Source organism: Schistocerca cancellata, chromosome 4, assembly GCF_023864275.1.
Source record: "Schistocerca cancellata isolate TAMUIC-IGC-003103 chromosome 4, iqSchCanc2.1, whole genome shotgun sequence".
Taxonomy (NCBI): domain Eukaryota; kingdom Metazoa; phylum Arthropoda; class Insecta; order Orthoptera; family Acrididae; genus Schistocerca; species Schistocerca cancellata.
The window spans coordinates 332,222,076-332,294,164 of record NC_064629.1 but is presented as its reverse complement, the minus strand read 5'-3'; positions in this window follow the sequence as shown (position 1 = coordinate 332,294,164).

Genomic DNA, 72,089 nt, shown 5'->3' with positions numbered 1-72,089 from the left:
TGTCATTCAGTGTTCCTGTGTATTACTGTGGCAGTATTCTATCGTCTTGTATCATCATTACATGCTCTTGTCTCCTGACATTCCTGCCTATGTTTCATTCACAGTTCTGTGTTATGAGATGAGTCCTGATTTAACAGTTCATTTTATGTTCTCCATTCTGCTGATATGGTTTCCATAGGTGGAGTAAAAGTTTTTCTTCGAAATAGCTATTGGGATATTACCTAATTTTGTACATATATCTCATACGGTTGGTGTTCTAGTTTCATAAGAATTACACTTTTTGTAAAAAAATTATGGTGTCTAATTTTTAAATTTTGTCAAATGGATCTATCTATCCCATTCATCAGTATGTGAAAAAGGCACTTTAAACATGTAAATTAAAATAAAGAAAAATCATGTCCATACAAAATTTTTGGTCTGATATCATTTCTAATCACTTTGGATTGGGAATAATCTGTAATTCCAGTAAACAAGGACATCACCGAAGCATTTCTTATGTTATTCCACCACGCAGAGAGAGTCCTATTACAGAAAATGGCGGGTTCATCAGGTACTGATTTTAACTACGTTCCAGAATGTTATACATTCTTTTCTGGATTAAACGGCACTTCGTGTCAGTATGAATTTACTTCTGTAATTCAACAGAGAACCTCTCCATAAAAACTTCCCTTATAACGTTCTGCACTGAAGTTTGGTGGCTATATTCGTAACACCCCTGCATTTAATCAGATAAACCTATGATGAAACGCTCTACTCTTAAATGGATATTCCTGTTTCCTCTCTTAATGCTGCGTAGTGATGTTCCAGAATGACCACTATTACTCAAGAGTTGCTCGACTCAGTGTTTTGCAATTCATATATTTCCTGGGTGTGTTATATTTACTGAAGATTCTTCCGATGAATCTCAGCCTGGAATCTGAACTTCCTACAATTACATTTAATTTGCTGCTCCTGTTTAGATTACGTTGGATGGATGCTTTTGAGTGTTTTATGGTTGGTACTGTTTCCAGTGACTATCGGAAATAGCGTATTTGAGCGGTAATGGGTCTTACCGTTGAGTTGTCTCGTTATCACCAACCTCAATCTTCGTCGGAAATGTAAAAGAGAAGCCGGCCGAACTGGCCGTGCGGTTCTAGGCGCTGCAGTCTGGAACCGCGAGACCGCTACGGTCGCAGGTTCGAATCCTGCCTCGGGCATGGATGTGTGTGATGTCCTTAGGTTAGTTAGGTTTAACTAGTTCTAAGTTCTAGGGGACTAATGACCTCAGAAGTTGAGTCCCATAGTGCTCAGAACCATTTGAACCAGCTTGTAAAAGAAAAATTTTACTGCCATCATCGGTAGTGAAACCAATGTTTTGGAATACAAGATTCAGTATTTTGGGCCTCTATCCGTCATTTTCCTTTTTGGTTAGAATGTGATCATTGAGATAGACGATACTGATCCGTTTACTGTGTTTTAGGATTTCTCGTCAGCTCTATCAACTAAAAACTGTTTCTAATTAAGTGCACATATTAATCCAAAGATAGAATGCTTCATGTTGACTGCTGAGATAATGAGCATTACGTTTCGTGTCACACGGAGTACTCAATGTTTTCTAGCTTCCTAAACATCTCTTTAAACTCCTGCAGTACATGGCGCTATAACTACATTATGGCCACTGATTACCATCACTAAGTAGACTTATTTCATGAGTATAAACAATATTCGTATTAAATTTCTTTCGTTTATAATTATTGTTTCACGCTACTTAACATTTCACGAACAAAAGACTAAGTAATCTTTCATTACGGTTCAAAAGAGGTGATGTAAGCACCGGCATTGGATATATACGAAAATTATTTCAGTTTCTAGAAAGGAAGATTAGAAATTTGTTTCAAATACAGTAGGTTACTGAGCTGACGGATCCGACTGATAAAAAGCATATTTCTAAAGAATAATATATGTTTCGAGTAGCGAATGTTGTTCAAAGATCACATTACGTATGGTAATCGTTCGGTACCTATGCTGAATACGAATATACACTACCTGAGACAAAAACTCTGATGATACCCTACAGAACATTTTCGTATTTCTTCTGCAACTTTCGCTAATTATATTTAGCCAGCAGTGTTACAGAATCAAAGAGGCAACAACTTCAAGCCAATCTTTTAAAGTTTAAAGTTAATGAGCGCTTTTTCTCTTAAGAGTGAAACATTAATTTACGAGCACTTTCAGTTCATAAAGAAGAGCGTTTAGCTCCACCTGATTAAACTGTTCCATGGTTTCTTCATCTTTGAAGTCTCTTTACGGTAAAAACTCTAAAGTGCTTGTCAGAAGAACTTTAATATTTGTTATACGTCTAGAACAGTCTGTGGAGGGAGGCAGATTATCCAGCACGCGATAAACGTACTACCGCTAAAGCATGTTAGAATACCTTGAAACGTAATTAGTCGAAAATTAATTTATTCTTTATTTATATTCTCTAGAGCCTTTTGATATACATCCGCTGTATCTTAAAACATCTCCGAACACGAGACAACCGCCCTGCGATCGGCTGCCTATTCCTCAGAGGATGTGTTAGGAAAACTAAATGCATTAACAGCATGGACGTGTTTATATCATACTGGATTAACTGCTCAAAGACAGACTGAGATGGGCTCGAGTGGTGGTAGGGGGTGGGGGGTGGAGGGGTGGGGGGGGGGTAAGTGTACGGATTTGAAACTTCAGTCACTCCGTTAGAGGCGTTTCAGAAGAGTTATTTGAGCCAAGGACTACTGTTTCCGGCTGTAATGTGAATGGAAATATTCGGGGAAGCATGGAAATATTGCATACCGACGTTTTAGAGAGACAAAGACTTATGGAGAGGAAAAAACTCTCGTTTTTCGTGATCAGGCTTTCATCAAGATGTCAGTGATCAGAAGATGGGATGCATGATGAGCAACTTGGATTTCGCAGCACTGGAACAAGATTTTAAATGATGAAGACCCAGAGTATGTGAGGAACTACGCTAACAGCGATCTAGTAGGTGCCTCATGAACATTATTTACAAAACGATAATATCGTGACAATCTTCGATGTATGTGGATGTGAATCTTGGCCTTTAGTGGTAATACATCTGTAAAATATTCAGGTGTATTTCCATAGCAGTTAGATTACTGCTGTAAAAACACCTTCGGTTTTGTTGTAAATCTATTCGCCCAAAAATTCGACAACCACTATTATTAATATCTGCAAGTACTACAACTGAAAGTTTGGTAACTACTGAATTCAGGTTCTTGTTCCATCCGTGACGCCGGATTTTATAGAAGTCCCCGTGAATTTTTTATAATGTTGCACAAAAGTTGTTTTCATCCTACTTGTCCACTCACCTGCGTTCATTGTATACTCCATTTTCTATCGATTTCTAAGTCTTTTACCTCCTCGTCTACAAGTATATCCAAGCCATTGCCAAAAGAGAATAGAACCGAAAGTATATCCAGTTGTTGTCCGCGACATATATTAATGTGGCTAATATAAGACTGTAAGTCCTGGATTTACGAAAACGGAGGATGCTGTGGAACAGCAACAGGATATACTTAATAGAGGACATCAGTTCTAGTGAAAATGAAATACACAACAAACACAGCTGACTGGAAAGGTCTATGAAAGTTGCTTCTGTAATCGATAAAAAATCAGATTAGAATAGATACCGCCTGCCAAAAAGGTGAAGCATGCAGAAAGAGAGGAGGAAACTAAATGAAACTTCGTAATTTGGGGGGGGGGGGATGTGATTTTAGTACAGTGATTATAAAATCGAATAATATTTGTAAATTATTTGGCAGTATGAACACGCCTATTAAGATAAAGTTCAATCCCCACTGGCCTGAATACATTCACTCATTAGGTTGAGAAGGGTGTATAAAGCCATTGTATCTTCTTCTGAGGCAAGCTAACTGACGACTTTTGCAACTGGCCGTTGACTTCACGGATGCTGGCATTAAGAACGAGTTGATATCGGAGCTAATTCAACACATGATCAGTCGGAGGATCTTGGTGGCACAGAAGTTCCTCCATCTCTCACAGACACTCCGTGGACAGACGTGCCATTTGTAAACGAGTATTGTCTTGTTGAATAACGTCACCACAATTCTGTCGCTTGAGAAGTAACACATGGGGATACAGGGCGCCGTGACCTACCGTCGTGCCGTCAGCGTTCCCTCAGTTACCGCCAGATGGATCTGAAGTCATACCCTATGGTTTCCACACCGTGACACCAGTAGTAACATCGCTGTGCCTCTCCAAAACATTGGAACCATGGGACCCGGTCGCAGATTGCCGCCATACTCGCTGATGATGATCATTTGGGGTAGCATACAAGCTCGATTCATCACTGAACACAATGGGACGCCATTCATCAACACCCCATGCTTCCCAGTCACGGCACCACTCCAAATGCAGATATCTGTGTTGTGCTGTTAATGGCAGCCTGTGCACAGGGCGGTAACTCGCTAGTCCGGCTGCTGCTGTCTCCTGGTAATGATGCTGAGTGACACAGAATATTATACGGTATTCGTCACTTGTTATCGAATGACAGGCACAGATGTAAAGGGGTGACGGCGTGCTTTGTGCACAATACGATAATCTTCGGCCGCGCGAGATTAGCCGAGCGGTCTAGGGAGCTGCAGTCATGGACTGTGCGGCTGGTCTTGGCGAAGGTTCGAGTCCTCCCTCGGGCAGGGGTGTGTGTGTTTGTCCTTAGGATAATTTATATTAAGTAGTGTGTAAGCTTAGGGACTGATGGCCTAAGCAGTCCCATAAGATTTCACACACATTTCAACATTTTTTTGATAATCTTCCCTTGTGGTGGTCAGATGTGGTCAACTGGAACCTTGACGTCGAGTATCTCTACCCTCGCGTGCAGTCCAGCAACGGGTCACTGTCACATCCGAATGCCTCCCAAATATAGATATTGTACGATGCGACCAACCGGCCAAATGGAGAAGTTACAGTGACATCCTACCATGTCTTCTGGGTGATTCACTTACATTGTTAGGCAGTGTATTTCACAAGGAAGAAATGGAAGTCAGTAGTGTTTGTGTAATTCTTACCGTAAGGAGCCCGATGACATCCAGTGAGGCTACTACAACTTCTCAGCGTAAAGTAAGCTGGGTGGAGGCATACATCGAGGGTGGATGAACCATTGTAATCAGAGGGTTGTAGATCACCTGCCTCACGATCTGTAGTTGCAGAACGCTTTAGAGGGAACTTCGAGAATATAGCAACTGAGTTCCCTATCATATTATTGTAACAGGGGGAGACTTTAATTATCAAGGGGGAGACTTTAATTATCCAGCTATTTAGTGAGAGAGTCGTGCAATTAAAAGTGATTCCAGAAATATTATTTTGAAATTTTTCTGTGAAAAATGTTTCCAGCAGTTAATGACAGAACTGACTCACGAGGGAAACATCATTTGATTTCTTCTAGCAAACACATATGAACTTATCCAATCAGTAAAACTCATACAAGATCTTCGAACTCGCAGATATTGACATTAGTAATTGCGGAACAGCTGGTCATAAAAATGGCTCGATAGTGGAATAGCATCTTTACCCAACACGTCCCTGCAAGATTGTACGCAGATTATCCCAAATAACTTTCTCCCTTTTGAGCAGCAGTTCATCTTGGATTGCAGGACCAACCAAACGAACCAGTCAGCTGGAATAAAGTGTAGATCCTTCTCGTTTTCCAGGTTTTTCAGACAGATTCACATAATTATAGGCAATACAACAGATATATTTTTCAGCGTGCTTTATTTTGACGTGGGACATGCTAACAAACAAAACTCAACACTTCATTCTTAAGGGGCAGAATCGACAGACGTAGAAGCAGCCTTTGGAATACCACTAGGAAATATCATGGGGCTGTTAGGGTTTGAATATGTATAAATGTTCCACTGAATAACGTCGGAAGCTCCATGAAGCTGTTCATGGACGCTACTGTTTTCTACAAAGAGAAGACGCGCAGAGGATTGACAGTTGCTGCAGGGAGTGGAAATTCACACTGAGCCAAAAATAAATGTAACATGTTGCGTAAAATAGACTAAACGATACATAACTGTTCTATTAAACAATGGCGATAAATCAATGGAGACAGTGGCGAACTAAAATAACTAAGCGTGAAAATGGACTGGCCACTTCGAACTAGTCGCAGAAAAATCATATGCCCGGTTGAGGTTCATTGGAAGCATCCTAGGCAAATGGAATTCATCCACAAAACACGAGGCTTACAGAACACTCGTCCGACCGGTTATCAGTCTGTGACCATTATCTAGTAAGATTAACAGAAGGGATAGAAAATATCCTAAGTGATCGTTTAGTAAGCAAGAGAATGTTACCGAAGTGATCAACGAACTCTGATAGCAAAATCTAAAACAGAGGCGTTGGGCATCACGCAGAAGTTTATCGTTAAAATTACGAAAGCGTATTTCCAAGTTGTGTCAGCCAACGTACTATTTCCTTCCACATGTGCTTCTCGAAAATCAGAAAAATCAGAGCTCATTCGGAGGCTGACTGAGAATCGTTCTTCCCACGCAACATTCGCGAGGGAAACACGGTAGGACGGACATGATATTGGTACCGGAATTATCCTCCAACGCACATCGTAAGATGGCTGTGTACTATGGATGTCGAAGGTCAGAAAAATTCAGCCTTCGGAGCATTACATAAATAATTATTTGTTATACTGACTGCATTCTTTGTTCGTGGTTGTTTTATAGTGATGATTAAGCATGGATGTTTACAGCCAAGAAATTGGTCTCCTTCCTCAATGTACCATATTTATTACGTTCAATGCATTTCGAAGTGTACAGTTTCGTCATCAGGTGCTGACAGGGCAACAGGAGTAGCGAGCAAGGTGCTGCGCAATACAGTGTTGCTGAAGATGAAAGAGAAAATGTGATTAGGTAGCTTCCATTCTGCCGTGATGGGAAAGTAAATTACGTAAGTATTACAACAAGTGTAACCTAACTAAACCCCGTTACGCGTAATCCGTCAATCGCGTTGCAGGACGCTAGTACTGACAATGTGAAAACATTAAAAAAGAAGTTATTGTACACGCACTTAACGTATTACACCATGTAAGCAATACGTTACATAGGCTGTGGCATATAAATTTACGTTTCCCACGTTTCAATAACAAAAAGTCTTCTACGGAATAGAAGGTGCTGTCAAGGAGAAACTTTTCCAGTTGTTTTCAAATTTTACTTTGCTGTCTGTCAGACATTTTATACCATAGCGCAAGTCATAAAACATTTTTGTTGCAGCGTTGTGCACCCTTTGTTGTGTTATAAACAATCCTCATGTGGAGTAATTAATTAATGAAGACAAAAAATTAAATCTTATTCGACATATATCCAATTGTAGAACTTGCTGTTCGTCATTATTACTATTTCTTCCACTTCAGCACTTAATTTTTACTTTTTTTAAAATATTTTTTTTATGTAATGAAATTATTTTTTTGCTGAGTCTTCCTATTACATACATATACAGGGTGGTCCCTTGATAGTGACCGGGCCAAATATCTCACGAAATAAGAGTCAAACGAAAAAGCTACAAAGAACGAAACTTGTCTAGCTTGAAGGGGGAAATCAGATGGCGCTATGAATGGCCCGCTAGATGGCGCTGCCATAGGTCAAACGGATATCAACAGCGTTTTTTTTTTAATAGGAAACCCCATTTTTATTACATATTCGTGTAGTCCGTAAAGAAATATGAATGTTTTAGTTGGACCACTTTTTTCGCCTTGTGATAGATGGCGCTTTAATAGTCACAAACATGTGACTCACAATTTTAGACAAACAGTTGGTGACAGGAAGGTTCTTTAAACTAAAATAAAGAACGTATGCACGTTTGAACGTTTTATTTCGGTTGTTCCAATGTGATACATGTACCATTGTGATCTTACTATTTCTGAGAACGCATGCTGTTAAAGCGTGATTACCTGTAAATACCACATTATAATGCAGTAAATGCTCAAAATTTATGTCCGTCAACCTCAGTGCATTTGGCAAAACGTGTAACGACATTCCTCTCAACAGTGAGTAGTTCACCATCCGTAATGTTCGCACATGCATTGACAATGCACTGACACACGTTGCCAGGCGTTGTCGGTGGATCACGATAGCAAATATCCTTCATCTTTCCTCACAGATAGAAATCCGAGGACGTCGGATCCGGTGAACGTGCGGGCCATGGTATACCGCTTCAACCGCACACGAGCCATGTGCCGGACATCCATCATGTTGGAAGTACATCGCCATTCTGTCATGCAGTGAAACATCTTGTAGTAACATCGGTAGAACATTACGTAGGAAATCAGCATACATTGCACCATTTAGATTGCCATCGATAAAATGGGGGCAAATTATCCTTCCTCCCATAATGCCGCACTATACATTAACCTGCCAAGGTCGCTGATGTTGCACTTGTCGCAGCCATCGTGGATTTTCCGTTAACCAGTAGTGCATATTATGACGGTTTATGTTACCGCTGTTGGTGAATGACGTATCGTCGCTAAATAGAACGCGTGCAACAAAATCTGTCATCGTCCCGTAATTTCTCTTGTGGCCAGTAGCAGAACTGTGCACAATGTTCAAAGTCGTCGCCATGCAATTCCTGGTACATACAAATATGGCACGGGTGCAATTGATGTTGATGTAGCATTCTCTACACCCACGTTTTTGAGATTCCCGATTCTCGCGCAATTTGTCTGCTACTAATGTGCGGATTAGCCGTGACGTCAGCTAAAACACCTACTTGGGCATCATCATTTGATGCATGTCGTGGTTGACCTTTCACATGTGGCTGAACACTTCCTGTTTCCTTAAATAACGTAACTATCCGGCGAACGGTCTGGACACTTGGATGATGTCGTCCAGGATAACGAGCAGCATACATAGCACGCGCCCATTGGGCATTTTGATCATAGTAGCCATACATCAACACGATATCGACCTTTTCCGGAATTGGTTAACGGTCCATTTTAACACGGGTAATGTATCACGAAGCAAATACCGTCCGCCCTGGCGGTATGTTACGTGATACCACGTACTTAAACGTTTGTGACTATTACAGGGCCACCTAGTTTCCACCTTCAAGCTAGACGATTTTCGTTCTTTGTAGTTTTTTCGTTTGATGCTTATTTCGGGAGATATTTGGCCCGGTCACTACCAATGGACCACCCTGTATACGAGTGTTAGATACAGTGGCAACTGTTTATTTGCAGCTCGTACAAAATAGTTACGTGTTTCAAAGTTTTACTGACTTTCAAAGTAGTCACCAGCATTGTGCCTAACCCGTGGTCAGCGATGTGGAAGTCGTAGGATACTCTTAGCAGTGCCAGTTGTGTTGACAGTTCGAGAGGTGCGGACTTTTGCCCGACGAATTAGTAGCAGTTCTGAAGCGAATGGCGTGAAGTGTTTCCTTCAGTTTAGAAATCGAGATGAACTGACGAGGGATTAAATCAGGGGAGTGTAGTATGTGGTATAGCACTTAGCAGCCCCATCAGTCAAACAAACCAGTAACAGCTTACACTGTACGTGCTTGAGCATTGTCCTGCAAAATTATGGTCAGGTCCTGCAGAAAGTGTCATCACTTTTGTCTGCATGCTGTTCACTTTTGGAACACAATCTCCGACCAGCTTGTTCTATTGTTGTTGTTGTTGTTGTTGTTGTTGTGATCTTGAGACCGAAGACAGATTTGATGCAGTTCTTTACACTAATCTAGGCGCTGCAACCTTCTTCATCTCTGCGTAAATACTGCAACTAGTGTCCATTTGAACATGCCCACTGTACTCAAGCCATGTTCTTCCTCTACAATTTTACCGCGTAAATTCCTTCCATTACCAAACTCCCATGTCCCTGAACCCTCAGAATTTTTCGGAGGTATCACATTTCAAATGCCTCCATTCGCTTTTTGTCTGAACTGTTTATCGTCCACATTTCGCTTCCATACAAATTAACACCGCAGATTATTATATTCAGAAAAATGTTTCTACCACTTAAAGCTGTATTTAATGTTAACAAATCTCTTGTCCTAAAAAATACTTCTCTTGCTGTTGTCAGTCTGTACTTTATATTCTCCCTTCTTCGATACTCAACAGTTATTTTACTAGACAAAATGTAAAACTCATATACTACTTCTAGTCTCTCGATTACAAATTTAATTCCCTGATCAACGCCTAATTTAGTTTTACGACACTTCAGACACTTCTTCTACATTCTTAGTCACCAGTCTTATAAACTAAGTTTCAAGACATTATCAAGTGCACTCAGCTGATCATACGAGACCTTTTGTTAGCAAAATTTCAGTTTCTAATTCTTACTGGAACTTTAATACCCACTTCAAATTCCTCAGTTATTTCCAGGAAAATGTACACAGTGAATAACATGGGTAACTGACCACAACCCTGTCTGACTTCCTCCTTAATTACTAAGATAAGTCGCAGAAAAAGTACTAGCTCACGGGTTCCTACGTTTCTGGGGAACCCACAATGGTCTTCCCGTGCTCAGCTTCTACCAGTCTCTTTATTCTTCTGTAAGAAGTTCGTATCGGTATTATGCAACCGTGACTTATTTAACTTACAGTCCTATAATGTTCACAAAGATCAGCATCTGCCTTCTTTGGAATTGGGATGTTTCACTTTAGTAATGATACCTGAGAAAATTTATATTTATACCAGGAACAGTAAGGTACACCTTTCAAGATCGTGTATTAAAAGGAGTCATTGTAGCGTGGATGCTTTCGTAAAATGACTTAGTATGGCTACTTTTTACTTGTAATTAAGAGTGATTTGAAAATGAGATAAAATACGGATGTTAAAAATGTGCTTGACAATGACGCTTAGTCGAAATTAGCTAGTCGCACGATTAAATAAACATCGTATTACGGAATACTACGTACCATGTTTACCATTATTAAGCATCTGGGCCGGCCGGAGTGGCCGAGCGGTTCTAGGCGCTACAGTCTGGAACCGCGCGACCGCAGGTTCGAATCCTGCCTCGGGCATGGATATGTGTGACATCCTTATGTTAGTTAGGCTCAATTAGTTCTAAGTTCTAGGGGGCTGATGACCTCAGCAGTTAAGTCCCATAGTGCTCAGAGCCATTTGAACCATTAAGCATCTGGAGGCTGTAGGTTTTCACAAATACAAAAATAACCTATATGTGTCTCTCATTTCTACGTAAGGATGTGCATTGGATCACAGTCCAACAATGACCTCCGAGACAGACAAAGTAATTACTAATAGTGACTGATATCTCTTATACCTTGGATACTAGCAGTATGCGCAATACGAGTCGCAGTTCCATTAAGTTCATTGCTAATCTGTGTCGATGAATCTTCGCAATAAGGATAAAATTGTAGCTAATGTTACCTAACTATTTTTGACACAAACCGCAACAATCATTTTACTTGCAGTTGATCAAATGCCGTTTGGAGGCTCCACATTTACATGAGCAGGCCTGTCTCCTACAAGTCGCGAGTGTACACAGTCCGTAGTCCACCTGTGCCATCATATTGTGGCTTCACTTTCCGTTTTCCCCAACCCTTTAGAAAAGTTGTGGAAACATGGTGTGCATCATGTGGGTACTTCACTCAATGAAAGCTACCAATATCTGTATGGTTTCCATTTGTTTGTGCATAAATGAGAATCATGTCTTCTAAATTCGTAATCGTGCTGTTGAACTGTACACTTCAGCTTTCAAATACAGACTGCAGTCTTACAGAACTTTCTGTTAACCATTACTATGTGAGTCAGAAATTCTGTTTGCTGAGAGACAGTGGTCATAGGTGCAATCGCATGTGAGTGGGTTGTTATGTTTCATCCGCAGGTATCTTTCGAGTCATAGGTTCGAAGTACATTCCGGTGATGGAATATCGGTTTCGAGACTTGCGAAAACAGTTGTAATGTATTTGAAACATTTTCTGATTAGTTATGCACGAGGAATATGTTTGTGCTTTTGTCAGCCAGCAAGTTGTATTATTTTACGCCAATAAGCGTAAATATGATCCTTTATCTCAGTAGGGGACCTGGAAGACTCTCCCTCTTCTCTTTTCTTCAGACTTGTTGGATTTGTACGTTACCACTCGAAACATCACTATCCTAATGCATTACAACGTAATTCACAAAAGAATCTAAGAGATCACTTTTTAAAGATTTGCAGGCAGTTTTGAGTACAAAACATTTCGTACATTTCAACGTACGTGCCGGGAACTAAGCAAGAAGCGTTAAAATTTAACTGTGAAGTTCCAGGTTCGATGCTCATTACTGGCGACTACTATTTGTACGTTTACTTAAATTCTATATTAATTATCGAATGGAAATGGCCGTAAGAGAATGCTGGATCATAATTATCAGAACATAATAATATCTTTCTATATGTAATTACTTGGCGTTTGAAAATAAGTTACATTTTATACAAACATCCGAACTATGTTATTATTAAATTAGAAAATTGTCTGTATCATAAAACTCCTTATATTCTAGAATTAAAAAGGTATATCTTGCTTGTATTTCCATAGAATGAAGAAAGAAGAAACCATTAGGTATATATAGTAAGCGGAGGAGATATACACTGAACAGCCAAAGAAACTGGTACACCTGCCTAATACCGTGTAGGGTCCCCGCGAGCACGCAGAAGTGCCGCAACACCATGTGGTATGGCCTAGACCTATGTCTGAAGTAGTGCTAGAGGGAACTGACACCACGAATCTTGCAGCGCTGTCCATAAATCTGTAATAGTATGAGGGGAAGGAGATCTCTTCTGAACATCACGTTGCAAGGCTTCCCAGATACGCTCAATAATGTTCATGTCTGGGGAGTTTGGTAACAGTGTAAGTGTTTAAACACAGAGGAGTGTTCCTGGAGCGCGACTGATACGGTCGCAGGTTCGAATCCTGCCTCGTGCGTGGATGTGTGTGATGTCCTTAGGTTAGTTAGGTTTATGTAGTTCTAAGGTCTAGGGGACTGATGACCACAGATGTTAAGTCCCATAGTGCTCAGAGCTATTTGAACCATTTTAGTGTTCCTGGAGCCTCTCGGTGGACCTGTGGGATTTCGTATTGTCCTCCTGGAATTTCTCAAGTCCGTCGGAACGCACAATGGACATGAATGGATACAGGTGATCAGACAGGATGCTTACGTACGTATCACCTGTCAGAGTCGTATCTAGACCTGTTAGGGGTCCCATATTACTTTAACTACACACACCCCACACCATTACATGGCCTCCTACAGCTTGAACAGTCCCCTGCTGACATACAGGGTCCTTGATTCATTAGGTTGCCTCCATACCGGTACACGTCCCTCCGCCCGATACAACTTGAAACGAGACTCGTCGGAACAGGCAACATGATTCCAAACATCAACAGTCCAATGTCGCCGTTGATAGTCGCAGGCGAGACGTAAATCTTTGTGTCGTGCAGTCATCAAGGGTACACGAGTGGGCCTTCGATTCCGAAAGTCCATTCGATGATGATTCGTTGAATGGTTCGGACGCTGACACTTGCTGTTGGCCCAGCATTGAAACCTGGACCAATATGCTCAACGGTTGCACTTCCGTCACGTTGCACGATTCTCTATAGTCGTTGTTGGTCCCGTTCTTTTTCCGGCAGCAGCAATGTCGGAGATCTGATGTTTTACCGCAATCCTGATATTCACGGCACACTCGTGAAATGGCCGTGCGGCCAGATCTCCATTTCATCGCCATCTCTGAGATGTTGTGTCCCATCGCACGTGCACCGACTATAAAACCACGTTTATACTCACTTAAATCTTGATAACATGTCATTGTAACAGCAGTAACCGATCGAACTACTGCACCAGACGTTTGTTGTCATATATAGGCCCTGCCGACGGCAGCACCGTATTCTGCCTGTTTACATACCTCTGTATTTGAATACGCATGCCGATACCAGTTTCTTTGACACTTCACTGTAAAACGCACTGAAAAAAAAGTATTTCCTGTAGTCTAGCAGGTCTGCGTAGAAAAACTGGCCTGCCTTTTGAATCTCTTTTGCACAAGAAGAATCTATCAGATGATTCCTGTGACAGATATTTGCTAAGTTAATTATGTAGTGTTTTAACCAAGTCACAGCGACCCTGAAAACATCAGGTGAGAGTTTTAGATTGTTCCTATAAATATCATTCGCATAACAACATATTGCTATGTATTGACATTTTTGAAGCTCTACAATTCTTTACAGTGTTGTGCATACGACCATTAAGCTTTATGAAGCGTGTATCTGTGAGTCCTCGCTGATAATATGAAGTTTCAATCTGAGATTTATTAGCATTCAGAAGACCAGACTTCGTTTCGGTTTCACTGTTATTGCTAACTGTTGGTGCGAATAAAATGTTAGCACATCATTTCCAATTTGTGGATGGTTGCTGCAGCACAGTTCGTTTTAAACAAGTGTCCGCTTGAAAATGTTTGAACAAATCGCCTTGGCATTATCTTATTGTCTCATAACATGACACACCTGTAGATTTATTGTTTAAATTACGACATTAATATTTATTTTGGGATACAGACAATTTTCTTTTTATACATTATTTGTTCTTTTACTACGTTCTTGCATTAGTTTAATACTATGAGTTATAAGAAATACTTGCTCTCGTAAGTCTGTGAATAATTTTGCCTCCATACACATGGTGACCAACAGAAACATACAACTGCTCTCTCTCTCTCTCTCTCTCTCTCTCTCCCTCCCCCCCTCTCTCTCTCTCTCCCTCTCTCTCTCTCTCTCTCTCTCTCTCTCTCTCTCTCTCTTAGCATAATAGTCACCTAGTCTCTTTATTTTTTGTAGGCAGATAACGCCATTTGCAGTGCAGTAGTGGAGTTTTCTGTCACCCAGCCCTCCTTATACGCATATAGATGTTGATGGGGTTGTGGCTACTTTAGCAATAAATTAAAATATACCCAATAAATCACAATACATACACAATAAATCTCAATACATATTCAGTACATCAAATTATTACGTTGTACAAACAAAAATTCGTACGTATTCGTTTCCCACCGTTTTTGTTTCACACCGCCTGAGTTATGAGACAACGCATTTCGCTTTCTAAATCATGGACCAGTCGATTGCTGAGAAGGTTTATGTATCCACATTTGATAAATTTGCCCATTTCCATGACCACTGAAAGTCTGCAATGTCACGAAAACACCCTATATAACCATGACTATTTTTTTATATCCGCAATATGTTAGGTGACGTTGAGTTTCGGTATTTGGTCTATTTACTTTAAATTTAAATTTTTTTGTATCCAGTTTACAAAGGCTTGAATGTTTTATGCAGATGCACTGCAGAGTACTTGGTGAAGAGTACTACTTATCAGTATTAGGAGTACAAAGAGACAGAGCTTACTCTGTTTAGCAAATTCTGATGCCCTTCGTCCAGTAATCATCCATTTCCGTAAAATGAATGACTCGCACGTTTTCTTTTTGCAATATAGGCATCTACAACACCAGTGAACATCAGGTGATGGTAACCATGAACTCCATTACGTCGAAGTGGCATATAGAAGTTAGTCACTAAAGTGCATCTACCACGGGCTATTGTCCTCTTAGTGAAAATTCGAAATACAGAAAGAAATTTTGACCTTTATTTTTGCTCCCAGGTGTAGTCAGTTTCGCAGAAGCAAGAAGATAGTGCCACTTTATTTGCCACAAATAAATGAATGTTTTGTGACAGGTAAGAAAACTACAAGGGATAGAGGAATTACGAAGAAACCAGTCACATCAATCAGAGCGAGTTTCCTTCGAGGAGCGCCTGACATGCTCATCTCCGTATCTCTCATATCCACAGCTTTGTTCAGCCCTTGTCACAGAGAATTTAAGCTGGTTCGTGGCTTGTATATGTATCTCTCAGTATTAAGTCGACAGTGATTAATATTTAGAGCAGTGCGCTTATTGTCATGTTATAAATGAATTCACGCGTTCGGCATATTAATTTAGGGTTTCAGAGCTTGATCTTCGTCTTCACAAAAACACTATTACAGTAGGACAACTACTGGTTCAAATGGCTCTGAGCACTATGGGACTTAACTGCTGAGGTCATCAGTCCCCTAGAACGTAGAACTATTTAATCATAACTAACCTAAGGACATCACACACATCCATGCCCGAGGCAGGATTCGAACCTGCGACCGTAGCGGTCTCGCGGCTACAGACTGTAGCGCCTAGAGCCGCACGGCCACGGGCAACTAATAATCTTAAATTATACCATAGCTTTTTGTGTGTTGTTTTAGTATCTGGTATATGTTCCGGCGAAGAGCGCAGTACGGCGGAGCTTGTAATGACACCAAGTCCACATAAGCACCTACAATACTTGTCCAGGCGAATATACAGAGTGATTCCGTGAAGATGTTACAAACTTCCTGGGATACTGGTTGGTAAAGTACCCTCCACCACACCCCTTAAGGTGGTTTGCGAATAATAAGCGTAGATGTAGAAGGGTAAACACATCCATTTGCTCCGGAAACGACCGAGCGAAAGTAATAAGCGAAAATCGTTATGATACCTTTGACTGTGGACCTCTTCTACTGCAAGCTCGTTGCTTTCGATATTTTGAGAAGAGCTAGTATGGATCAAAATGAGAAAACATTGTCCAGTAAACATCGGCTCTAATATCCATACTTTAAGAGCTATGAACACTTGTTCAGTAGAAGAGATGTGTCTTGCAACATTTGACTGTTGGGTGAGAAACTGTAAGTACTCGCCCATTGAGGTATTTTTCAGCAATATAATGTAATATTGGCTAATATTTCACACTTCAATGATTCACTGATCAAGTTTCCATCTCCTCGTAATTAATATGCTTAAAATCGAAGTTTCCAATTGATCTTTTAAAATGGATATTTTATGCTCAGATGGGAGAGTGATGAATTGTAGGAGGTACAGAGGAGCAGAGAGGATGCGCCAGCCCCGCCGTGTTTGCCGCGCGTGTTGACATTTACTTGGCGCATTGGCCGCTAGCAGCCGGCCGGCCGTCCATACTGGGATAAGTGATGACATGGACAAACAGCGCATGACACACGACAAACCGGCTCAAAAGTACTGCCCCGCTATTAATCTCCTACTCTTCTGCAGTAACGGACGGACCGGATGACACAATCGATGACGTGTGTCAGAATGAAGGGCTGCAATCGCTTCAATGCATAAAAATTCGACGCCCCTTATGCCAATTTAACATCATTCCAAATGTGAGATTTTCTCCATTGGACAACGAGCAACGAAGCGGAGGAGCATCGACATACTACTTTAAATATCTTATATGTTGCATATATGTGCTGAGAACCACAATAAAATGTGTTGCAATGTACGGTATACGTAGGTTTCTTCTTGTTCCTTCCCGCGCCCGGGTTTCCGGGTTCGATTCCCGGCGGGGTCAGGGATTTACTCTGCCTCGTGACGACTGGATGTTGTGTGATGTCCTTAGGTTAGTTAGGTTTAAGTAGTTCTAAGTTCTAGGGGACTTATGACCATAGATGTTAAGTCACATAGTGCTCAGAGTCATTTGACCCAGCCATCTTCTTGTTCCATTCACGAATGGAGAGTTGGGGCGAATGACTCATACACTCCCCCGTGAGAGCTATTTATATTATAATTCTGTCCTCATATCAGTACGGGATTAACAGCGTTGAATGCATCCATAGTTTTTGGAACTATAGATGCTTGTTGGAATATTCAGATCATGTTTACCGGAGACACGTTGCGTCTTTTTTCGAACGTCTGCCTATTTTTTCAGCATTTGTGTTACATTCTACCATCAGTCGAACAGGCATGAGGTTAGCTGTGCTTTCCTACTTTGTCGGCCCAATGAGATGAATGTCCTCCATGTCGTGTTTGCAGTAACAAAAATACGTTTTACACTTCACTGGCTGCTCAGTTCTAGCCGATGTATAAGTGTTTATTACTTTTAATTTCCTCTGATGATTACTTTTTCATCACTGATGATTAATATTTATAGATACACCTGACGATGGGGCTGAGTTCCTGAAACCTAGTAGTGTATAAACTTATGTCAATAAATAATTTTCTCCCGTAGAGGATGATTTCATTATGAACAATACAGATAACACTTGTGGGAGTCCCACCAGCAAAAATTTACATTAATCAGATTATACAGGGTCTACATAAAGTCCGGGAACACTTTTAATTATTTATTGCACAAGAACTAAACATTGTACAGGTGTCATATATATAGCATTTTGAAGAGAAGCTCTGAAAGATTTTTTACAAACATTCGATATGCAAAACGTAAGTGACCCGACAAACGTCAATACGGTAATTCTTGCCATACCCGTTGCAGCGTGTCATCGTCGACTGTGGCAGTCGCTTCCTGTATTCTCTCCCGGAGCTCCGCTACATCACGTGGTAGAGGCGGTACATACATCAGATCTTTACTTTTCCCCACAGAAAAAGATCACACGGAGAGAGATCTGGTGATCGGGGAGAACATTTCGAACTCCAGCACACAGAAATCTCGCTCTGCACCTGAACACGCAATGTTTGCGACTAGCGCAGACTATCAGCAAATTACCAAACTACGCTGTGGCAGTATACATGAAAAAAAAAAAAACTTTTGCCTTCCCCTTCAAAATGACGTATGTATCGTATCTGTACAATGTTTGGTTCTTGTGCAATAAATAATTGAAAGTGTTACCTTACTTTATGTACACCCTGTATTTGCTAAGAGTTTGCGTAGGTGATATGGTATTCTTGGTGGTTTCGGAAAATATATCGATGCAAGGCGATGAAATTTGAACATAAATACCAGCCCCCCTTCATAGACGTATTTTTTCTTATGTGCACAATGTTATTACATTTTAGGATATTTGAAATACATTTGTGGTGTTGATATCACGAATATCACGTATATGGGAAGATTATTTTTATGTGTGCTGTCTATTTCAACTTTGGGTGTGGCAATGCTGGGGAGACTTGCGAAGTAATAACACTAATTTGAAGCCATCTACAGCAGAAAGCGAGAATATTTTCCCAGTGGTGGACGAACAATGGTGCAATACCACATACAGTATGCAGTGAAGTATCTTGATGCATCTCCCAATAGTAGTATTAAATTAACATCAGCAATTATTATCGAGAAAAGACAAAATAAATGTGAGCAGTATGAGACAGAACTGAGCAAATCACGGACGACCCACCTTCTGTTCCTCACAACATTCACAGGTCAACTTGATGAAATACATTTATTGACATTATTGAGTAGAAACCATCTGCGAGTGCAAATAATGAAATAAATGAGACACAGGTTTCCAAAAGTATAACTGTCGTCACTACTGTAGAGTACTCTCCTGGCAGTGCAAATGTCGGAAAAGAATTTGTAAACACTAATAAACTTTCATTGATAGACAATCTATTAGAGCCAATACAAAAAGTCAGTATAAAATCATACTTGTGACGAAACAGTGATAAATGATAAGCATGTCATACTAGTAAGAAAATTTCTAGTTTTTAATAAATTGTGTAATTTTACCCAATAGTGGTTTTGGTTGATACCACTGGAATGTTTATTAGTGTCTGATGTATCCCAAGAAAATGTGTTTTTCGGGTCCCAAATGAGAAAACTTAAGCCTTAATTTTGATATAGAGACATGATGGCACGATAGACTACACAGTACTATGAAAGAGTTGTATTCATTCAAATATGATCTGGAGAACGTTGAGAGAAAGTAAGGCTAAAACGGGATTTCGTTTTGGCTACTAAGATGCATGTAGGTCGCAATGTGCAGAGACAGGCTACAGTGGTGAATCTGTTTACTCCGTGCTTAATCATATAACTGATGAGACAAAGCATTGTATCTGCTCCCCATAGTGAGAATGAATACCACTTTCTGTTGTTGCAGACATGTGACATGGTAAGCAAAATACCGGGTGATCAAAAAGTCAGTATAAATTTGAAAACTGAATAAATCACGGAATAATGTAGATAGAGAGGTACAAATTGACACACAAGCTTGGAATGATATGGGGTTTCATTAGAACCAAACAAAATACAACAGTTCAGAAAATGTCCAACAGATGGCGCTTCATCTGATCAGAATAGCAATAATTAGCATAACAATGTAAGACAAAGGAAAGATGTTCTTTACAGGAAATGCTCAATATGTCCACCATCATTCCTCAACAATAGCTGTAGTCGAGGAATAATGTTGTGAACAGCACTGTAAACCATGTCCAGAGGTATAGTGAGGCATTGGCGTCGGATGTTGTCTTTCAGCATCCCTAGAGATGTCGGTCGATCACGATACACTTGCAGCTTCAGGTAACCCCAAAGCCAATAATCGCGCCGACTGAGGTCTGGGGATCTGGGAGGCCAAGCATGACGAAAGTGGCGGCTGAGCACACGATTACCACCAAACGACGCCATCTGTCGGACATTTTCTGAACTTCGTTTTTTTCTGTTCTAATAAAACCCCATGTCATTCCAAGCATGTGTGCCAATTTGTACCTCCCTATCTACATTATTCCGTGGTTTATGAAGTTTTCAAATTTATACTGACGTTTTGATCACCCGGTATATACAATGGTCAATCAGAACTTTATGATGACCGATATAAACCCATACAGGCGATAGCAACGTCAAATGGCGAGGAGTAACTGCTAGTGAGACACACGCACGCTGAAACTAGTACCAGTGAGCGTGCTGTCCCTGTGTAGAATGAGTAAGGCGCGCGAGCTATCTGAGTCTGACGGAGGGCAGTTTCAGATGGCCCAGAGGTTCGGCACGAGCATTTCGGAAACTGCGCGACTTGTTGGGTGATCGAGGAGTGCTGTGGTGAGTGTCTTCAACAAGAGGCAAAACCAAAGTAAAACCATTAAATGTTTCTCAATTGCCAATATGGACTACTATCAGCTGTGGAATGGAATGACGACAATGAAAATTTGTGCCAGAATGGGAACTAAACCGGGATTCATCGCTTATCGCGAGCGGACGTCTTACCTTCTTTTTTAATTTTATATTTATTCTTGATGTGGTGCCACAGTCATCTACAGGTTGGAGGAGACGAGATGGGTAATGGTCGAATCCCGAAGTCTGGTCATGATGTCTCTCGCTTCCCGCCGGCGTGCTGCACCCTCACATTGCTCATACTAATTTTACTTACTTATTTATTTATTTCATTTTTAAACACATATATACAGAGGAAAAACAAATTAAAACACGTCACCCATCCGGAATCCTGGAAATCCCTCAAGATGGGAAAGGATGGCAGGCGGCCCGAATTTAATGCGTAGACGGTTCATGTTTCATTCCGTATCCGGCGAGCACCTGCTACGCCGGGAATGCGCCAACTCTTAGTGGAGGCGTGAAAATGTTGTTAAGGTAATTGGCAAAATACGCGCGATAACGGGGACTGCGCACAACCTCCGCATGTGCAGTCTGCAAGTATTGCCAAAAATCAAGGCGCGAGTGATGAACATCTCCAAATAAATATGCTAAAGTCCGGCCCTTTATCCAGAGAACCGTCCTACACTTTGTTGCAGGAAAACACACCACCCCTGGGTAAAGAAAGGACTCTGGGCCAATAATATGCAGCGGCACCCGTAGAAAAATCGCAAGCATTTGTCGCTCCAAGATCCACACATCCGCAACGGCTACACGGTTGAAGCGGTGATGATTGTCAAATATGCAAATGTGTGTGAAATCTTATGGGACTTAACTGCTAAGGTCATCAGTCCCTAAGCTTACACACTACTTAACCTAAATTATCCTAAGGACAAACACAAACACCCATGCCCGAGGGAAGACTCGAACCTCCGCCGGGACCAGCCGCACAGTTCATGACTACAGCGCCCTAGACCGCTCGGCTAATCCCGCGCGGCGCGGTGAAGATCATCGTCGACACTATGACATACGGCGCAGAGGGGAGAGCCACCTGTAGTATGACATGGAGCCGCTGATTAGTTGGATATTATCCACAGGTCGCATAATACCAAGACGATCTGATATACGTCGGAAAGAAGCTGTGATGAATGTGGCACCAAATTATAGTCCACTGCAGCAACTGGAACTTGCGCTCTACGACGTAACAGGCAACCCCACGCAGGAAAAGGCCGCAGAAATCCTTCGCCCGCGGCATGCGCGTTCGTGGGAGTTTGGGGGGAGTATAACTGAAGGCCGTGATGTGTGCAAACGCGTGCACGATGCTACCGACCGGGGACCCGCGGGGAGAGGGATATTGGCACAAGTACGGCACGTAAATGGTGCGTAATCGAGGCCTCGACACTGTGCTATTGTTTATGCATTGTGGCCATGTAAAGTGCTGACGCACGATAGCGGACGTTCATAAGACCAAGCCCTCCTGTACGCTACTGAATGTGTCACAGAGTACTTTGAAAATGGACGCAGCCGTCAGAAAATATCTGAATGCTGCTTGAATACAACGTCCTATCGTATACGGCAGCGGTAGAATCTGCGCAGTATGAACCATTCTGGATGCTACATACGCATTCAGGTAGGCGAAACGCTGAAAAGGATCTAGGCGGCATAGGGAGATGTGACTGATCATCATGCGGATAATTTTCAAAACTTGACGAAAGTTGACCGAAGCGTTGACGACGTAAAGGTGATCCCAAGATACAAGAGATGTTGGAAACAGGGCGGGCTTGCCAGATCTTCCTGGAGTAGCCCACGACCAATAGACAGCTCTGTGGATCGGCGCACATTCATCACACTTCGAGCGAGCTACTCTCCCATGAGCTGTGATAATGTCGAGGATGCGTGCGACCTCCGCCCTAGAAAGAACCAGCAGCAGGAGGTCATCTGCATATGCACGACATCGGAAGGAGTAACCTCGTAGGGAGATTCCAGACAACTGGGTCGTCAACAGGATAATGAGCGGCTCCAGCGCCATTTCATGAAGGTTCACTGATTGGGGGCAGCCTTGTCGGATCTACCGTTCAATCGGTGTTGGAACCGACCCACGCCCACTGACCTGGACAAACGAATGCACACCGCTAAAGAGCCGTCGAAGGACGCTGATGTTTGGGGCACGGAAGCCCTTCCGTTCTAAGACAGAATAGAGGAAGACATGGGCCACCCTGGCAAATGTGCTGTCAAAATCTATGGCAACAATAGCTGCATCAAGTCTGCACGCCTCTGCCAGTGCAATCACGTCACGACCGTCTCCATTTGCTGGCTGGACGTTAACAGACGGAACATGACTGCGCAGGTCAATTGTGATCTGACGCACCCCGTTAAGATCAGGATGTGTGTGGAAGTGGGTCCAACGTTTTGCCTGGTGATCATGAACAGTGTCGTATGGCCGGATAGCAGCTATGACGTCGTCTGCAGGTACCTCGAATGGCAGTTCGAACAAGTGAATAGTTCTAACGCCTAATCCTGCATGTTCGTCTTTGACCACGGCGACGTTACCGTTAGCATGACGGAAACGGAGTTCCTGTTTGGTCGCGTTCTAAACGCTCTCACACACACCGTCATTGATCATTTTAACGTAAACGGTGTTGATGAAAATCGAGAAGTGAATACCCAGAAGTTCCGATGGCGGGATCTTCACCTCCTCACAGAGGAAACGTTCCACATCTAAGGCTTTGGGTCGTACATCTTCTGGGCAAAAGTTGATACGTAATGTCGATTTCCTGAACATATTTTCCACGATCTTAGTGCACGAAACCCGCGCGGGCTAAGTCTTAATGTAAGCAAACACGAGCTCACACGCTCCGCAGGTGAAGTATGGCACGTTCACTCCAGGCGGCCGGTAAAGCCAGACTATCCATTTCGCTACCAGTACACCACTCACGGTGAGACCAAAACTTGCACATATTGTCAACCATGTGTGTACAACCTGTACTCGTACATCCATTGTGTATATTCCCCTACTGATAAGACATTTTACTTGAAAGTCTCTTGCCCGGTGTCGGCGGGAATACGATATTTCAGTGCCTGTGCATTCTGAATTATGATGAAAAGTTTCTTCGGGCACACATGCATGCCCGAAGGAACTTTGCATCGTAATTCAGAATAACATGGACACTGAGATATCGCAAGGGGAAACCATATCCAGCTGGCCGCTGTGGCCGAGCGGTTCTAGGCGATTTAGTCCGGAACTGCGCTGCTTCTTCGGTCGCAGGTTCGAATCCTGCCTCGGGCATGGATGTGTGTGATGTCCTTATGTTAGTTAGGTTTAAGTAGTTTCATGTCTAGGGGACTGATGACCTCAGATGTTACGTCCCAGAGTGCTTAGAGCCATTTTTTGAAACCACATGCAGACGTCGTGGGATTGTGTACAGATATGGTGCTTCCCAAATAAAGTTGTCATAATGTTTTGACTGATCTGTGTACCACAAATATTACTGTATTTCATTTGATATAAACAGTGAACATCTCGTTTAATTTCCGATGTACCTGAAAATGTCCAGTCATCTGTCTAAATGGACCTGTCCAATCGGTAGATCTCCTACTTGTCTGAGGTTCGCTTCGGCTGTTTAATACACCTTTATGATATGGTGTGTGAACAGTTGTTTAGCAGTTCATAAAGTGATACGATATTTTTGAAAATTATGTTGGATTTAATGATGCAGTGAAACTCCATATAATACGTGATGAAAATATTTTTGCTTTTTTCAATCACTGTCAGGGCTACTCTTCTTTCTAGACCTGAGACTACTCCCATGATGTGTGCTAGAAGTTGGAAAGCGCTACAGAAGTTAAGAATATACAACCATATTGAGAGAATTTGACAAGAGAATTCGTCAGGGGGAACCTTAAGCCACAGCTATTATGCCACAGCAGTTCCACAATTAAAATATATCCCTCAGACAATAGTTGCGTTCTATCAGAAATTAAACAAAAGAACTGGAGCACTAGCTTCAATGCTGCATCATGAGCAGTTTGACAGGGGCTTATCAACATATAGTTGAAATTCGCTTGCTCTGCGTATGTTTTTGGGCCCAAAGTTTTACCCTGATTAAAATCTTGGTGCAGCACTGTCAGAAGAAATGATTTCACCATCATAGGCGACAGAAATGAACGCCGCAGCATATCCTTCAGATACTTGGTCAAATCACAAGACGCCCACGAAGAATATAGGCATAATAGCTGGGAACCATGTGCTAAATGTGCGAACTCTGATTCAAAAGAAAATATTATTCCAACCGAGCGAGGTGGCGCAGTGGTTAGCACGCTGGACTCGCATTCGGGAGGACGACGGTTCAATCCCGTCTCCGGCCATCCTGATTTAGGTTTTCCGTGATTTCCCTAAATCGTTTCAGGCAAATGCCGGGATGGTTCCTTTGAAAGGGCACGGCCGATTTCCTTCCCAATCCTTCCCTAACCCGAGCTTGCGATCCGTCTCTAATGACCTCGTTGTCGACGGGACGTTAAACACTAACCACCACCATATTATTCCACTTATCTACATCTGTGGCGGTGAGACACACAGAGGCAAAGGTTCGGAAAATCTGGCTCATATATATTGGACACACTTTTTTAGTAACACAGAACTTGAGTGTTGCCAAGCTGAGACGCAAAAAATGCAGCTACGCTCACTTTTAAATAGAATAATGAGACCCATTTGTAGAAATCATAAAATTACTTTTCTTAGTTTTAAAACAGAATCTTACATGATTTTGGTTCATCTTTATGTTCATTTAAGAATTGCCCAATTTATAGATTGGTAATTGTTTTTAATATTTTAACTGGCACTACACCACTTTAGAATATTATTTATGTATGCTTTGAACCAAGATGTTTAGTAGAACGTCGAAAAATATTATATTAATTTCCGTATACTATTTTCTCTTTAAAATAATTGTTTCATCTCTTAGATCAGAAATAATGATACCTTAGTGTAATTAAACCAGTTCTATTATTAATCATTAAATTACAAGCGATAAAAACTTTAACATGGTTTTTACAATTATTACACAAATTCCTTGACAAAATTTCAATGTCAGCCAGCACGACGGAACTCTCGCACAAAAATTTTTAACAATAACATTTCTCGCTCTTGGTCTAACGTCTCTTTTCAGATCAATCTGCTGCACAGGAGGACGATGCTTTTTAATGCAAGCACGTTAAACTGTTCATCACATTAATAACACTTACACCGCGATTCCACCCTAGGTAAATGGGACAACAACAATAAAGGTGATTCAGAGCTTTCTTCACCAATGTAGAAATGTCGCACACAATGTAAGTGAATGGATACACGCTTTCAGTATTTAATGAAGCACTGTGCTGTACGGTGTTAGTAACAAGCTCCGGTTCTTGTACATCTTATTGAACTCTTTGTACTCTCGGTTGTCAGTCATTTTCTCGCAGTAAGCTAAAACACTAGGGAAAAGTGAAGGTCTCGAATTCGACTTACCGGAAAGCGCCGAAAGTACGAGGCATGTTATTTTAAGTAAGGTCCGACTTGTTGTAGACACTAGTAGTTCGCGCGCATACCGCAACGAGTGCGTGTCATGTCCCGGCATGCCTCGGGAACAACTGTGCTCAGTTTCAGCTCTGTAGCTAACCTGTACGTTTCTGTTCTGTGCTTTCGAAATGTTTAAGACCATCAACTCGCCCGCCGCGTGTGACGCTCGCTTTGTGATACGGTTTTTGTCAGCAAGGAACCTGTCTGTTGCAGAAATTTATCGACAGATTTGCGAAGTGTACGGTGATACTGTTATGAGTGAAAGCAAAGTGCATAAGTGGGTACGAGATTCAAAGATGGCCTCGACAACGTACATGATGTGGACCGCTCCGGTCGCCCTTCTTTGATTACAGACGATTTGGTGGCTTCAGTTGAAGCGAGGATTGGTGAGAACAGGCGCTTCGCAATACTTACAATTTTCTGACGTGTAGAGATCAGTGGTTTACAACATCGTTTCTGAACACCAAAAGTTTAGGAAACTGTTCTCTCACTGGGTCCCAAAACTCCTAACAGAGGACCAAAAAAACCACAGATTTGAGCCTGAAATGAAATTCTTGACTCGTCATCACGAAGAAGGTGACGGCTTCTTGAGTCAGATCGTAACTGTAGACGAAACGTGGGTTTCGCGTATCACGTCCGAATCGAAGAAACAAAGCATGTAATGGAGACAACACACTCGCCTGTAAAGGTGAAGGCCAAACAGACGCTGTCTCAGCGCAGAATCATGCAACAACGAACCACTATCAATGCAGAAGCATACTGTAAAACCCGGAGCAAGCTATGCAGAGCGATTCAAAACAAAAGACGCGACATGCTGACAAAGGGAATTTTCCTTCTCCATGACAATGCAAAACCTCACACTGCAGGTGAAACCCGCGATTTATTGGACAGTTTTGGCTGGGTAGTTTTAGACCACCCACCCACAGTCTTGATCTTGCACCGAGAGATTACAATCTGTTCCTTCACCTCAAACAACACCTCAGTGGCAACCGTTACAATGATGAAGACGACGTGAAAACGGCAGTGAACTCTTGGTTATAGGGGCAGGCGGCAAGTTTTCATGAAAAGCGTATTTTGAAATTGGTTGAGAGGTATGATACGTGTTTCAAAAAACTTGGCAACTACCTGTATGTCGTAAAATAGAGTGAGGTATTTACTTTTTGAAAATAAATTTATTATTTTGAAATAAACTTTTGTTGTTTACTTATGTTCAAACGGTCCTTACTTAAAAAACACGCCTCGTATTTTTAAACACCAGCAGAACTACTGCCTTCACAAAAGCCAGAAAAGTGCAAGATATTCACCGAATATGCATTAGTGAAACCATGTATGGTTTTCAGCGATCACCTGTATGACAACACTGTCACACAGTGATACACTCTGCAGTACCTGAAATCGCTTGCCCACCAAATGTTGCAGCAACCAACAGAAAAAATTTCGTTTCAGGAGTCAGTTTCCTGAAAGCGTAGATTTTCAGAACAGAGACATTCGCAGCAAAGTTGACGTGTCGTCAAGATAGCAGTCAAACGCCACTAGCGAAAACTTCAAGTACATGAAATACGTGCTTTGTGAATATTTTTGCTTCAAATGATAATTTCTGACACCCTCTGAAATATTAATATTTTCCCTTGACACACTTTATACAAGAACGGCAGACAGACGAAGCTAAAATATCAATAAAAATCTCTTATATGTTTTTATATGTTACCGTTATTTCAGCATGTATGATAGCACAGGTAAATATCGGCAAAATTTGTTTAGCGAAATCATTTCACGATTTCGTTGCTCTCCACATATTGTTCAGAACTGTAATGGACGATCTCTCATGAAATTTTGTGCAGAGCTTTGGTCTAGCTTTTACGACAGCGTTACTGAAAGTTTCGTTTACCTGGAAGTAAACTATTTTAGTAAGCCTCTTTTTAACTCAGTCTACTTTCTGGCCCATGTACCTTATAAAAAAATAGTGGCGCGTCGTACTCTGATTCTGATAGAGCAGGGTTTTTGAAATCAATTAAGTCAGATGCCAGAATAATATATTTTAAAAAATAACATGGCCATTTTACTGTGCAATCCTTGTCCTACCGACCAAGGGCTCTTTCTGTAATGACCTCTCAATTGACTGGACGTTACGCCATTACCCTTCTTCGTAATTCTGTTAACAAGGTACACAGATCTATTCACAAAGAAGTTTAATTCTTTCTTTGTTGCAGAGGATAGCGTAATCTGTAAATGAATTTGAATGCCAATGACACAAATAAGTACTCTCTCCTTTGTGTGCTATCATTTGGTGACCTACAGATACCGAGTGACTGAAGGCACGTACAGTGATGTTTCGAAAGTCACCGGATGGGCGTAGTTTTCTCAAGTTACTGAAAGAGCAGATGTTTTGTGCGATTTCATTTTTGAACGATATCCCAAAAAGTTAGACCGGAGCCATATGAGAAAAACATCGGCTACAAATAATTCCATGAAAATTTTGAAGATGATGAACAAAATTAAATACAAATAAGGAAAAATAAAAACAGGATTTATGTGCGGAGCTGGGATTGTTTTATTTTACGTCCTTATTCCATCGTACGTTTCACACCTTTCCCAGAACGCCGTTGTAAATGGGGCGATAAGCCCTCATAATTCTTCATTGCTTGTGTCCTCTTCAAAATCTGTAAGAATTTATTCAATGCGCTTAAAAACTCGATGGTGACTACAACATGTTTAAAAATATGGGCTTATTACTCCTGCACATAGGTTACGCTTCTTTCATTTCTAGATTTTTCAAAAATTAAAACATTTAGGAGTACATAAATATACCAAGTTTTCAATCTTTATCGCTCATAAGTCGACTGTCTGGAGCATTTCTTGTGAAAGTCCAGATTCGGGAAAGTTTGACTCATTTGGTACACAGTGGACGAAGAGTATGCGCTATTACGCATCAAGAAAGCAAGGGAACAGGAAAGTAAAATTTTCTAAGTGGCAAGAAAGTAAGGGAACCGGAAAATAAAGGCGAACAGAACGGCTGTGCTCAAGCACGCAGAAGTATCAAAACGAGCCAGCAGCAAGGCGTAAGCATTACGATACGGATAGCCAATCACTAAGAGTGCGACACCAACACTAATGTGAATGCGGACGAGTTCAGCGGTAAAAGTTTAGACGAGTCCAGACCAACCTTCTTCCGTCTCTCTCATAACATTTTGTAGGCAGCGATAAGGCGGACGCAACAACAACCAACAGGGGTTTGACAAAGCATTTTAAAAACTGAAACAAACTGTTTAAGTAAATGTAATAGAACGGAAGACCGCTAACAACTCGTAAAGAGCAGAAATGATTTGATCATGACGAATGACGTCAGTCGATCAGTAGGATCGAAGATGTGCATAATGTTCATAGTCGATTCTCTGATATTGTATTATAACATCTTGTGTAAGAGGTTGTTCCAGTACCGGTCATACTCCTGCCACCTTCCGAGTGGATCTCGGATACGTAGTCATGGATGACAGAAGCCAGACTCCAGTACCAGCCACCACTGATGGTTGGTCCAGGGGCCTACCAACACCGTTCCAGCCTGGGGCACAACCTGTCCTCAACTCCCCCATCGCTTATTCAGACGATTGACGTAGTCGACGAGCCAGGATCAGTATTCAGCACGGCCTCACCGCATTCGACATCACGGTTAATCAGCTGGGACAAAACGGGAGCTTCTGTGAAGTTAGGAAGGTGCGAGACGAGGTATTGGTAGAACTGAAGCTGTGGGGACGGGCTGTGAGTCTTGCGTGCGTAACTCAGATTGTAGAGCACTTGCCCGCGAAAGGCAAATGTCTCGAGTTCGAGTCTCGGTCAGACACACAGTTTTAATCTGCCAGGAGGTTTAATATCAGTGCACACTCCACTGCAGAGTGAAAATCTCATTCGGGAAGCATTTTCTCTCGATTTGTAGAATATTTAGGTTCGAGTGCCTGTCCGACACGAATTTTGGTTAGCCGGCATATGTTGTATCTCGCAGCCGTATTGATACTGCCGTCTAGATCATCTGGTAAAGTTTACGTCATAATACCGTTCAGAATCTGTTTCGAAGGGTAAAATTCACATACTCCCAGAACCAGCTCATATGCTGTCCACAGTCTCAGTAATATTGAACGCGTCACAAGCCTTTGGTTACAGTAACGAAAAACATTAAATGTGAGTCGTATGCTAATACAAGGTCGAATGAGAACAGTTTTTCCGCGACAGGGCTGATGTATGGACTTAAATAGAGTGCAAAACAATATGATGTCCACACAGTTTACAGTTGCCTCACGAGTTTTACATCCCCTTCAAATGTCAGTTTCCCAAGGTTCAGAGCATTCAGTCAGTATACCAGTCGTCTGAAGGTGCTTTTTATTACACACCACCCAGGGATATATTGAGAGGCGCTTTTCTTATGCGGAGTAAGGAGTATCGAGATTGGCCTTTCAACTGATGGAGGACAGTATTCTCGTTGATGACTCCCGCTCTCATTCGCAAAATGATTCTCATCACACATTTGTGTGGAGGGTCGATGATGGCAAGTCTGACAGAAAGACTACTTTCGTGTTCGTGTGAAGAGGAATCACGCTGCAGATATATACAGAGCTCCAAATCGTCCTTGGTTGTCAGAAGAGGAATACAAAGATAACGTTAGGAAACCAATTCTGCGACTATTACGAGGTGCAGTTATTCAAGTGTTTCCCTTGATGGACGATAATGCTTATCCACTTTAGGATGCGCTGGTATGTGGATGAGTCACACTTAAAGATGTTTACCACATCCACTGGTCAACGAGACCTTCTTCAAAAATGGCTCAAATGGCTCTGAGCACTATGCGACTTAACTTATGAGGTCATCAGTCGCCTAGAACTTGAAACTAATTAAACCTAACTAACCTAAGGACATCATACACATCCATGCCCGAGGCATGATTCGAACCTGCGACCGTAGCGGTCGCTCGGTTCCAGACTATAGCGCCTAGAACCGCACGGGCACTCAGGCCGGCAGGCCTTCATCGTCCTCATCTTCATTATCATAACCATCATAATCTTCATTAACATCATATCATCATCTTGAAACTTCCTGGCAGATTAAAACTGTGTGCCCAACCGAGACTCGAACTCGGGACCTTTGCCTTTCGCGGGCAAGTGCTCTACCATCTGAGCTACCGAAGCACGACTCACGCCCGGTCCTCACATCTTTACTTCTGCTGAGGACCGGGCGTGAGTCGTGCTTCGGTAGCTCAGATGGTAGAGCACTTGCCCGCGAAAGGCAAAGGTCCCGAGTTCGAGTCTCGGTCGGGCACACAGTTTTTATCTGCCAGGAAGTTTCATATCAGCGCACACTCCGCTGCAGAGTGAAAATCTCATTCTGGATATCATTATCTTCTTCAACTTCTTCTTCAGTTCATAACATAGATAAAATCACTGGCCCACCTTCATCCAGAGGCAAGCACTAATATCATCCGACATATTCCAGCATCACTTCGTCTTTTGAGTGTGTTCTCTCATCCATCCTGTTGTTATGATCTTTCAATTTCTTTTCATTTCCTTCTTCCTTAGTTCCATTTTTTATAGCTTTTAATAAGTTATTATCCCAAGATACTTTTTTCCATCCAACTCAGAGCATCCTTTGCATTTTCTGAGAAGTGTCGTTTCCGCTCTTTGGATATTCTTCGAGTCCCTCTGTGGGAGGATCTCCATCTCACTCCCCTATGTCAAGTCTGGTACTTCTATTGCCTTACAAACATTGGTTCTTTTATCTTTCCTCGAATTGTTTTTCAGCGTTCTTCAGATATGCAGTAAAGACTTTGTTTATCTCTATAATTCTGTGTTTTTCATGACTCAGGTTAACCTCAAAGGAGCAAAAAGGTGACATCTGTTTGATAGGAGCTCTCTTTTTCTCCTGTTTACGTACAGACCATGACTCATTTCTATAGAGTTGTGCTCCAAATGCACATTCTCCCAAATTTCTTCCTAAAGGGTAAGTCAATAGACTTACTGTACGTGCTATAAACATAATTTCAAATACACTAAAAAGTTCATTTGGTCTGAGGTGAGAATAACACTACAGCTTTCCAAATGCTTATTGTCTGAGTCGATGCAATATGATGGAGAACTTAGTAAAAATTGGAGAGTACTACTCCTCATGAACGAATACTGATAATAAATTGAAGAGGAATGGATGACATGAAAATAACTTTTTTCACTAAAATGAAGGCAACCGTTTTCTCATCCTTAGAACATCTTTTTACAGACTATATTCACTTGGAGGAAATTCAATTTCATGTTATTCCTGATTCCCTGATTAAAGCAGTCGCAGCGTGTAACTAGCTTAAAGCCATTTTTGAAAAGAAAAGGTGCAGACTAGCTACAACAAGTCTAATAAACTCTTCAGTAGCTGCTTATGCTTTTTCTGCAATTCTCAAGTTGCCCGCTGGAGAAGATCCAAGTGGAGACTCCCCTGTGTGACGTAAGGATTGATTCTGGAAACCCGTGGAGTATCTTCAACGCAAGTGAAATATTATTAAAATTCAGTCATTTATTCATTGGGTCTAAAGTTCGTTGTTCTTTCGCACTACCCTCGGTTGACGCTCTATTTAGCTGCATGTTAGATTCTAGCTGACAATTGTTTAGTCAGCTCAGCATCAGCATGCCCAAGCAATGGTGTTAGCGACCTCAGCGCCATGGCGGGTTGTCGTCTGGCATGTGGCAGCCATGTCCAGTGCGAAAGTATTACCTCACGCTGGCTGTTAGATTATTCTTTGTTCCACTCCGAATTCTACGATGACACTTGGTGACCCTTTAGCAATGCACCTGGAGGCGGTAGTCGTGTGGCCGGTTGCTCTACTTCCTAACAGCTTGGTAGATTTCAATAACATGAGGTGCTTGGGTGTCAAACAGGAATGTAGGCCCAATGAGGCTCAACTGCTTCTGCATTGAAGTTCAATGCTGGCAGCACTATGCTATAAGGTGTTGTCGGGAGACAGTTGGTTTCTCCATCAGTAAATAGTAGGTGGCAAGCAGCATTAAGGTCATCAGGTAAAAACCATCATCTCGAGTACATTTTCAGCTAGTTCATAGAAGGTGCTGCAACAGATAGAATGTAGATTCACTACAGTATCATAATCATAGAATGGAGTGCTGTTCCTGCGAATGGCGTGAGTGCCAATGATCAAATGACACGAGATGGAAAACTGGAGAATTTAAAGGAAGTTAGTGGGAGGCTATGCCAATATACTTGCGGCAGTGGGAGCACCTGTTTGAGCCAGATCACCGAAGTTAAGCACTGTCGGACTTGGCTAGCACATAAGTGGGCGACCGAAGAAGTCTGCTGAGCGCTGTAGGCAAGTGGACTGCATGGTTCAGAAGTAGTGAATCCGGTCACAAAAACTAACAACGGCCAGAAGAATGGTGTGCTGACCAAATGCCCCTCCTCATCTGCATCCACTGATGCGTATAGACCGGAGGTGAAGGAGTGTGAGGCTCTGACTTGAGGCTCCATTCGCTATGACTGCATGTGTCCCACTTATTCGGATATATTCACGTAACGGTCTGTTAACTGCTATATCAGGTTCTTGCTACATGCTCTGGAGTAAAAGACAGAGTTTCTTGCATCATTTCTCTCATGCTTATGAATACTCATGTCTCTCTTCCCTTGCCTCTCTGGTCGCAGTCTTCTTGCTGCTGAATGTGTATTTCTCACGTGGTGAACAGTGTGGTAATGTTTTGAGGCCATATGCACTTGCAAAATACTGGTACTACCTCTGTGTCTGGCTAAACTTGATATTGACTGTGGCAACGCGAATGAGTTTCAATAAAAATTTCCAATTTTCTACACCTTACAATTCTGTGCTGTAACACTGTGAGTACAACACTGCTACGATATCTACATTTAAGGTGGTTGTTCATGTGAATAATTACACAATGGATTTATACATTGGTACATCTTTCTAGTTTTAATTGAAGCCCAAGGTGGACATAAAGAGTATTAAACTTACTGCAGCTGTTCTGGACTTTTCCTTATCAAAATACTGCGGGCCCAAACGAACGAAAACTGATTTACAGCCTTTAATTCTATTTACCGATTGTTACCTTGCATAACTCAGTCGGCATTCAAACCTAAAAGACCCATCGAATGCTAAATTCCTTAATATGACAATTTTTTTTAGTTATGGTATAAATCACAAGTGATATGTAACACAGAGATATTTAAAGAAGCCTCGAATGCTATTGGTAGTTTTAATTCAAACCAGAGTCCTATTGGCTGAAATCGGTCATTGCCAAATAAGGAGCAGAATAACTATGACTACATTCAGAAAATTTACTCCAATTTTTGAATACAGTCACCCAGCAATATTGCCCTCTCAGAAGAATAATTTCGTCGTGAAGCTCTGACGTTCCACCATAGAAAAAATGGTTCAAATGGCTCTGAGCACTATGGGACTTAACTTCTGAGGTCATCAGTCCCCTAGAACTTAGAACTACTTAAACCTAAGTAACCTAAGGACATCACACACATCCATGCCCGAGGCAGGATTCGAACCTGCGACCGTAGCGGTCGCGCGGTTCCAGACTGTAGCGCCTAGAATCGCTCGTCCATCCCGGCCGGCTCCACCATAGAAATTTCTTTTAAAAGTCCGGTGATTTTTCGATCTTTTCCATATGATGGTGATGTTATGTTTAAACGAAGTACTTCAAAGTATTCTATGCACTCTTTCTATAGAGAGTTGATACTGTCAAAGATAGCAGTGCTTCATACACAAATTATTGTCAGAGAAAAGTTTCTTCATGGTCAAAGCTAACTCCTCAAATTTTCAATTTTTTGAAATCTCTCTACCCCTCCCTGGTTTCTGCATTGAATTTTTACGTCACTAGTGATCTGGACTTATGGATTTTTCAGTGACACTTAATTATATTTGACCTGTCATTAAAAATAGCAGTACGGAAATATTAGTAAGCTAAAACTACGTAATGAACCTATAAAGAAAATACGAGTTTCAATGACCAAAATATGTTTACCTACACATCCAGAGACACTATTAAGCAAAACTAGTAAGAAGAAGGATACTCATGTCTGACTTTGCGCGGCGTTAGGTAGCACCGTTAGAGAAGACGTATTAAAGAATATTTCAAGGGATAATGAACCTAATGCAAATTATATAACACCGGTTGCAAAGCGATAAAAAATTATGAGATTTTTGTTCTGTTCATTACTGCTTAACGATGTGAGCGGCCTATGTAATCTCATGCATAAAAAGCCACTCATCTTGTATTTCCTCTGAAATTACGTCGCTCAGTAAACGACGAATTACCTTTGAGACGTTGAACGTCCTTTGGTGCCTCAGTAGCGGGATTACGTTGGATTAACGCTCCGCAGGTGGTTACTGTTATCGCAAGTGTACGGAAAATTTAGCGCCAGGGTATTAAGTCTGATGCATTAAGCGAATGACTGAGACATTCTTAAGAGCAGCATGTTCGAAGGTAGGGAATTATTAAACGTAACGCTGTCCCGGACCTAATTATGCGCACCTCGGCAACGTTCCATTAGCCGCGAGCGTGCTATGAATAGATGGCGGGGAACAACAGTCCCATCTGTGAATAGCGTTCCCTCTGGCTTTTCAGCTAACGAGAGCAGAGGAGAGGCAGTAACTTTAAACAAAGGAGGCCAGCCGGGGCTGTCCGGATCGCCAGCGGTGCTTAAAAACAGGCTGGCCACCACACCGCTACCTCGTAATTGGCCGCCCTACTCCGGGCGCCGGTTTACTACCCTAACTTCTCCTGAGTGGTTCCACCTTCCTATACCGCCACCTAGCATCGTGTTTGGCTCCATCGAGAATCATAATCATTAAAAACCTTGCACATCATTATCAGACTGGACACCATCCCAGAATGGAGTGACGGTCTATCCGAGAAGTAGGTCATACTAAAAAATTAGTTTTGTAAGCTTATAGAAAAGGAATTTTGCACCGTATTTGTCACGCATTGATCTAACTTCCGCTTACTCAAGATGTTTCATATGAATCGGTACATATTTATGGAGGCGATTGTATGGAGAGATTCTACATAAAAATTTCGTACACATTTGTGCCAAAACTACATTATACAAAACTTACCATGAGCACATATATCGCTTAATGAAGACATTTTTGTACAAAAATAAAAAAATAATTTACGAAAGTGTTTGAATATACTGCAGCCTCTAAAAGTGGAATTATGGTGTCTGTGAACCAAAATGGGATCAGGTAATAAGTCTCTTTTATTTACGTTTGCGATAGACAGCGTAATACAAGTGATTCTTACCTTGTGCTTACATTTAGTCGGTAGGCTTCTGTTTACACCTATAATTTCAGTTGAAAATCTAACGTAGCTCAGTCTGGCCAATGAACGTGATTGGTGCTACTCATGTGTACAGAAGTTAACGTTACAAGTAAAGGAGGACGCATTTCCCAAAAATAAGTCAGAAGCGTTACAGACTAAGCCGAGTCTCACTCACAAGGAATTTGGAGTACATGAATGTGTACCAACGATGTTATGGAAATAAAAATTCTCGTAAAACCGTTAATATCTACATCTACATACATACTCAGCAAGCCACCTTACGTTGCATGGCAAAGGGTACCGTGTACCACAACTAGTCATTTCCTTTCCTGTTCCACTCTTAGATAGAGCGATGGGAAGACGATTGTCTTTATGCCTCTGTTTAGCCCTGATTTCTTGTATTTTATTTTCGTGGTTCCTAAGCGAAATGTATGTTGGCGGCAGTAGGATCGTTCTGCAGTCAGCTTCACATGCCGATTCTCTAAACTTTATCCGTAGTATAAATTTTAAAAAAAGCCTTCAGTCACAACTTTTCTTGTTTTCTTAAGTACAAGATGCATTTCGGACCCCGTGGGTTCATATCAGGTTTAATTTGTCTTAATACACGCTTTATTTCTTCTCTTGAATGAAATGAAATGCATATTCCTGTCACGAAAAGGTTTAATGTTAGGTTATGAATTTCGTAAGACAAACGCGGAAAATACGTGCGAAATAGTGGAAAAGATGAACAGTGTAAACTTACCACATAATCCGAAAAATGCGTTCTTAACGTTTTAGCTTCAGAACTAATACGTTACGAACGCTTTTCTTGGATTATGTGATAAGTTTACACTGTTCATCTCTTCCACTATTTCGCACATATTTTCCGGTTTGACTTACGAAATTCATAACCTAACATCGAACCTTTTCGTGACAAAAATATGCATTTCACCTCATTCGCTATGAAAAGTAAACATGTATTAAGACAAATTACTCCTGATGATGGACCCTCAGGGTCCGAAATACATTCTGTACTTAAATAATACGCGAAAAATTGTGACTGCACGCGTTTTTTTTGGTTCATATCTCCACTGTATTGAATAGAGTCATGTTTGAAGCTGCGAATATAGATAAAATACCATTTCTCCGTAGTGGTCTTCGAAATGAATGTCTTCTTCCCTCCTCCAGGGATTCCCACCTGAGTTCCCGAAGCATATCCGTAACACTTGCATGCTGCTCGAACCTACCGGTAACAAATCTAGCAGCTCGCCTGTAAATGCTTCAATGTTTTCTTTCAGTTCGACCTGGTGCATTGCGTGTGTAGTAGTTGCACATGCTTGGCACACTATCCATTAGTTGAGTCGTAATATCCATTCGTAGTAGATGAATTTTCCAAAAAGACCATTGTGATGCACTACAGGATACGTATCTGTTGGATCTGAAAAACATTCTATGTGATGGACACAAGAAAGCCATCCATCAGGATAACTCGATACGGGCGCTCATCGCCATCTATGAAGAGCTATTCTGGATGAAAAATGCCATTAAAACGATAACTAAGACAGTAGTTCCTCATCTATGCTCTTCCAGGTTGTTAACAGTATGCGCCCCAACGCCAACGAAGATGTTTAGCTCGTTCGTTCATCCAACACTCTTCATCCTAAATACCATGGTACCTATCGCCTGATAGCAAGATAGCTGCTGAAAATGTTTTTGTACCTGCATTTCAGATCTTGGGGTTACACATTATTGGTCACATAGGATGGGAGAGAACTGTTCAACACCTTCATGTTTTACAGCAGCCTGGGAAACAAAATGAAATGAATTTTCTAGAAAGGAAGTTGTGGAGGGTGACAGCTACTACATTCAACCTCAATTTTCGTCACCAGTATGTGACGCTGGGCTGTGAAATGAGTAGGAGAGAACATATTTATGCAAAGTAAAAGTTCAGTTTTAAAGTGCTCCTGCGGAATGTGAATCTTATGAAGACCGAAATTTCTCCTTAGAGAGGCTAGTGTATGGTACTGTGTAGCATTAGACTTCGAATATTATTGTGATTATTGAGAGGGAGAGATAACGCCATAGAACTGCGAAGAGCACATGCTAAAAATGAAGTAAATCACCGATGCAGTAAATGTGAGTGAGCAGGTGAATCCCAGTTTCGGAATCGAAGCAATGTTTTTGAGGCATTCGTGGAGCAGGCTATCGTGCTGCCTGTTGGCTTTAGTCTCAGAGCCTTCGGATGAATTTCCTTTAGTGAATTTTCTGATAATTCGCCAGCTCGAGTTGCTGGTATTGTCGACGATTCACCTACCATTGCCGGTGGCAGACTGCAGTCGAGCCCACGACCGAAGATCATGTCCGTTTGCTGAGCCAGCATCTGAGGCCTTTTCCTAGTCGTTACCGCTGTGTTTCTCCCCTTGAATGCCACCAGCATTGGAGGTGGAATCTTTGAAAATGTGAATCACTCGCGTTGGTGGAACCTCAGAATTTTTTTTTTAACTAAACGTCGTTCGAAGTTCCCGAGACGAAAGTCTAAGGCCATATGTCAACAACTGGAGACGAAACCGCCAACAACTTTTCACTGCGATTCTATGGGAAAGAGATTTCAAGTTTGTGTCGACGCCTCAACGAACTTCATGACAACAAAGATTGTCATCTGATCTCCACCGCGGTGCTTGGCTGAGAGGACTATACCGAACTTCCTGATATGTAAGCGCCTATTCACCACCGTTTAGGCACATCGTATCTGCAACGCGATGAAAAACGCACTTCTTTGTGAGCGCATTCATACAACACGGGAAGAGTGTATAAGAACTTTTTCTGGTAATTCAGTGGGTGCCTGTGTCGCGACGGCTGAGACAATATCGAAGACCGACATGATCACTCGCAGGAGCATGCTCTACGAACTCAACCGCAGGCAAAGGGTGACAGAAGAAAGTTTTCAAAGATTCAAAAAGCATCTCAAAAAGTCGACTCCCGACGTATCACTCACAGTTGCCAACGTAAGTGAATGACTACCCATCCGAGAGGATTTTCCTGTTCTTCAAAAAGGAGGGAATTACTCTATCTTCCCCAGAAATTTAACTACGGAAGGATATAGTTGATAGTATTAAAGCATCTATACGGACGGTTCCTTGTGAAAAATTCTGGATATCATTGCTAGCATTAAAGCGCCGATACGGACATATCCTTGTGCAACAATTTGAGGAAGTACGCACTGAAACCGCCAGGATACTACGTCGAGCAAAACCATCAGTTTGCAGTACGAAAAGAGGAGTGTTAAACGCTATGAAGAGCCTTAACGCCGAAAAGAGAATGTTGGTTCTGCCTGCCGACAGTGAAAATGTTACCACTGTAATGAGGACCGAACATTATGAGCAGGAGATTTGTTACGTGCTAAATTCTACGACGCAGCGAAGCATGGATCTGACGAAGGCCGTCACACAGAATATGAATCGATTAATTATGGCGTCTCCTCTAACGGCGGATGTGAAGAGGAACCTAAAAACTGGATCAAATGACATCGTAGCGAACTTTTATGTTGTTTCTTTGTACAACGAGGTGACAAAAGTCATGGGGTAGCGACATGCGCATACATAGATGGTGGGAGTCCCACGTACTCAAGGTATAAAAGGGCAGTGCATTGGCGTAGTTGCCATTTGTAGTCAAGTGATCCATGTGAAAAGGTGTCCGACGTGATTAAAGCAGCACGATGGGTATTAACAGACTATGAACGCCGAATGGTAGTTGGAGCATGACGCGAGGAAGATTCCATTTCGGAAATCGTTAGCGAATTTAATATTCCGAGATCCACAGTGCCAAGAGTATGGCGAGGATACCAAATTACACGCATTATCGATCACCACGGATAACTCAGTGGCCGACGGCCTTCATTTAACGAACGAGAGCAGCGGCGTTTCGTATAGAGTTATCAGTGCTTACAGACAAGCAACACTGCGTGAAATAACAATAGAAATCAATGAGGGACGTACGAAAGTGAGGCTAAATTTTGTGTTAGTGGGTTTTGGCAGCAGATTTGACAGACGCGAGTGCCTTTGCGACAGCACGATATCGCCTGCAGCGCCTCCCCTGGGCTCGTGACCGTATCGGTTCTACTCCAGACGACTGGAAAACAGTGGCCTGTTCAGAATAGTCCCGAATCCAGCTGGTAAGAGCTGCTGGTAGGTTTCAAGTGTTACGCAGACCCCACGAAGCTATCATCGACCCAAGTTGTCAACGAGAAACTGTGCAAGCTTGTCGTGTCTCCATAGTGGTGTGAACTGTGTCTACTATTTCCTATTTATGTTCGGCTACACGCAGGAGGCGGCTACACGGGTAGAGGGGCTGCGTCGCATGGACTGGGTGGATTTTTAGGTTAGAGGGTCACAGGAAAACACAAGATGGGCTTCAGTCACAGAGGGTACAGGCTGAACACAGGAAGAACGGAGATACGGAACCATTGGTATAACAGTTGTAAATTTTCGTAGCTGTTTTGGGAAAGTACCAGAGCTCCAAGCGCTAATAGAAAGCACTGATACTCAAAACGTTATAGGTACTGAAAGCTGGCTGAAGCCGGATATTAGCTCAGCCGAAATTTTTGCGAAGAACCTAACGGTGTTCCGTAAAGATACGCTAAACACGATTGGCTGTGGCGTGTTTGTTGCTGTCAGGAGTAGTTTAACTTGTCGCGAAATTGAAGTAGATACTTCCTGTGAGCTAGTGTGGGCAGAGGTCATTGTTGGCAACCGGAATAAAATAATAATTGGATCCTTTTACTGACCTCCCACTTCAGATGGTACAGTTGCTGAAAGGTTCAAAGAAAACTTGAGTTTGATTTTGAACACGTACCCGACTCATACGACAATAGTTGGCGGTGACTTTAATTTACCTTCGATATGTTGCCGAAAATACATGTTTAATTCCGGAGGTACGCATAAAATATCATCCGAAATTGTACTAAACGCATTCTCTGAAAATTATTTCGAGCATTTTGTTCATGAGCCCACGAGAATAGTAAACGGTTGTGAAAACACACTTGACCTCTTAGCAACGATTAATCCTGAGTTAATAACGAGCATCAAAACCGATATAGGGATTAGTGAACACAGGGTTGTCGTAGCGAGATTGAATATTGTAATCCCCAAATCTCCGAAAAATAATCGAAAAATATACCTATTCAAAAAAGTAGTTAAAAATTCACTTGACACCGTCCTGAGAGACAATCTGCACTCATTCCAAATTAATAATATAAGTGTAGACCAATTGTGGCTTAAATTCAAAGAAACAGTATCGGCAGCAATTGAGAGTTTTATACCAAATAAACTAGCAAACGACGGAGCTGATCCTCCTTGGTACAAGAAACGGGTTAGAACAGTGATGCAGAAACAACGAAACAAACATGCCAGATTTAAACAGGCTCAAAATCCCCAAGATAGGCAATCCTTTACAGAAGCTCGAAATTTAGCGCTGACTTCAGTGCGAGACGCCTATAACAGTTTCCGCAGCCAAACTTTGTCTCGAAACCTGGAAGAAAATCCAAAGCGATTCTGGTCGTATGTGAAGTGTGTTAGCGGCAAGAAACAATCAATGCCTTCTCTGTGCGATAACAATGGAGATACCATCCAAGACAGTGCTGCCAAAGCAGAGTTAGTAAACACGGCCTTACGAAATGCCTTCACAAAAGAAGACAAAGTAAATAATCCAGAATTCGAATCGAGAACAGCTGCCAACCTGAGAAATGTAGAAGTAAATATCCTCGGAGTAGTGAAGCAGCTTAAATCACTTAATAAATGCAAGTCTTCTGGTCCAGACTGTATACCAATTAGGTTCCTTTCGGAGTATGCTGATGCATTAGCTCCATACTTAACAATCATATACAACCGTTCGCTCGACGAAAGATCTGTGTCCATAGACTGGAAAGTTGCACAGGTCACACGAATATTCAAGAAAGGTAGTAGGAGTCATCTACTAAATTACAGGCCCATACGTTAACTTCGATATGCAGCAGGATTTTAGAACATATGTTGTGTTCGAACGTAATGAATTACCTCGAAGAAAACGGTCTATTGACACACAGTCAACATGGGTTTAGAAAATATCATTCAATCACAACTAGCTCTTTATTCACATGAAGTGCTGAGTGCTACTGACAAGGGATTTCATATCGATTCCGTATTTCTGGATTTCCGAAAGGCTTTTGACACTGTAGTACACAAGCAGCTCGTAGTGAAATTGCGTGCTTATAGAATGTCGTCTCAGTTATGTGACTGGATCTGTGATTTCCTGCCAGAGGGGTCACAGTTCGTTGTAATTGTCGGAAAGTCATCCAGTAAAACAGAAGTGATTTCAGGCGTTCCCCAAGGTAGTATTATAGGCCCTTTGCTGTTCCTTATCTATATTAACGATTTGGGGGACAATCTGAGCATCCGTCTTCGGTTGTTTGCAGATGACGCTGTCGTTTATCGACTAATAAAGTCATCAGAAGATCGAAACAAACTGCAAAACGATTTAGAAAATATACCTGAATGGTGCGAAAAGTGGTAGTTGACCCTAAATAACGAATAGTGTGAGGTCATCCACATGAGTGCTGAAAGGAACTCGTTAAACGTTTACACGATAAATCAGTCTAATCTAAAAGCCGTAAATTCAACTAAATACCTAGGTATTACAATTACGAACTACTTAAATCGTAAAGAACACATAGAAAATGTTGTGGGGAAGGCTAACCAAAGATTGCGTTTTATTGGCAGGACACTTAGAAAATGTAACAGATATACTAAGGAGACTGTCTACACTACGCTTGTCCGTCCTGTTTTAGAATACTGCTGCGCGGTGTGGGATCCTTACCAGATAGGACTGACGGAGAGCATCGAAAAAGTTCAAGGAAAGGCAGCACGTTTTGTATTATCGCGAAATATGGGAGAGAGTGTCACAGAAATGATACAGGATTTGAGCTAGAAATCATTAAAAGAAAGTAGTTTTTCTTTGCGATGGAATCTTCTCAAGAAATTACAATCACCAACTTTCTCCTTCGAATGCGAAAGTATTTTGTTGACACCGACCTACATAGGGAGGAACGATCACCACCATAAAAGAAGGGAAATCAGAGCTCGTACGGAAAGATAAAGGTGTTCATTCTTTCCGCGCGCTATACGAGATTGGAATAATAGAGATTTGTTAAGGTGGTTCGATGAACCCTCTGCCAGGCACTTAAATGTGATTTGCAGAGTATCCATGTAGATGTAGATGTAGGCTACTTAGAGACCATCTGCAGCCATTCATAGACTTTATGCTCCAACAATGATAGAATTTTATGGATGACAATGTGGCATATCACCTCGTCACAACCATTTGTGACTGATGTGAAGAACATTCTGAACTAATCGAGGAAGAGGAGGAGGACATTAGTGTTAAACGTTCCGTCAACATCGTGGTCATTAGAGATGCAGCACAAGCTCAGATTAGGAAAAGATGGGGAAGGAAATAGGCCGTACACTTTCAAAGGAACCATCCCGGCATTTTCCGGAACCGATTTTGGAAATAATAGGAAACCCAAATCAGGATGCCCGCACGTGTGTTTCAACCGTCGTACGCCCGAATACGAGTCCAGTGTTGGATAGTTCAAATGAATGATTTGGCCACCCACATCTCCGGACGTGAATACCATCGAACATTTATGGGACATATTTGAGAGCTTATTTCGTTCACAAGATCCTTCGTCGGCAACACATTCGCAAAATTGACGGCTATGGAGGGAGCATGGTTTAATATTTCTGCCTTGTCGAGTCCATGTCACATCGAGTTGCTGCATACGCCAGCGAAAAGGGGGTCCACATTATATTAGTAAGTATCCAATGACTTTTCTCACGTCAGTGTATACCAGTGTGCTACTCAATGATCTTTGGACCATATCGGTTCTATTTTCCTGTAGGACATCTCCAATCTCTCTCATGCTAGTCTTACCAAGTGCTACGATATGTGGAATCGCGATTTCTACGAGCAGCTGGAAAGCGTCGTCATGTACGTTCTGAGGAAGAATGTGTACTTCATCAATTTCATAAGAAGTATCATGAAACCTAACTTCCTGTTAAGTGGCACGTAAAAAGAAAATAATTTCCTCTCTGCTGGACACCACCCGGAATGATAGACAGGCTCGATCGTTTATTTCGCAAACAGCTGTAAAGACTACACAAGTAACAAACCGACCAAGACGATAAAAGTGTGTCTCAGACTGGCAAACGACAAATGTAATCCACTCCCTATATCGGGAGAATACCATTATACTACCTACATGTAAGAAAATCTCTGTTGGGATAACCGGTAAATGCATAAATACCACATTCGTGGAACGAAAAGTTATTGCTGGTTGGGACAGGCGATGAAAACACCAAAGACAAAGCATGTGCTCTGTGAAACTGACCACGAATAAAAGTCGCTGAATCACAGATACTCCTTGTGGGCAAGATCTACCTCTCTCCTTTGTTCAGCGAAGAATATATAAATAAAAAATCTAATGAAAATGAAAGATATCTGATACATACACTGGTGAGCTAAAGTGTTCTGACAATTTCCCGCAACGTGACTGCACGCCGCTTACGATGGTAAGGACCGGAGGCGAATTTGGAATCACTGTAGCGGCGAAACGGGCCAAATATGAGGAAATCCACTGAACATAAGCGATTTCGTCAGTGGGTTGTTACTGCCCGTCGTTTGGCAACGAGCATCTTAGGAATAGCCAAGATGATCCGCTGTTAACGTGCTACTGTTGTGATCATCTACGTAAAGTGGTTTAAAGATGACGAAACTACGACTAGTTGAACGTGGCAGATGATTACGCCACATCACACGACCTGGAAGTCGGGAGGTCTACCCGCTATGTACAGCAGGATAGGTGGTGATCTGTGGCACGTCTAACGATGCAGTACTATGCTAGTATAGGCACACGTGTACAGGAGATAACAATACAGAGGACTTTTCTGGACATGACCTTCGCGACAACTGATCCCTAGGTATTCCTATGTTCATCCAACAACATCGTCATTTATAGTTACAGTGGGAACGGTATCTTCGAGACTGGATCAGGTAATAGTAAAACTTCTTGCCTCGTCGAATAAATCACATTTCTTGCTACACAAAGTCGACGGTGGAATCCAGTTATGCCGTCATCTAGGCAAACGTCTGCTGAAATATGCGCCATGGCATGGACGCACGCCGGTCGGGACAGTACAATGCCTTGAGTGACTTTCATATCTGGCGTCAAATACCACTGGAATCTTATCAAGTACATTTCAAATTCATGCCACACAGAACTGCTGCTGCGTTACATTCTTTTGGTGGACCAACATGCTGTTTATCAAGTGGTCGTTAGAATTTGTGTCGCCAGCGTGTATTCAATAAAAAAGAACTTTACAACTGGGGTATTCAGGGTGAACCGAGACCACAGCGACAAACTTTCAGAAGTGGTTCAAAATGGTTCAAATGGCTCTAACCACTATGGGACTTAACATCTGAGGTCATCAGTCCCCTAGACGTAAAACTACTCAAACCCAACTAATCTAAGGACATCACACAAAGACATGCCCAACGCAACATTCGAACCTGCGACCGTAGCAACAGCGCGGTTCCGATCCGAAGCGCCTAGAACCGCTAGGCCACAGCGTCCGGATTTCAGAACTGGTTCAGGGATAATTTCTGAGTAATTTGGTATCAGCGTCCCAGGGTCTCCGGTGGCTGAGATATTGCAATTCGCTTGGAGACAATGGATTGATTGCGGTGGTTCTGTTCCATGGCCAGCTTGTTCACTAAACATGACAACAATGGAATACTTCTCCCGCTGACAGGGGAACTGACATCGGTCGATACTCGCACGGACCTGGTTGCTAGCGTTATCGCAGCCGTGAAGGATTACTCTAAACTCGTGAATTCTCTGCGTGTAACATGGTCGATGGTGCCTCACTGTATATCATTCCGTGATCATGGTGGTCGAAATTTTGAACAATAACTGTAAGCGAACAGTGCTGCATTTCGTAATTGCGGTATTGAACACTAACAGAACAGACTGGACACACTGTGGTAAATGTGCACAGTTGGTCTGAGGATTGTTGCATTACTCCGTGATGTGTGTTGTACATTTCGGTTACGGAAGATTACAGACTTCTTCACTACAGTGAAGGAATTTTGACAGATACATGGGTGATTGCAGTAGCAAAGGGAATGAACCATAATTACACTTTTAGTATGTAATGAACTGCCGGATACCATGAGACCTTTATTCCAAACTACTCAGAAAGTAATCCTTAAAAGAGTTCTGGTCATGGTTGACCGGTATGTGGTTAACAATGTGGTTAAGATTGAAACAACAATAACAACAAAAATAAATTGCGAACTTAACAATTTATGGCAAATAAGGTCAAGCCTCTGCTACATTCTCCGTAGTTAGTAGGAAATTAAGGATTTCCTTTGAAGCCTCCATTGATTGAGTGAGGAACTGCATGAATCTTCTTTATTTTTTATTTATTTTTTGATATTGTGCAGGTTCAGTATGAAATTATTGAAAAAACTGCGCAAGTAACACCAGTGTCCGTTAGGTAGGGTATATGTAAGCTTGAAATGTAGGAAGGGAAAGAAAAAGGAACTGATGAGTGCGAAACCGTAACAGTCTTATTTTTTACAGGTTTCTTACAGCTGCGCTTGCAAAAAAGGTGAAAAAATAAGTTAATAAGATGACGCGCTCATATCATAACAACAAGATCACTTACACGTAACCTCTAAGATGTCATACGGACCAGTTATACCAGCTAAAACATACAATTAGTAACGGCAGAACGCCGAAACGAGCTCGTCGAATGACTTGCATCACTACGAGTAAATAAATAAATAGTTCATCATAATTCTTAAGATAAAATATTCCTAGTTTGTCGTGATAACCTTATAACTGTCTTGGAATGAACCCGGCTGCCGTCCGAGCTTGCAACAGGAAAATAACAAGGCAGAGCCACTTCCAGCCTTCAACAATTCACAAACATAATCAATTTATGCACAGGGTGTACCTGATATGAATGTATAAACGAGAGAGCTGGTAACGTGGGTCATAAAAAGCATATTTTACATAGCAACCCACGTCTGCATCCCTCTGCGTGCGGTGCCAGATGTCGTTGAACAGTGTCGCGCTCCGCCAAGAGGGTACGCATACATGTCGTCCGAGCCGTTATGATAGCAGCTTTTGCAGCGCTACGTTTTCAATGTATTTGTGGCATTAAGGTAAATGAGAAGTCGGGGTGAAATTTCATGGCCTTTATTTGAAAATAGTTACAAAAAGTGCTCGAAATTACGCCCTCCAGTTTGAATGCACGCCGTGCAACAACGCTGGAGTGACTGTCGCACTCTTTCAAACTCTCTTTGGCAAAGTTAAAATGGCATCGGAGACTGCCATATTGCGCGTTATCAGCTCTTCGTCAGTCTTAACCTATGTTTCATACACAATTGGTTTCAGGTGACCCCAGAAAGAAAAAGTCAATGGGCGTCAAGTCGGGGGAACGTGTAGGCCATGCCACCTGTTGACCGAGCTGTATCCAGTTCTCGCCAAAGGTTTCGTGTCGGTACCACATTCGCTGTCGCAGTCGAGTGGAACATGTTCCGACAACTCTGACAGTGTTTATTGTAAAAAATATTAAGTATCTGTCTGCGTTCAGTCGCTGGGGGAGCGTATTTGGGCCGACCATGTTATTACCTACAATGCCGGCCCAAATGTTGACAGCGAAGTAATTTTGGTGACCACGTACAAGGATGGCGTGCGGATTTTTCCAGTGCCTATACGTGTTGATTGTGACAGTTGAACATATCCTTTCGTATAAAAGATTCCTCATCCGTGAAAAGTAGACGGTGCTGAAAGTCCGCTTGAATGGCACAGCTTTGCAAAGACCACTAGCAGAATACAATTCGACGAGGAAAATTGTCTCGGTGAAGGACTTGAACCTTTAGAAGGCGGAGGTACAAAATCATCTTCGTGCCACACACGCCAAATTGTGGAATAGTTTACAACCATTTCCTGTGCAACACCCTAAATGTGTTTTCCAGCAGCGCTAACGCCTCCTCTTCAAGCCCTGGTGTACGTACTGTGTGTTGACGACCGCGGCCCTAAGGCTTTCGCACGTGTAACACAAAATGAAAACTCCAGGTTTAGAAGAAGACATTTAGTGCACATGTGGCATTACGATAACGTGCCAATGGAAAAAGTACCTTAAGTGAACCTATCTCTCGATGGGACCTGTGGACGGCAGTAAATGTGCATTGACCTGGTACTCGGAGATTCAGAAACCGCCGAACGTACAAATGTTGGATCGCGTGAGCATTTCCATCTGCCGCCCCGTAGGCACAGTGCATGTTTGACCTTTCCTCCTAAGAATAGCACTCCATTTCCTTTCCGATCCACACAGTAACAAACACAATAGCGTCTCCGTTTGATAACAAACTAACATAGGGAGAACCAGACCCCACAGTAATCACAGATACTGCCCTCTATTTGGAAATTTGTGGTAAGTTCCTATGTGGACCTAACTGCTGAGGCAAACGTTCCCTAGGCTTACTCACTACTTAATCTAACTTAAACTAACTTATGCTAAGGACAACACACACGCACGCCCGAAGGAGGACTCGAACCTCCGTCGGGGGGAGCCGCGCGAACTTTGGCAAGACGCCCTAGATGGCGCGGCTACCCCGCGTGGTGCTCCCCTGTTTGCAATACCTTTCAAGCAGGCATTTGCACATCCAGTAGCATCGCGTTCATGTCCTAGTAAGAGGCGGAAAACTCGTGTTGTTGGAATATCCACAGCTTTGTCGACTACAGCGTTAGCAAATATACACTCCTGGAAATGGAAAAAAGAACACATTGACACTGGTGTGTCAGACCCACCATACTTGCTCCGGACACTGCGAGAGGGCTGTACAAGCAATGATCACACGCACGGCACAGCGGACACACCAGGAACCGCGGTGTTGGCCGTCGAATGGCGCTAGCTGCGCAGCATTTGTGCACCGCCGCCGTCAGTGTCAGCCAGTTTGCCGTGGCATACGGAGCTCCATCGCAGTCTTTAACACTGGTAGCATGCCGCGACAGCGTGGACGTGAACCGTATGTGCAATTGACGGACTTTGAGCGAGGGCGTATAGTGGGCATGCGGGAGGCCGGGTGGACATACCGCCGAATTGCTCAACACGTGGGGCGTGAGGTCTCCACAGTACATCGATGTTGTCGCCAGTAGTCGGCGGAAGGTGCACGTGCCCGTCGACCTGGGACCGGACCGCAGCGACGCACGGATGCACGCCAAGACCGTAGGATCCTACGCAGTGCCGTAGGGGACCGCACCGCCACTTCCCAGCAAATTAGGGACACTGTTGTTCCTGGGGTATCGGCGAGGACCATTCGCAACCGTCTCCATGAAGCTGGGCTACGGTCCCGCACACCGTTAGGCCGTCTTCCGCTCACGCCCCAACATCGTGCAGCCCGCCTCCAGTGGTGTCGCGACAGGCGTGAATGGAGGGACGAATGGAGACGTGTCGTCTTCAGCGATGAGAGTCGCTTCTGCCTTGGTGCCAATGATGGTCGTATGCGTGTTTGGCGCCGTGCAGGTGAGCGCCACAATCAGGACTGCATACGACCGAGGCACACAGGGCCAACACCCGGCATCATGGTGTGGGGAGCGATCTCCTACACTGGCCGTACACCACTGGTGATCGTCGAGGGGACACTGAATAGTGCACGGTACATCCAAACCGTCATCGAACCCATCGTTCTACCATTCCTAGACCGGCAAGGGAACTTGCTGTTCCAACAGGACAATGCACGTCCGCCGCATGTATCCCGTGCCACCCAACGTGCTCTAGAAGGTGTAAGTCAACTACCCTGGCCAGCAAGATCTCCGGATCTGTCCCCCATTGAGCATGTTTGGGACTGGATGAAGCGTCGTCTCACGCGGTCTGCACGTCCAGCACGAACGCTGGTCCAACTGAGGCGCCAGGTGGAAATGGCATGGCAAGCCGTTCCACAGGACTAAATCCAGCATCTCTACGATCGTCTCCATGGGAGAATAGCAGCCTGCATTGCTGCGAAAGGTGGATATACACTGTACTAGTGCCGACATTGTGCATGCTCTGTTGCCTGTGTCTATGTGCCTGTGGTTTTGTCAGTGTGATCATGTGATGTATCTGACCCCAGGAATGTGTCAATAAAGTTTCTCCTTCCTGGGACAATGAATTCACGGTGTTCTTATTTCAATTTCCAGGAGTGTATTTCATTAACCTTCAGCATAATGTCCAACGAATCATAAACCACTTCACATAATATACTATAATTGCACCATTATAAACTATAGTTGCACCATAATAACATCGTAAGCTTCACGTGGCAGTCCTTAAGCAAAATTACTCACCATATTCCACATCTGTGTCTCACAGTATTCCCTAGATTCCTCATGTGTATGCATACAATTCTAAAATTATCACTCTTTAAAATGCTTCCTAAACAGCAAAACAAGTATCAGTCAGAAATGTTCCTAGTTAAACTACTGTCCATCAGTAATACCTTTCACAATTCAGAACCACTCGTACACAGTCCCTTATCCAAAATAGAGACAGCAGTTTTCTATACCTCTAGACTTAATGACCTACTTCACGAAAGTAACCTACAGAAAACGTCGTCTCTTGAGCTTTGTTCAACAATGTTCAAATGTGTGTGAAATCATATGGGACTTAACTGCTAAGGTCATCAGTCCCTAAGCTTACACACTACTTAATCAATGTTATCCTAAGAACAAACACACGCACCCATGCCCGAGGGAGGACTCGAACCTCCGCCGGGACAAGCCGCACAGTCCATGACTGCAGCACCTTAGATCGCTCGTGCGCTTTGTTAAAAAATAACACAGTATTATGTGTGCTAAAGGTAAGACAAAAAAGCCACAATTAACAAGAAACTTTATTACATGTGCAAACTATCTTCCTGAAAAAGACAAATAATTTTGTTAGAACCTCAAAACCAAACCTGGTATGCTATAGCAAGGTCACAAGAGAAAAGTTAGAAACTCATGAAATAAGACAACAGCATTACACTTCAATCAGAGACTTCAGCAGCAAACTCAGAATCATTCCAGATAAATACAAATTGTTCACAGATGGCTTACCATTCCGTATTGACATAGAGCAAATATAAACGCCAAAAAAAAAAAATAGAAGAAATTTGTCTACCTCCCCTTTATTCTCACCTTCACAGACTATGCCTAGCAAACTGGAAGTACTTTTCTTCGGAAAACACAAATCTTAGATAGTCACTACTTATTAAAATTCGCAGCCGCGCGGTGTAGCCGCGCAGTCTCAGGCAGCTTGCGACGGTTCGCGAAGCTCCCCCAGTCGGAGGTTGGAGTCCTCCCTCGGGCATGGGTATGTGTGTGTTGTCCTTAGCGTAAGTAGGTTTAAGTTAGATTAAATACTGTCTAAGAATGGGACCCATGAGCTCAAAAGTTTGGTCCCACAGGAAATTATCACAAATTTCCAATTTAAAATTCACTGTTAAGTAGATTAACAGATATACATTAACAGACGTACAGATTAGGTGAAGAGTATGAAACAGTGCTGAAAACTAAAGTAAGAAAATGCACTCTAACAGCTGGGCCTCCTACGCTCACCACTGCATATGTTTACCAACTAAGAGTAAAATCCTTAGGGTATTATTCATTGAATACTTTGATGTTTGATACACGATGAAGACCTCGTGATTTATGTGCGCGTATGGTATCAAGTTTGCAATATTTGCATGTGCGATTCACCGTATGTGGAAAAGAAGTTTATACACCACGAAAAACTTGATACTTTAAGACTTTTCTTTATGGCATATACGATGCGATTTAAGCAACACTCTGTGACCTACCTGTAAGTTCTTAATGTTCACTTGTGGGTTTTGAAGCTTCTTCCTTATCTATGCGGTTTTCTTGATTTTTTCCAATACTAAACTAATTACTTTTTGGTATCTCTAACGTCGTTGTGTAGGGAAGGTTATTAATTGCTTTATATCATCTGGTGGTAGTTTATTCTTTCATACGAGAATTGAATATCTGACAAGTACGAGTCCCACTTTATGTGTTGACGACAGCAATACAACCTGCAAAGCTTACCTATTTCTTTCCTAATGCGTTCAGAAGGGTTGCAGGATGCATAAACGTGATATAAATGTTGGATTAATTTTTCTACTTCTCAAAGTTTTTAGCCCCGTATTAGGCCGAAATTCTGGGCCATTATCAGAAACTACTTTGTCAACATGGCCTACTTCTCTCAGAAAATTCCTTAAGAATGCAGTAGAAACAGATTTTTCATTTGCTTTCCGTGAAGATGTAAATGATACAAATTTACAGGTAAGCTCAACACCTACAAAAACTCGACCGAAAATGTCAACAGCAGTCGATCCTCTAAATTCCACTCGAATGGTCCGAACTAATGGTGATCTATACGTAACGGTAGGTGGTTTTGTATTCTGGCACAGTTTGCATGTTGGCAAGATTGTACTTACTCGCTTTTCAGTATTGATAAACTAACAAATATCCCACAACATCTGAAAACATTTCTTAGTACCAAAGTGTGCGTAACTTGAGATGGGTGTACCAAATGAGTTTGTTCACGAGTTCCCCTGAGACGGGGAAAAAAAAATAAAAAAATAGGTCCAACAGGACGTCTACGTCTGAATAAAATGTTGTTACAAATAGGACCGTCAGGACGTCTACGTCTGAGTAAAATGTTGTTACATACAAGGCAAAACTGTCCTATCGCAGAATTTGGTGTGTTTTCTCAATGCTCTTTCATGTCTTTCCACACTGGATCTTTCTCCTGTTCGCGAGCAATATCACATGATTAAGATGAAATAAAATTTTCAAAGATAATTTTTTGCCTATATAACAGTCTACAATCTTTTTCTTCGCAATCTTACTCCTTTCCCTGGAGTAAACCAACAGTTGCACGTGAAAGTGCATCAGAAATAATGTTTTCTGAACATGGAATGTAAATCACAGCGAAACTGAATTCCTGAAGGAAAAAAACCAACGCCTTATACGATCATGATTCAATTTGGTTACTATAAGAAACTGAAATGCCCCGTGATCAGTATACACCTAAGAGTATTTACCTTGTAGAAAGTAACGAAAATTATCAAATGCCCAGACTGTGGTTAATGCTTCGAGTTCGGTGACAGAATAGTTACGTTCGGCTTTGGTTAAGAATTGGCTGGCAAAAGCTATATTTTCCTGTGTTATAATTTCATTTTCTACAACTTTTTACAACAAGAGTACACCAAGAGTAGATTTTGAGCTATCTGTCGAAAGGCAAGAACAGAGAGAAAGATCAGGATGTGGTAATGTGGATGCCTTAAGCACGACATCATCCCAGTCCCAGACTGTGTTCTTACCTGTGATTTGACATAGTCTAGGGGTAGACAGGGTACGTAAGCTGATGAAACGTCGTTAAAAATTCAAAAGACCTAAAAACCCTTCAAGTTATCTTTTCTTTGTAGATACAGGCATTTCTTCAATTACTTTCAGTTTTTTCTGGATCGGGTAAGATACCTTTCGTAGAGAAAATATGGCCAAGAAATTTAATTTGTGTTTTACCAAATTCTGATTTTCCTAAACTGACAGTAATTCCATGCTCAAGAAATATCCGTAATAGTTCACTTAGTACTTGATTGTGTTCTGTCCACGAATTTTCAGCGATAAAAATGTCATCAACATAAGTGGTGATCCCGTTGTAAGTAGGCTGTTTAGATTTTTATATTGGTAATGCCACGTAGCGCTCTGTATGAAAATCACTGGCTGTGCTGTGTGCAGTATGTGGCTAGTTTGCATTGTTGTCTGACATTGTAGTGTTAGGCAGCGGCAGCTGGATGTGAACAGCGTGTAGCGTTGCGCAGTTGGAGGTGAGCCGCCAGCAGTGGTGGATGTGGGGAGAGAGATGGCGGAGTTTCGTAATTTGTCATGAACTGCTATATATATTATGACTATTAAGGTAAATACATTGTTTGTTCTCTATTAATATCTTTCATTTGCTAACTATCCCTATCAGCAGTTAGTGACTTCCGTAGTTTGAATCTTTTATTTAGCTGGTAGTAGTGGCGTTCGCTGTATTGCAGTAGTTCGAGTAATGAAGATTTTTGTGAGGTAAGTGATTTGTGAAAGGTATAGGTTAAAGTTACTCAGGGCCATTCTTTTGCAGGGATCTTTGATAGTCAGATTGCGTTGCGCTAAAAATATTGTGTGTCAGTTTAAGCACAGTCATGTATAAATTTTTCTAAGGGGACGTTTCACCGTATTTCTATTGCTCTGGTAAGATAGTTTTCAGACCTCGGATAAGCGCAGCTAATGAAACAGTGAAATCAAATGGTAATTTTCGGTACTGGTGGCAGTTTCCAAAACAGAGAAAAGATGTATATTTCCTACATTCAGCATGTAATTCCATTTGCCAAAAGCTAGATCATAAATTTAGAGAAGACATTACCTTTATGTCTTGAAATTTATTTAATAATTCTACTTGTGTTTATCGTCGATCCGTTTCTGGTTTATTATAGTGTTTTTGGCCTGGAATCGAGAACAAGTCTAATAGAATCATCCTTATTTTAGGCAAATTGAAATGGGCTGTTGTATGAACTCACAGCATGCTCGATTATTCCCTGATCTAGCATCAATTGCATCTCCTGTTTGACTTTTACGCTATATGTCCACGGAATAACATAAGGTGGTACAAAAATGTATTATATTCTTTAACTTTTAATTTATAAAGAAAATTACGTGTATTTCCTGTCTTGTGAGAAATAACTTCAGAATGTGATCTTAAAATCTCGAATAATTCATGTGTTTCTACATCAGAATCTACTTCATCTCTGTGCACTTTCTTTTAAACTCATTGTTCTACTGTAATAGACTGTTCAGCTTCACAGTTAAATATTGTTTTCTAGAATGAAATTTTTACTCTGCAGCGGCGCGTGCGCTTATACGATAGGAAATTAAAACTATGCTCTGGACCGAGACTCGAATACGGGACTTTTGCCTTTCGCGGACAAGTACTCGACCGACTGAGCTACCCAATAACGACTCATGACCCGTCCTCACAGCTTCAGTTCTGCCAGTACCTCTTCTTCCACCTTCCAAACTTCACAGAAGCTCTCCTGCGGATCTTGCAGAGCTAGTTGGTAGAGCAAAGTCTAGGAGACTGACGACCTCAGATGTTAAGTCCCATAGTGCTTAGAGCCATTTCAATCAGGAAGACGAACGTGTAGAGACTGTGTGTACACCACATTTGGAGGCCCGGTTTCTACAGGATATTGAGACAAACACTAGTACAGGCTCCAGGCAAGTGGTCCGCCAACATGGTGTAAGGCAAAGTACGACTATGTGTATCCTCCATGGCAACCGCTACTATCCTTATCACCCGCATCCCATGAGGGCCACTCTGAACGTATGTTGTGCACGGATGCGATGCAGCTCTGCATTGTGTTTCAGGAAGATCTGTTGTCGCTGCACGCACACCGTCTATTTCCAACGTAGGATGTTTTTGCCTTCATTTTCACTCAAGAATCAGTCCCTGCAGTTTTTGATTTTTTTTAATGTACCCCCTATGTAGAGGTAGAGTATTAATAGTCATTTCATGAAGCACTGCTATGTTGATGCACCGTATTTATTACCGAAGCACTCAGTTCGTATCGGGGACAGTGTCGAAAGCGACTGATACGGTATTTGAATCAAAATCGTTGGAATAAAATCTATTAATTCAATGGGTATGAAGTCAATTAAATTAAATGACATGAACTGACATAAGGGTACAGAAGTATTACCGGAAGTTGGAGTTGGTCCGGGAGGCATAGTAGTACAGCCAAAATTGCTTAGACGACTAGTCAGGACAAGCCAAGTTCCCGTTTCGACAGCCCGTGTACCACAGCTTATCAGTTGCGACCATATGTTAATTATTACGGGGAACTGAAGAAAAGTGAAACATTTGATACATGGCATTCCAGAAGAATGAGGCAGTTAAACTGACTGATAAGTCATGAAATGACGAGATTCAGCGCACTGTTGGCAAGGGGAGGAACATGAAGAGATCGCAGATACAAGAAGTGACAGACTGTCAGGGCAGGCATTAAGACATCAGTTGTGAAAAAAATTAGGAAATGAGTGCAGGTATTAAGACATCAGTTCTGAAAAAAAAATTGGAAATTTGTGGTAAGGTCTTATGGGACCAAATTGCTGAGATCATCGGTCCCTAAGCTTACGCACGACTTAACCTAACTTAAACTAACTTACGCTAAGGACAACACACGCACCCATGGCCGAGGGACGACACGAACTTCTGACGGGGGGAACCGCCCGGACCGTCACATGACTCCTGAGACCCCGTGGCTAACCCGCGCGGCATCAGTTGTGACAGCCATGGTAGTACAGGAGACTGTAACGACCAAATTTGCTAAGGGAAGACGGACAAAAAAAGACAAAAAAAGAAAAAAACGAGAACATAGGGTATAGCAGCTGCTTTAAGGTGAAGATATCGGAACAAGGAGAGAACGTGTTGGTGGGCCGAATCAAACCCGTCAGAAGATTATTGACACCCCTGCCCCACCACCCCACGCCACAAAAAAGACGTTACAGCTCAGATTTATCATTATACTGATTCCATATTCATTTATTTCATTTATTTTTCTTCAATGATTTTTATTCAACTTTCATATTGGTTAGTTTTACCCCTGGCCCGATCCCAAGTAAGTTTTTCTGTAATAAAGGCGATGTCTAGGTAAATTAGCATTATATTTCTTTTCACCTGTTGTGACATCGTAAGCCACGATCTTTTAATACATACGTCCTTACCGTGATGCTGTTGGCGTGTACCCCATGCGATAACCTATGGTTGTATTGTTCTGAAGTAATAGTAGGAAAATTAGGTAACAATTGAAGCTTACGGCTGTCTTCCACACAACATCACGTGACCTAACAAGTAGTGATAACTGCTCGCAATAAGCAGTAGTTCAGTGTTCGAATAAGGTCAGCCACAAATTTTAATTTGATATGATATTAATTAATGGCACCACTCACAATTTCTGGCGCCTTTTATTCGTATTGATCACATAGTTTTCAAACCCAAATCCAGTATCTTCATAAAACATCACATAATTTGTAAGCACAAATCTACAGCTAACAATAAAATAAAAAGTTCACACATTCAGAATCCTGACGTATAGAGTATCAACTCTAGAAACACATCGTCGTGTCAGTTATCTTACTACGCCAGAAGTCACTGAATTAACTTGTGTAACTCTTCTCCCCTGTGCTGCCGGTGCGCGCAGAAGCTGGCGCTACCCACGTATCCCCCCTCCGTCCCAAGAGGCTACACGACCCTTCTACTTATCCGCCGACTTGTTGTGCTATGTTTCAGTAACTCGTAGACCTTGTGGAACTTGGGCGCCTCTGCAGACGGCCGGAAACACATTTGCAACGATTTTTTCATCCTACTGGGACACTTCATTGGAGAAGTAACTACTCGATCTAAGTTTCAATCTAGAAAATGAAATTACGCACATGAAGTGTGGTTCAAGAGCACAACGAAACCTTTTATTTGAGCGTGGGTGTCAGCGGGATTTGAGCACTGTGGTACACACAAAATTTTTCAGTTGACGGTAATAATTTTGGTGGTGGTGAATTTTGGTAGAGCTATGGAATTAGCCCTGCATCGCAAGACTGTTCACTGGTTTTACTATGGGGTCACGGGAATTCCCTATATCTGTACTCAGCAAGCCACGTTATGGTACGTGGTGATGATTATTTTTGGTACCAAAATCATCGCTCCGTTTTCCCGTTCGAGTTTCGAATGGTTCGTGGAACGAACGACAGTTGTTAAGCCTCCGTATTTGTTCAAATTTCACTGGTTTTCTTTTCTTGGTAATTTTGTGCCACTTATGTGGGGGAAAGTAATATTTTCCATGACTCATCTTAGAACAAGTGTTCTGGGAATTTTAAGATTGGTGCCAAAGTACTCTCTTGTAGCGTTTGCCACTGGAGTCTTGTGAGAATCGACGTAACCGTCTCGTGTTCATAAAACAAATTTGCGACAAGAAACGCTGCTCTTCTTGAATCTGCGGCATTTTTTCTGTTGAACCTGCCTGGTAAGGGTCCCAGACTGACTAGCAATACGCAAGAACTGGTCATGCTTGTTATCTACAAGCCACTTCTTTAGTGGATAAATTACTATTCCTTAGGAGTCTTCCAATGAATCTCACCCTGGAATCTGATTTCCTACACGTGGGCATTTCACGTGCGACACATGCGAAAGCCCGTAGTTCGCACTGGATGTGCACAGGTTAGTTCTCTCAGCAGCTGCCGCATGACGGCTCAATGTGCCTTACCTGATTTGAGTATAAACTAACGCACAATGCGACTAAATAAAGCTTACGTACGTTAAAAGTGTGTGATTAAATTGTAGTCCTTCTATGACAAGAGCCTTACAGCTTCTGAATACTTTGCTAACGACATGTCGAATTTCTGCTGCCAAAATCTTTCAGAATGTCAAGCCGAATACCGGCATCTAAATCGTTGAGTGTATGGTGACTTTTGGTGCACATCTTAGCACTCAACATAACCCAACGTAAACTTTCACTCCTTGATACGGAAAAGGAGGATAAATATCTCCATCTCTCACAGACCACAGCAGTCAGTTAAAGAACTCACGTCGAATAACGGGGATGCTGTCTCTGCTATCTCTGTTGCTCAGTCCTTTACTTTCTAAGCTTGCAGACTGAATCCTTTGCGCAGCTCTGTAAGCAGATGTAACTGACACGTAAATCTGAGGTGTTAAACGGTGAAACGATTTTTCTCGGGCATCTTCCCGAAGACGCTACTAAGTCCTCTAGTTTATTCCCGGTTTAGATACTTGGATTCCTGTACCCTTGTTTCTTTAAAATGGATTTAGTCCCTTGAAGCCGGCCGGAGTGGCCGAGCGTTTCTAGGCGCTACAGTCTGGAACCAGGCGACCGCTACGGTCGCAGGTTCGAATCCTGCCTTGGGCATGGATGTGTGTGATATCCTTAGGTTAGTTAGGTTTAAGTAGTTCTAAGTTCTAGGGGACTGATGACCACAGCAGTTAAGTCCCATAGTGCTCAGAGCCATTTGAACCATTTTCAGTCCCTTGAAATTTCCTTACTAATCTCTGTATCGTCGAGTGACTGAAACTGTTTACAGCGGTAAAGTTTGGTCTCAAGGTAAAATGACTTTCCACATACGACACTTACCTTGCATGGATCACCGCAAGAAACACTCTTTGTTCTTTCTTGTATGACATAGTGAACGAAAACTGCCCGCAAGAACGAAAGGGGGGAAAAAACGTATACTCGATAACACAGCAAGCTAGGCACATAACCAAAACAAACACACACAAAACCACTTCCTTGTTCATTAGCTACTCTCTCCACCGTACTATCACCGCAGCCCTCCTACTGAGTGAATAGTTTACGTCTAACGTGAAAAAATCTGTATTTTACTACTGTTGCCGCCTCCAGTAATGTATCAACATAAATGTAGTCCAAAAATTGTGGATTCCTCCGCCTATTTGTACACAATTGTTTTTTGTCAGTTTCGTTTCACTATTGACTTCTGATGGTGCAGATAAGATCATTGTCCGCGAACAATCCAATACAGCTCCTGATATTATCTACGTTGTAATTTGTATATATTGCAAGCAGTACAGGAGGAGAAAACTCCCTTGAGGTGATTCTGAAGTAAGCTTTACATCTGTCGTATCGTTCCTAATGAACGACTCGTTGAGTTCTGTCTGATGGAAAATGATGAATCCACTCACAAAACTGATATGATATTCAGTAGTTTCGTATTTTATTCACGAGATGAGAGTGTGGTGCTGTATCGATCGTCTTCCAGATATCAAGGAATACTTTATGAACAAGGACGCCGTTGTCTACAGTGCTCTGGATCTCAATGACGAGATGAACAAGCTGAATTTCATAAGATGTCTTTCGGCAAAATCCATGTTGATACCTGTAGAGAAGATTCCACTCCTCTGAAACTTTATTAATACACCACTCAACAACAAATTGACGTAAGCGATACACGTATATCTATAATTACATACAACTGTCCAGCAATTCATCTTCAAAAGGTAAATGATCTGTGGTTTTCTCTAATCGCTTAGTACCCTTTACGGTTCCAACTTCATGCAAAAAATGGTTATGAACAATTAGTTTGCTGTGTTACATTATAGCTATATAGAATTAAAGAGCCCGAAGAATAAGCCCACGTCGATTTTAAAGGCAATATTCAAGAAATGCATCAGTCTCTTCAGGTCTAGCTCGTCTCATTTTTACATTTCATTCTCTTTGATTGACTGATGTTTGTGAGATACTCGGGTACCTATTAAGTAATTCAATGTCGATAATGTAATGCCATTAGTGGTTGCGACGATTAAGCCACTGTTTCAAGCTTCTATATTGATACCTTTATGGGTTGATTTTCCACGTAGAAATTCTGCTGTAACTGTGTGTCTGTGAGACGCAATGAGCTCAGGACAGGACAGTCGCAGATGGGTAGCCCCAAGGGACTACCTAAAGGTGGCGGGGGAGTTCCGGTTTCAAGAGGTGAGCCGCCACAGGTCATCGGTTCAAGTGCCCACGTGCAAGAAAGGTAGGTAAGCAGCCAGTCGACCAGTATAGGTGCCGTTCCTTTCTCTGAATAGTCTTTATAGCCCACCATGTGGATGCATCGGTTCCTCCTTAAAGGCCCCGTGCACAGGCCGACCAGTCCGCCGACCCACTTGCTGAGCGGATAAGCCCCGAAGCTCTGGCCTGTCTGCGCTAGTAAATAGCATGAAAGGTTGAATCTTATCAGCTGGTTGGCATGTTCTTCACGAGAAACACCTGTTTTCGAAGTTATATTTTGTGCATGATTATATGAGTCCACTGGACATAGTCTTGCACTCAAGATGGTCACTAAGTGACTGAAATCGATAGGTAATAATAAAAAAGCTTTTTCTAATGTATGGGACCAATTCTGAAGTTTCTCTTGTTAGCAGTACTTATGATGTGGTCATGGTGCCCATATTTCCTAATGTAGTCCAACCTCAGTGATGAATCAGCTCTACCAGGTGCCCTGGTTCGACAGCTCTGGGGAGAAATGCGGTGCCAGCTCCCAGACTGTCGACAGAGGCCCACAACTCACAGCTTATATCAGGATGAGAATCTGTAGCACAGGTGACCAGCAATGGGACACAAACGCACGATATATACGTGATTTCAACTAAGTTATATTTCTAAATCTTGGTCGTTTCCTCAGCTCGTTGCTTGTGGCGAAGTCGAAGTAGTCACTAATCGTTTACCGTAGTCGTTTCCTTTATCGCTGATGTGTAAGAAAACGTTTATTTCTTCCTCCCTTTTTCCCTTGGGCTTTGTCTGGTGAATAAAGTATTACGTAACATTACCCTTTATCTACAATGATCGCTTATTGTAGTTGCTATTTGTATCACTCCTTTCGACATCATTTTTTAACTTTCAAGGAACACCCTGAGAGCAAGGTCGCGGATTTAATCTTTCGTAATGCTCATTTCAAAGTGTTATGTTAACAGTTATGACAGAAAAAAGTATTGTATGCTAATGATTCACTATGAGCATCAACAGGGTGACATATACTGAAGCGCCAAACGAACTGGTATAGGCATGCGTATTCAAATACAGAGACATGCAAACAGGAAGAATACGGAGCTGCGGTGGGCAACGAATATATCAGACAAAAAGTGTCTGGCGCAGTTGATAGATAGGTTACTGCTGTTACAATGGCTGGTCACCAAGATTTAAGTGAGTTTGAACGTGGTGTTAGTGTCGGCGCACAAGCCATGGGACACAGTATCTCCGAGGGAGCGATGAAGTGGGGATTTTCCCGTACGACCGTTTCACGAGTGTAAAGTGAATATCAGGAATCGGTAAAACATCTAATCCCCGGCATCGCTGAGGCTGGAAAAAGATCCAACAAGGAGGGGACCAACGACGGCTGAAGAGAAACGTTCAAGGTGGCAAATGTGCAGTCCTTCCAAAGAATGATGCAGATGTCAATGCTGGGCCATCAAAAAGTGTTAGCGTGCGAACTATTCAACGAAAAATCATTGATATGGGCTTTCGGAGCCGAAGGCCTCCTCGTATACCCTTGATGACTACACAACACAAAGCTTTAAACCTCGTTTGGGCCCGTTAAGACGGACATTGGGTGGTTGTTGACTCGAAACACGTTGATTGCTCGGACAACTCTCGTTTGAAATTATATTGGGCGGATGGACGTATACGGGTACGGAGAAAACCTCATGAATCCATGGACCCTGCATGTCAGCAAGGGGACTGTTCAAGCTAGTGGAGGCTCTGTAATGGTGTGGGGTGTGTGCAATTGGAGTGATAAGGGACCCCTGATACCTCTAGATACGACTCTGACAGGTGCCACGTACGTAAGCATCCTGTCTGATCACCAGCAGCCATTCATGTCCATTGTGCATTTTACTTGGACAATTCCAGCAGGATAATGCGACAGCCCACACGTCCAGGATTGCTGCAGAGTGGCTCCGGGAACACTCTTCTGAGTTTAAACACTCCCACTGGCCACCAAACTCCCCGGACATGAACATTATTGAGCATATATGGGATGTTTTGCAACGTACTGCTCAGAAGAGATTTCCATCCCTTCATACTCTTACTGATTTATGGACAGCCCCGCAGGATTCACAGTGTCAGTTCCCTGCGTCATTACGTCAGACAATAGTCGAGTCCATGCCACATCGTGTTCCGGCACTTCTGCGTGCTCGCGGGGGCTCCACGCGATATCCGATAGGTGTACCAGTTTCTTTGTCTCTTCAGTATATAATGAGGGTCCGGGAAGTGCAGAGGTAAAACTTCTACCGGATGTATATATTACACTTCACAAAATGGACATCATCGACAGTCAAGAAATGATCAAAACAAGCCATTAACTTGCACTAAGAACACCGAATAGACATTGGAGAGCCACAGTGATCACAAAGGTGAACTCCTTGGGAGTTACAAACAATGCAAGACATTCAGTTACGCATACACAATCATATTGATGTAACAGGGTGATAGAATTGATGGTATGTGACGACAAGCAATGTAATGCGAAATACTCTGTCGTGGAGATTATCGTGAAACTTGCTGTCCTTTAAGGAGTAGATGCAGATACTGAAATAATATGATTTATAGGCTCAGAAGAAACAGACATGCAAAGGCTGAATTTGGCCAGTGGTTCCACGTGGTATAAATTACAATGTCACACACTTTCCAGAGGAGACAGTTTCCTCTAAAGGTATATGAATTTTACACACAGGCCAGGAATCAACCAAAAGCAAGTTATTTTGATCAGCTGTTGACAAAAAGCACTGCTCATAACATAGTTGTAGTTCTCTTAAGCCAATTTTCCCGCTCTTTTTTCCTTTGACGTAGATATTCCCTAGTGCCCTTATAATATAAGGTATACGAGGAAGAATCGTAGAGGGCAGAGCACCTCCAACTTCACGAAGCTAAATAAATGACTTTCTATCCAACTTAATATCCAGATTAACGATTGGCATAATTGTATACGAATGCGTTAAGGCATTGATGTTAGTTAATCTTGATACAACTCTCTTGGTACCTATTTTTTCCAGGTTTCCATGCATATGCATTCCCCCTTCAAATCCCGACTTTTGTGCGTTGAAAGCAAATTCCTTACTGAACGATAGGATAAGTTTGTTTATCTCATCTACAAATTTTCGGACCGCTTCCGCAGTTTCCTGTGCATCATCAGGTTGACACTTTTTCTGAAATTTCGTTTTCTTATGTCTTCCAATTCTATAGCACTCTTTGAATTAATGCAACCATTCACTGCTTTCTTTGAAATCACTGTAATCTATGTCGCCAGCAATTTAATGTGCATAACATAGAGAATCACTATCATACACACTCTACAAATTGTATCGAGCATCCTCGAAACGTGCAAACAGCCATTTTTGTAAGAAGTGCGTCTTCAAATCAAATGGCACTATGGGACTTAACATCTGAGGTCATCAGTCCCCTAGACTTAGAACTACTTAAACCTAACTAACCTAAGGACATCACACACATCCATGCCCGAGGCAGGATTCGAATCTGCGACCGCAGCAGCTGCGCGGTTCCGGACTGAAGCGCATAGAACCGCTCGGCGACAACGGCCGGCCAAGTGGTCCTTGAACCCTTGAATATCCGTAGTTTTCTATGCACTGCACTGCTATATTGCTAAGAAATACTCGAAATCTGTTCATAATTGTTTTTATTATGCTGGATATTGTCTTCCATGCACGTAATTAAATTTAACACCCGCTCCTTGGACAACGATTGTCCTTTTCTACGTTTCACTGGAAACTGGTTAACTGAATCCTTGCCTTACAAAGATGATAAATTACTTGGCTCGACACCTGTTTCACTATTACTTTCAGTTGCTAAGCACATTACGTCTTCATTTTACTCTTCATGTGCATTGTACTCACAGTCGAGCTTAAACGAAATCACACTTTCCACTAACTCATCTTGAAGAAAAGCTACTATTTCACGTGCCACTTCTTTCTCACTCTGCGAAATTACTTGGGTTCATTTCCGACGAAATGTCAACAAGTATAAAGTAATGGTTTAACTTTGCCATTGCTCATCTTTGTTTCAACGCCACAAGCACTGTAGCACTGTTGTAAGTTGCTCGTCGACTTAGCAGTTCAACTATGCTCCGTAACGTCATGCTGTGCTCACCATTGGATACCTCCAGTCCTGCCCCCCGTTGCCATTAGCAGCCAATATTATGGTTGCATTGTAGACAGTATGTGGAGCGTCGAGTGCAGTATATTTATTTTATCGTCAGTGGAATTACAGTAATTTTCTCTTTTAACTTTCGACTGGGTCCTTTCTGGGCGAGTGCCATATATCTGAAAATTGATACCTTTTCCCTTCCCATCATCTCTGAGAGTTTGCGACATCATCACCACATCCACCAGTATTTTGGTTCCAGAACGCTGTATGTACAGAGCGAGACGATCTTTAACGATCCATCGATGATCCCCCCGACAAGAAATATTTCATGGTGTTTGTGACTAAAAATTGGAATCGAAAAATCCACGAAACATTAAAAAGGCATACTTTTATTTTCTATGCATAACTAGAAAATTTAATTTTGCTGCTGTTGGTTATTAAAATTACGAGGATATATATTTTTCCCTTGCTCACATACTCCTTTTGATTTACGTGCGTTGATTCATTTTGGTAACCAGTTGCTCTAATAGCAAACAAGTTTTATTAGTACATATGTACAGAGTCTTCAGACAACAGCAAGCGGGATTTAAGCTGAGAGATGTGTATAAAGTCTGCAGCACTGCACTGTGTTTCTAAAGTGTTAATTTCAAATATTTTACAGTGTTTCTGAGAAAAAATAAGTTTTTACTCTGTTCTTCGTTTCTACCCACGGAACATTTTTCACCTGTAAACTTCGTCCTGTGTAACTTTCTTTTCCGAAAGTATGTCTCTTGTTTTTTCTACTACGTGTACTTCTCCTATAAATTTTGAAACTTATTAATCTAACCACTTTTCGTGTGTAATCGGATACGATTACAATATTTAGTTTACGGGACAGACGATCAAACGAATGTCTAGATCCAACAGACAATTTAATAACCCTCTCACAACACGACGTGGTAAGACAAATTCTGCAGCCAGCGGAAGGACCACACGTTGTTGACCGGTCGTCGTGTCATGCTCTGCCAAAGGCGTCATTTGGATGCAATACGAGGGTTCGGGAGGAAGACGGTTCTAACCTGTGTCCGGCCATCCAGATTTAGGTTTCCCGTGATTTTTCTAAATCGCTCCAGGCAAATGCCGGGATGATTTCTTTGAAAGGGCACGGCTCATTTCCTTCCCCATCCTTTACACAATCCGAGTTTGTGCTCCGTATCTAATGACCTTGATGTCGACGGACGTTAGACCCACTCTTTCTCCCTTCGTTCGATACGGAGGGGGATGGGGTCAGTACCAGAGTACTGTGTCGTCTAGTACACCAGCACAAAATGAGAGATGGGGTGAGCACAACCTAACTGGATATGCTACGCGCACCGGTATTTGTGGCCGAGCATAGACGTAATGACCAAATCCTAAGCAATGCTCGACAACAATGACACTAGACTTGTTCAAATGGCTCTGAGCACTATGGGACTTAACGTCTGAGGTCATGAGTCCCCTAGAACTTAGAACTGCTTAAACCTAACTAACCTAAAGACAGCACACACATCCATGCCCGAGGCAGGATTCGAACCTGCGACCGTAGCCGTCTCGCGGTTCCAGACTGAAGCGCCTAGAACAGCTCGGCCACTCCGGCTGGCACACTAGACTTGTCTTTATCCTTGCACGACTACATCCAGCACACCTTTCTCATTCGTTGTATGTCTGTCAGTAGTCACACAGCTTGAGAAAGTAGGCACAGTAAGAAGTAAAAGTGAAGACCATTGAAGAAATGGGAGGCTCTAACAAGCGGTATAGGGAATAAATTTCTGTTGGATACGGACCGAAACAACAATTCTACTAGAAATGTTTCGTTCATAAACTTCCCTACATTATCCTGTTTCCTGTCGAGTACGAACCATTTGAAGAAACTCATTTGTATGGAATCTCACATAGACACAGCTCCTTCAGGGATTAAGGCAGTAATAAATATAGTATAATGTGCTGGGGATACGAGACCTTTTAGTGCTGTTTCTAGTGAATATTTCGAAGAACTAGGCCAACTGTCAATGAATCTAGTGCACATTATGGAGGAAACAATATTTCTTATATCATACCATATCTTTTGCTGTAATTAGATGTGTCAAAGAACAGCTGATGCAACTGGAAATAGCATAATGACTTCTGTGTTACGGAAGTCATTAATAAATATTGTGCTGCGACAGGTGATATGTGGACTGGTTCACACAATGAGGTACGTAATTTGACGCTTAGGGCATGTTACATAAACAGAGATCGTTCTCTTGTGGATACTGTTTAATTTACAAGTAAATTCCCTGACATTAAGAAGACAGGAGGGAAATTTATTAAATAAACAGAAAACCGGATGGCTGATTTCGCCGGATATGTTGCAAAAACTTGCTTTTGTCATAGACAAGGTTGTGAATATAATATTTCACAAATCACAAAAAACTTCCTTGTGCTCTACAATATTTGAAATGAGCACTTAGATATACTTTCTATGTAGATTTCTTCCTGTTCAACCACGCCCCCAATATCACATCAACAATAAATGCTGTAAAATGTTTTGTATGGTGCAGTACATCGAGACTGCTGCTATACTAACAGAAAAGTATTTCACTTACAGATTACGGGGATATGACAATGAGCTTGCTGTACGAATTGTGGATTTCGTGAAACCATTGAAAGAGGACACAGATAAATAAGAGTTGGAAAATAACCTAGAATCCAGTTAGTTATCTTTTGGTTTCAGAAAATTCAACAAACCTGCAGTGTCAATGCAAATGAGTGTGAAGTGAATTTAATTACTGCAGTTACAAGTACTGCTTCATCGTGATACAAGAAAAGTATAGTTTTTAGTTAACTAGCGTAGTTGATGTAATCTGTCAGCTACTAATTTTTAACAGGAGGTACAAGTGATTAAAAGTCGAGCACTGTGTTATATTTGTGAGAAGATTGTAAGTACTTCCAAACATAAAATTACTACGTTGCTTTGGCCGTCTTTCAGCGATCTCAGTATTCTTGACACACATTGATGGACAGGAGTATGGAAACATAAAAAAGACAACACATTAGTGTGTCTATATGGTGTAGGAAAACTGTGACATAGGAAACAGCTTAAAGCTTTCTCGGAATGGATAAATACAGTTCCTGTATGGTTTTTAAGGGAAACTTATAACATTCTTTCTGCAAAATAACTTCAGGTAACGATGATGAACGTGGATGGTGATTACGTATTCGTCTTTACAAAGCAGACCTCAAAGGCACAATAATATTGACATCAGGAGACTGTGGTGGCAATTCCTCCTCATGTTCATAAAACCATTCCTGGATCGTGAAAGCTGTCTGAACGAGGGCCCAATCGCCTTGGAACACAGAATTACCTTTGTGAAACAAACATTCTACCATGGGATGGACGTGATCAGCCACAAGGCTCACATAATCCTTGGCAGTAACGTGACCTTGCAGATTACCCTCCGGGCTCGTGGAGTACCACGATCTGTCTGCCCAAATCGTCACCCAGCGCTCACCATCCGTCATTCTTGGAACGTAAACTCGACCAGACGGTGAAAGCAACTTGAAACAATGGTCCTATGAGCAAATGATTTTCTTCCAGTTGGCTTCGGCATCACGTTTTCTTCTTACGGGCATTTGCGTCACTGGTAAGCGTTATGTGAATTCTAGCTCGACATACAAGCCCCTGCTCGTTCTGCCGGAATTCGCGAGTGTCACATTCAATTCTGCTTTGACTTTTCAGTTGACGTCTTCTTATACTTCATGACAAGACTCTTCAAAGGTCGTCTGTCGCGATTACACCATACGCACTTTCGTCCGCGTTTTAATTTAGTGAAATTTGTTTCCCGCTCTCTCTGTGCGTGGTATAAATCTTAGTTACGATTTCTCTTCGAACACAAAACTCTTCAGCTACATTATCTACAGAAGCATCCACCACACGAGCACCAATGATCTGCCCACGTACGAACTTGCTCAGCTCCGACATACTGCACTGACAACTAAACAGACACTGTTCTGTACACGCCAGCCGCTGTGGCCGAGCGGTTCTGGAACCGCGCGACCGCTACGGTCGCAGGTTCGAATCCTGCCTCGGGCATGGATGTGTGTGATGTCCTTAGGTTAGTTCGGTTTCGGTAGTTCTAAGTCTAGGGGACTGATGACCTCAGATGTTAAGTCCCATAGTGCTTAGAGTCATTTGAACCAAACCCGCCCAAAGATCTAAACACCCATGCATGAGCAGCGCCTATTAGACGGGGTCCGCCGATCAGTTCCCGTCATTCCACCAGGAAGGAGGTACACGGCTCGTGTTGTCTGTAGTTCATCCATGCGTAGTCGGTCAATACTGCGGTTCGATTGAGTCCGCATTGTTGCTTTATGCCAGGAAGGGCTCTCAACAAGGGAAGTGTCCAGGTACTCGGAGTGAACCAAAGCGATGTTGTTTGGACATGGAGAGATACAGAGAGACAGGAACTGCTGATGACATGCCTCGCTCAGGCCGCCCAAGGACTACTACTGCAGTAGCCTACGGATTAAGGCTCGGAGGAACCCTGAAAGCAACGCCACCTTGTTGAATAATGCTTTTCGTGCAGCCGCAGGACGTCGTGTCATGACTCAAACTGTTCGCAATAGGCTGCATGATGGGCAATTTCACTCCCGACGTCCATGGCGAGGTCCATCTTTGCAACCACGACACCATACAGCGCGGTACAGTTGGGCCCAACAACATGCTGAATGGACTGTTTCGGATTGGCATCACGTTCTCGTCACTGATGAGTGTCGTATTTGCTTTCAACCAGACTATCGTGGGAGTCGTATTTGGAAGCAACCTGGTCAGGTTGAATGCCTTAGACACACTGTCTAGCGAGTGCAGCAAAGTGGATATTCTCTGTTGTTTTGTGGTAGCATTATGTGGGGCTGAAGTATGGCGCTGGTGGTCATGGAAAGCGCCGCAACGGCTGTACGATATGTATCCGACCGATAGTGCAACCATAACGGCAGCATATTGGCGAAGCATTCGTCTTCATGGACGACAATTCGCACCCACATCGTGCACATCTTGTGAATGACTTCCTTCAGGATACCCACATCGCTCGACTAAAGTGGCCAGCATGTTCTCTAGACATGAACCCTATCGAATATGAGTGGGATAGGTTGAAAAGGGCTGTTTATGGACGACGTGAGCCACCAACTACTCTGAGGGATCTACGCCGAATCGCCGTTGAGGAGCAATCTGGACCAACAGTGCCTTGATGAACTTGGGGATAGTATGCCACGACGAATACAACCATGCATTAGTGCAAGAGGACGTGCTACTGGGTATTATAGGTACCAGTGTGTACAGCAATCTCGACCACCACCTCTGAAGGTCTCGCTGTATGGAGGTACAACATGCATTGTGTGGTTTTCATGTGCGATAAAATGGGTGGAGATGATGTTTATGTTGATCTCTATTCCAATTTTCTGTACAGCTCCCGGAACTCTAGGAACCGAGGTGATGCAAAACTTTTTTTGATGTGTGTATTTCCTTCCGTATAACACATACTTCCCGGGTATGTCTTCATGATTTCTGCATCAGTGCTGTATTACTTCTCTATACTCTGAATATTTGTCATAGGACCTTCCAATGCAATGTCATCATTATCCGGAAGTAAAGATTGTTTCAGAGACTGGAAGACTGAGATATACTACTGAGTGGATTTAGTAGATCTCCGCATTTTAATTCACCCTGGCGAAGATGATGACCTTTTAAACAGGTGGTGCAGTCATGAAAAGAAGCTACCAGGGCTGGTTGCAGATGCAAGACGTATGTTATGTATCCTAGCAAAAAGCGCACGAAGTGAATGGTGATCTGTTAAAGCCACAATGTTAGCCGCACGGGGAAGCTATGCGGTCTAGGGCGACTTGTCACGGCTCGCGCGGCTCCTCTTGTCTGAGGTTCGAATCCTCCCTCGGGCATGGGTGTGTTTGTTGTCCTTAGTGTAAGTTAGTTTACGTTAGATGAAGTTGTGTGTAAGCTTAGGGACCGATGACCTCAGCTGTTTGGTCCCATAGAACTTACCTCAAATTTCCAAATTTTCCAGCATGTTATTAACAAGTCGCAGCAGGCAATTAAATCTGCGTGAGTGAGCTACTGCTGATCGACAGTAACTACAACTTGTATTCTCTTGTAAGCAAATGAAAAAGTGAAAGGTTTCACCAATATATATGACGTACATAGGGTCTTTTCCTTATAAATAGTGTCATCTCCTGAATTTCAGGGATAATATTCATTTAATGTGTATGTAGTTTCCTGTTGCTGATGGTAGAACAAGGCTTCTCTTTGGAAATAAGTTTTTTCTTTTTTCTTTAATTGTATTGAAATATCCCATTATTTTTCACACGTACTATGAAGTTAACTGTCTCACATAAGCTTTCTTGGAAACATTGGTTTTGTGTTAACGGTGAGAAAGGGGGAGCGGAGGGTGGGGGAGAATGGGGCAGAGAGAGAGAGAGAGAGAGAGAGAGAGAGAGAGAGAGAGAGAGAAGAGAGAAGAGAGAAAGAAAACAGA